Genomic DNA, 72,089 nt, shown 5'->3' on the forward strand with positions numbered 1-72,089 from the left:
TTAAGTTTATATTTTTTTCCCAAAGCATTGGTCATATTTTCACAAATATCACTGTCCAAGAACAATTTGGCAGCTTTCTACTGTAGAAAATATTGTCTACTAAGAAAAATGTGTAAAAGCAGAACTAAGGAAAGAAATTATTTTTCCTAGGTATAAAACATGCTAAAGTGATGAAACAGAAGTCTACATTATTTTTTCCTTGTTCTCTCAGCTGCCATATTAAGACATATTAACCAGAGATTCCATGAAATACTGTCATAAAGTAAAACTTATTTGGGTATTAAAAACTAAAGCAATTTTTTTTTTACATCTGGCAAGTTGAACAATGCACATTCTGAAAGAACCAAAGGAAAATGGGATAGAAGAACTGAAAAATGATTGTTTTCTCATATGATAACTTGCTATTGATGAAATTAAAGGGCATTACAAATATATTACAGTTTGCAAAGTGGAAAGGGTACAAAGATGGGAAGATACTGGCTACTTTGAATGAAAAGGAAAGAAAAAATCTAACACTGCAGTAAGGTTATATGACTCAAAGATTGTGAAGGCAGCTGAATAATCTGTGACAGAGAAAGAAGAAGATAATCAGATAATCAGAAATATTTAATTGAACACAATCCAAAAAGAGGCTGCAGACATGACTACTATGTGTGTCACTGTACAAGGCGGAGAGCTGGAACTGGATGATCTTTGAGGTGCATTCCAACCCAAGACATTCTGTGATTCTATGATTCTATTACAGCAGTGTTCTTGAATTGCACTTGTGGGCCAGTAAGAAAAGTAAAAAATATTTTAAATTCTAGTTTGCACATTTTCTTTATACAGTCTGCAGAAAACTTACAAGAAATGGTAGAAAATAGCCAATACATAAGCAAAACTAAGGAACACCACATGTCAAATGTGGCTTGTTAGTAAGTGAACAGTTGTCTTGGTCTGTCTATATTCCTCTATGTGATGTAAATTCAGCACACGTAACAGTACTTGCTCAGTCCTAGAAAATTTCAAGCAGCTTTCTGTAAACAAGGAAATAACTTAGAGAAAGGATTTCTGCTTTTCAATATTAAACTAAATCCAGCCACAGTGTATATGAGGATTGGAAGCTACATCCATAGAAGTAAAGTGCCTGAGACCATTCATTAGCGCTGAGGAAAATTGGCACAAGAAACTATGCACACATGCAATTAGCATGGAAAACAGATGGCTAGATGCAAAATATTTGCTAAGGACAGTCACTCTGCCATGCTGACTCCAATGTGGTGCTGGTTTGGGGGAGTGCTAGCTAGTTGGTCTGTAGCACAGTTGTAGCATCTACACTGATGCTTCAGCTTTGGGATCTGCTAATTTCCTAGTTCAGGCAGGTGCCCTCTCCCCATCAGCACCCTATCATCTGACTGTCATTAAAGGAGACAGAGTAAACACTTTTCCAGTTACTATCATTATATATCTAACACAGAGTATCGCACAGGAGTGTTGCTGATGGTGCCATTCCATTGAGTGGAAATATGTTACTCAACAGGTAATGTTTACAGCAGAATCTGGCAGATTTTTTTCAAGTGACCTTTATCATTGTAAGACCTTCTAAATGTTGCAGTGCTAATCCTAAGATTACTAACCCTTTCTATAGGGTCTGATCTTTCAAAGCACTACAGGAGGGACATAAACTCCAGGGGGAAAGGGTGAAAAAAAAGAGTACTCAGTTTAAAAAATGTCTTTTTGGATGAGGGTCTGGACAACATATGCACAGGTGGACAGAGTGAGGCTTGCAGTAGGATTCTTAATTTAAACTTTCATTTGCAGGAGAAAAAAAAAATTGTCTTACTAAGGTATAAATTATGCAGTATATAAATTCTTGATTCTGTTAGACAGAAGTAACTAAATAAATAACTTAGATATTTTTTTATGTTCTGAGCACTCATGCACCATAAACTGTCTAATTATAATACTTTTTTATTCTTTTTGAAGCAATTGATAAAATATTCTTGCAAGATTTAAAAGAGGAAAAATAGAAGGTTTAAATTTTTCAGCAGAGAAGACATTAATTTTCTCTCAGTCCAGTAATTGTAAAAATACAATTCTGTTTCATCTTTAATACAAGGTAGAAAAAAGGAAAGTGAATTATCAGCCTTGGCAATGATATTACTAATCATGAAATTACTGTCTTCTTGCAGGTATAAATTTGCTGTTTGTTAATGCCAACACATGGTTTCAGACTTACATGATGTACCAGACAAGAAGGGAGCTGATAAAATTGTAATTTGAATTTCTGCTGCAACCCATCAGATTTAATTACATGAAATGCTAGTGAAAATCTTCATGTAGGCAGGTAACATGACACAAATAACTGTGTCATCTACTGAAATTTATTTGGTCTGAAAAATTCATTAATCCATTCCTGATACCTGAAAGAATTATCTCAAATTTTATCTGTGAGGAATCCCACCTCCTGCCTTCTTTCAGAATATTCCCAAATGCTATTGTGCTTCTCCTGCTAGATGTAGAAAGGTCTGCGAGGGATGAAGTCACCACGTAAAGGCACCATACTCCCTTTCTCTAAGTCCTCTAGTTTTAAGGGAAACAAAGAGGCTGTGGTAGGAATTTTGAGGTAAAATTGCAAGATAGCTGGAGGTCTCTGGTACATATTGTAGAAAATAGCATGTACCAGAGATTTTCCATCAAGGTCTATCAGCTGTCCACTTTGAATTTTGACTCTATGGGCAAGGAGAGGTCAGGGAGACAAGGAAGAAGTGTGTCAATGGAACCAGCTTTATTCCTTTGCATTCTTTTCACACTCCTAGATGACAGCTGAAAGAAGGCATATATTAATAGAGTTTCAGAGATAGTCATTGGCACCTCTTCTCCAAGGCAGAAGAATCTGCTAGGATATTCACGTTCTCCAGAACCCAGTATGATCCCATGAGGCCAGGAAAGACGTGAGCTGAATAGGGAAAGAAGTTCTTGCCTTCTGTGAAAGACGAAAAAAGCATCCAGAGTAATGGACACAAGACAAGAAACATGATGCATAAGATTCTTCCTTTCAAATTAGTCTTTACAAATGCTTTCAAAATATTTTTCTTCACAGCTATTTTATTATTCCTGTATAATTCTCATATGTTCTTGCTAGATAACAGCTACATCCAATTATTTTTGTTTCATGGCTTTTTCATTACTTTTCTGAGCCCAAACCATCAGATAGCAGAAAACTTTGTCAGAGATGAAGCCTTTTATAGACTTAGTCTCCACTTCTTCAGGCTAGTCATTTTTCTGCAGGATTTTGAGTGTTGAAAATACATATACTGGTTTCCCTGAAACATTTCTCAGAAAGAACTTGCCATTTATAATGGAAAATAAGCCTCTGCATTGCGGCGTGGATTTTCGCTCTCCCCGGCTGCATGCGGCTCTTGGGAGCCCGGCTGTGGCGTAGCTTCCACGTGCTGCCGGGGTTTGCTGCCGCGGGTTCCCAGACACGGCTCCGTGTCTCGGGCGCGTGGGCTGGCCAGCCTCTGTTACTGTGCGCTAGGGGTCCGGTAAAGAGGTAAGGAATTTGTCCATTTACTCCGTGCTTGGCAGGAACAGTTTATTGGTCACGTGGCGCGGTTCGATGGAAAGACGCGACCGCTCCCGGCACTCGCATGGGAAAAAATGGCGCCTGGGTGCCGGCGGGATAGGGTTTTATGGAGGGGCGGGGCGAGAGGATCCACGGCCTGCTGGCCAATAGGGGCGGCTGCCGTGGCGGTGACGCCAGCGACAGCGACCAACCAGAGAACCCCGCAGGGGCGGGCACCGAGCCTCGGGCTGAGCGGGATCATGTGGATTGAGGTGGCCAGCATGGGGTTTCCCGGGGCCGGACGGGGGGGTGGTTACAGGAGCGGCACAGGGGGAAGATCCGGCAGCGGGCAGCTTGGGGCCAGAAACTGCGGGGGGGAAACAACACGGGGGGTCTGCGGGATTACAGAACTTGACTTATTTTAACATAAATTAAAAACCCTAATCTAAACCCAAACTCCAGGATGCAACACTGCATGTCCTCTGTAGTGTATTTCACACTTTCCCAAATAATTCTTCTGCAGAAGAAATTTAGGTGTTTAGCAGAATGACATTTTCATATCTTATACATTGTGCAAAGAGATCATAGAAATTGTTTTAGACATCATTATTAGTCCTATAACCACATACTAATGTAAAAGAAAGGCCAATTTATTTTTAACCACACCCTTTTTGATGTGTAAACAGGAGAACTAACATCTTTTATGATCAAAAGTATCCACACTAAGCTCCTGAAAGAGCAAGGTGTGTACAATCATGAGTGTCCTGACAAAACTGAGGAGATCAAAATTCTTTCTGATAACAGTAAGCAGTTCTGGATTACAAAATCTGATAGGACTGGAGAACATAGAAAACTTGGAAATCAGGTTTGTCCATTCGTGAAAGACCACCTAATACATATATGTCATGATTTTAACCATTGTTTATTCTACATAATCTACATTAGATCCCTCACAATAATGACAAACGGAGTTATTCATTATCTTTAACCTTACGGCAAAGGCAGATTGGCTAACTTCATCCCAGTTCTCATTTTATGTGAAATGTGAATTTCACATTTACATTTAATGCTGCATTGCCAATAAGTTTGGCTTCACACTTTGAACTAAATCAGCTACAAAGTTCCAAGGAAACTCAGAAACATTTTTTGTAGAAATACATATTCTCTTTTATTATAATATTTTCTTAAGTTCTACTCAAGAAAATAAAAAATCAGATTAGTATTGATCCTTTGAGATGTCATCATTTTTATTTACAATTCTATTTTCATCCAGAACTAGATTTTTCTCTCTTATAATTGGCATACTAACATATTTTTATTTTATTTTTATAAATCTATTTAGAGTCACAGAAATTCACTGATTGCAGTTGCTGAAGCTGCTGCAGTATCTGTCTCTGAATCACAGCTACTAGCAGTGAAATGTTCCAAATTCTTCTGCAAACTGTCAAGTTCTTTAATAGCACATATATTAAATATTTTGGGCCATTTCAATAAACTGTTATAAAAAATATCTTGGCATATTCTCTAAATTATGTAGCTATTTTGTGAGAAAATGGAGCTCTTATGGTAGGGAAAGTAGAGAAAGGCTGCACAATTAATTTAATACCCCAAAACCTGAAATTGTTTAGCTGAACAGAACAGAAATAAATGTACAAAAGATAGATGAACTGGTGTTCAACTTGGCCAATGTTTAAAAATGTAACTTATTATAAAATAATCTTGAGTCAGTAAACCAGCTTCTGCCTTTTACAATACCCATGCAATGGAAATGCATTTCAGAAAGCATCAGCTTATCTGTGTAAATGTACACAGATGGTCCCTCAATTTACCATCAGTTCTTTCACTGACTCCCCAGACAGCCTGAGGAAACTGCATTTACTAAGATCTCCTCAGATAGCTGTAGCAAGCAGAGCACTACCCATCAGTATCAGAATCACAGTCCTCTCTTTCATATAATATTTTGAGCACATCCAGTAATCTGACCTGTCACAGGCACCAGCCAAGTGGAAACGACAGTGAATGACAGTAACAGACCAAATAAGATGGCTGCCAGGAGCGCAGAGAAACCCAGGGACCTCAATCAACTGAACCACAAATCCATTAAATGATTTAATTTTGTGTATCCAACTGTGGGGCAATGTTTACAACAGAAGAGTAAAATATACCCACAAAAAATAAAAGCATGTAAAGGAAGAAACAGTTTGAGAAATAAAAGTACTCTGAGGAGAAGTTAATGCTTGATTGGTCCCTTTTTTGGAAGATGTTACAAGCTTTATATGCAAATAGAAAAAACTGTTCTGCAATATGACCTTATATTTTAGAAAATGGTTCACAAATGAAATCAGTTTTGTCTGGTAATGCAGAAAGGTATTTCCATGAAAGTAGGCTTGTTGCATCCCGGAGTTTGGGTTTAGATTAGGGTTTTTAATTTATGTTAAAATAAGTCAAGTTCTGTAATCCCGCGTTTCCCCCGCGTTGTTCCCGCCCGCGGTTTCTGGCCCCATGTTGCCTGTTGCCGGATCTTACCCCTCTGCCGCTCCTGTAACCACCCTGCCATCCGGCCCCGGGAAACCCCGTGCTGGCCACCCCAAGCCACACGATCCCGCTCAGCCCAAGGCTCGGTGCCCGCCCCTGCGGGGTTCTCTGGTTGGTCGCGGTTGCTGGCGTCACCGCCACGGCAGCCGCCCCTATTGGCCAGCAGGCCGTGGATCCTCTCGCCCCGCCCCTCTATAAAGCCCTATCCCACCGGCAGTCAGACGCCATTTTCTCCCATGCGAGTGCCTGGAGCGGTCGCGTCTTTCCATCGAACCGCGCCACGTGACCAATAAACCGTTCCTGCCAAGCACGGAGTAAATGGACAAATTCCTTCCTCTTTGCCGGGTCCCTAGCGCACGGTAACAGCGGTTGGCCAGCCCACGCACCCGAGACACGGAGCCGTGTCCGGGAACCCGCGGCAGCAAACCCCAGCAGAACGTGGAAGCTACGCCACAGCCGGGCTCCCAAGAGCCGCGTGCGGCCGGGGAGAGCAAAAACCCACGCCGCATAGGCTAGTCAACTTGAGTTTTGTTTGAAGTCTTTTTCCTATCACTCCTGTTTTCTGGCTGGCACTGCAGTGACTGAAATGCAGAAAGAGCACATTTTAACCTGGATTAAGGGTACAGTTTTACTCGTGTATACTTATTTGTTCCAGGCTTAGCCTTGTACTTCAAATGAAACCTCAAAAGCAAAAGTGGCATATTATCATGCATATGTTTTTAAATATTGTAGAACTTCAATTTTATATTTATCCTCTCAGTTAAAGGATACTTTGGCTCCTTCTATACTAATTATTTAAAATGCAGTTAAATTTAGTTTAAAAATCCTTAAGTCACAGGACAGACAGTCCACAGTCCTAAACTGTGCCTTCTGAGCATCTCATAAGGAGGTGAAGGGAAGATCTGTTGTTTCTTTGCTCTGTCAACAGCATGGTTTTGATACCTGATGAACTTGGGCATTTAGTCATGACAAATGAGGCTTTAAAATATAATTAATGATTAGGCACTATTCATTCAAACACATAAACTGCTCATAGCTGGAAAGAAATCATAAAGAATACATGAGGATTAGAAAAGGTGTTTTGATTTTTGTTTTTTTGTGTTCTTGTTATTTGCTTTGTTTTGGTGGGCTATTTTTTGTGTGTGTTTGTTAGATTGTTAGATAATTTGGTATGCATTAAATCTGCTTAGGTAGCAAGATACTTTTCTTTAACTAATAACAGCCAGATGTGCCTAGTTGAAAAGAAAGTCAGCATGTTTCTCTTTCATAATTCTTTCAGTTATAAGAAACCCCAGATCAAATGCAACTGTAGTGTAGCTGCAATTCAACTGATAGGACTCTACAGAGCACTCCAGACAACAGAATATTTTAAGGCTAGAGACATTCATTAGGCACTGTTTGAACAAAGCCTCTGCAAAGCTACAAAACGGAATGATCACACTATATAACGTGCTTTTGCTAATAAGCAGCACCTTCTTCCCAGGGTAAACTCATGACTACCTCAGATCATTAAATTCACTGAATAACAAAGGTAGGGAATTTTGTCCAAGAAGCTCTGGCTTTAGCAAAGAAACTTGCAGGGCACAGATTTTTTTTCTAACAGTTCTTTCTTTTTAAACTATTTCATTATATGAGGTAGTTTTAATTTTTAGCAAGCAGCTAAAAAACATCAAAACCAAAACCAAAACAAATCAATCCCTATAAAAAACCCCGTAAAAAAAAATAGCTTCTTATTTTGAATTGATCAGATGCCTCACTGTCAATAAAAGAGGCCTCAGTCAGACTTTCTTACCTATTGAAAGACATTGGATGTCACTGTGGTCCGTCAAATGGCATTCTGTACTGCATTTTCATAATATTCCACTAGGTTTAAAGATGCATTTCTCATAGATACATTTCTAATGTTTTGAATGCAGGGCAAAACCAGCCTTTTGGGCACATTTTACTGGATTCAAGAATGGGCTGCTCATTTATTATTCTATGCTCATTTAGAGGCTTGAGATGAGCCCTGGATTTGAGGGATAAAGACAGTACAGTCATTTGTAATTAAAGAACTTTTATTCACTCCTTTGTACTTAGCCATGGGCAGATATGCTGGTTTCAAGGCTTTTCCTCAATTCTCTGCTGTAATGTCAGTAATAGTACCAGGCAACAGAACCTTGAACAATTCTTAGAGCACTGAGTGCATCACACAGTTCTTTAACCTGAAATGGGACATGAAAATCACAGGCAGGAAGCATGCTAGGTTTTATCTCAATTCTTGACATAAGCCCTTGTGCAACCACAAACAAAAGAATGCAGGAGGATAGGGGGATTTTTCTTTTCCTCATGTGTTCTAGCTGTCCAGTGTAGCTGAACATGCTGCCTCATATATTTTTAATTTATTTTAGTATATGTAGCTACACACAGATATTCTTATTTACCCTCACTGAAAGCTTTCCCTTGTAGTGGGAAGGGAGGGAAGAAAGAAGTTCAGAAGGAAGGAAGGAAGTTCGGAAGGAAGGAAGGAAGTTCGGAAGGAAGGAAGTTCGGAAGGAAGGAAGGAAGTTAGGAAGGAAGGAAGTTCGGAAGGAAGTTAGGAAGTTCGGAAGGAAGTTCGGAAGGAAGTTCGGAAGTTAGGAAGGAAGTTAGGAAGGAAGTTAGGGAGGGAGGGAGGAAGGAAGGCAGGAAGGCAGGAAGGGAGGAAGGGAGGGAGGGAGGGAGGGAGGGAGGGAGGGAGGGAGGGAGGGAGGGAGGAAGGGAGGAAGGGAGGAAGGGAGGAAGGGAGGAAGGGAGGAAGGGAGGAAGGGAGGAAGGGAGGAAGGAAGGAAGGAAGGAAGGAAGGAAGGAAGGAAGGAAGGAAGGAAGGAAGGAAGGAAGGAAGGAAGGAAGGAAGGAAGGAAGGAAGGAAGGAAGGAAGGAAGGAAGGAAGGAAGGAAGGAAGGAAGGAAGGAAGGAAGGAAGGAAGGAAGGAAGGAAGGAAGGAAGGAAGGAAGGAAGGAAGGAAGGAAGGAAGGAAGGAAGGAAGGAAGGAAGGAAGGAAGGAAGGAAGGAAGGAAGGAAGGAAGGAAGGAAGGAAGGAAGGAAGGAAGGAAGGAAGGAAGGAAGGAAGGAAGGAAGGAAGGAAGGAAGGAAGGAAGGAAGGAAGGAAGGAAGGAAGGAAGGAAGGAAGGAAGGAAGGAAGGAAGGAAGGAAGGAAGGAAGGAAGGAAGGAAGGAAGGAAGGAAGGAAGGAAGGAAGGAAGGAAGGAAGGAAGGAAGGAAGGAAGGAAGGAAGGAAGGAAGGAAGGAAGGAAGGAAGGAAGGAAGGAAGGAAGGAAGGAAGGAAGGAAGGAAGGAAGGAAGGAAGGAAGGAAGGAAGGAAGGAAGGAAGGAAGGAAGGAAGGAAGGAAGGAAGGAAGGAAGGAAGGAAGGAAGGAAGGAAGGAAGGAAGGAAGGAAGGAAGGAAGGAAGGAAGGAAGGAAGGAAGGAAGGAAGGAAGGAAGGAAGGAAGGAAGGAAGGAAGGAAGGAAGGAAGGAAGGAAGGAAGGAAGGAAGGAAGGAGCTTCCAAGAGAAACTGAGAATTTTTTTTTCCAAAGGATCATATGAAAGTTTTTTACTTATTTCTCAAAGAAAATATGGCAGTCTTAATTATTATGGCTAATTCATGTAGAGCTGAAAAAACTGCTCAGTCCTATAGCAGAACTGCAACTACTGCTGTTTTACTTGCTTCTAGTTTGTTGCAAATACTGCCTTATTTTGGCGAGCCATGTGGAGTGTATCATTATGTGCATAAACACTTCTGTTCACAGACTTTTCTTTTTCATTACCAGATTTGCCTGTTTTCCTTTATGTGGAACTATAAATTATGTCCTCAGAATGACCATTTGCACTTTGATGCATACTAATCAATGCAAACATGTAATTTTATAATTAATTCAGAACTAATTAGCAGTAATTAGATGTGTCTGTCAAAAATATCAGCAGTAATTTAGAGTATATTACTTGTCAGTCAAATATGTTTTAAATAAATTTTGATAGCATTTCTGGCTCCAATTAACATAGCATCAGAAACTTGTAGTCATTTTTGTGGATGTTATTCTAACATGCAAGGAAGGGACTATATGCATATTTATGTAAGAATATTTCCAACTGTGTTGCTAATATTATAGCAGCTTGAATCAGGAAAAGTACATTATCCTCATGTAGCTAAATAGTAAAGAGTAGAACTAGAAGTGTAATAGCCAGTGAGGGAAACAGAGATACAAAACACTTTATTAATGCTTAAATCAGATTTAGAAAATACCATTTAATTTTCTCTTTTTTTTTTTCCTTAAATACAACTCCTATGACACTACTGATTCTGAGGTTCATAAATCAGTACCTAATAGTATCTTAAAATTTGAATTTCTGTAGCTGGCATAAAATTTTAGGTTCAAAGAGAGCAAGAGAGTCTTTGAAGGATAACCTGTTGTAGATATCAGGCTCAGAATTTGATCCATTCCATGCTGAGGTTAGAAATGAAGCTTCATTAGAATTACAAATAAATGAGAAATACAGCAAGGAATGACTGAGCATATGCAATTTTTCTAGATTTATACTGGCTCTTGTATGCCTGCACAGATAGATGCTGTCAGCTGATACTCTGACTACATATCTTAAAACACCTCTTCAACATATAAGTAAACACAATCAACTTTTTCAAAGACAGAAATTCTAAGGAAGTGAATCCTTTTCCAAGGAATGGTAGCAGAGTTATGGCACAGGAGGCCATAGAAACCTTTCTAATCTGAATTGACTTAACAACACTCACCCACCATCCATTTTCATCGATGTTTGTCAAAAAGAAGCTGTGAACAAAAAAAACAGATTAAGAAGAGATTCCTGGGTCCAGAAACCATGCTCTAAACAGAACAGAGATGGAATGCATTGGGTCGAATTTAAGATTAGAAACACTTCTATTTTACGGATGCACCAGCAAATTCTGCATGGAATTACACTGCTAAGAATGCTTGAGGGTAGAACTGAAAAATCAAAAGAAATGCATCCAAAGAGGCATCTTAAGTCTCTTGCTATATTGGACTTTTTGAAGGAGAATGTGTGGCCAGCTTTATAGGTAATAGCAGACTTTATGCTCCAGACCAAGTAATGATTTTGTACCTGAGAGTAAACACTTTTCTGGATGTCTCCTCTCCCATATACTTTCCAGCATTTTTTATGAAATGACAATGATCTGGTTTCTGACCATTAAGTCATTAATGAACATGAATGTTCATTAGACAAATCAGGAAGGCAATACACTTTCAGAGAAGACAAAACAGTGACTTGCCAGGTAAACAGATTTTCAAGACTTCTTCCTGAGATGATACAAAGGGATAATACATATCAGTGCAATTTTTTTTGTTTGGTTTTTATTTTCTTTTTCCTGAAAAAAAGGAATCTTTTGGAGTATTTTTCTGTCTCTGGGGAGTCTATAACACTCTAGAGATTTAGATTAAATTAAATGTTTTGTTCCTAAGTTTATCATAAATCACAAGAGCAAAATAATACACCATCCTCTAAGTCCAACACTGACATGAAATGCCAGTGATTCTCTTCAGGTATTTTCTATCAGAAATGTCCATAAAAACATGGAATCAGATCTTGAAGGATGACCATGGCCTTGGAATATTATTGTTAAAAGCTGCACAGAATCTGGGAGAAAGATATTTCCAGAAGTAAAAAATATGTTTCATCCAAATTTTAAACTTTTTTTTTTTTTTTTTTTCAGATTCATGCTAGCATACTGATGCTTTAAAAGGACATTCTTAAACACCTTCCTCATTCTTTTTCCAGGTTTTGAATTAAATATTTGTTTAAATACTAAGGCAACTTAAAATAAATGCTTCAGGAAAAAAAAAAAAAAAAGAAAAAAAAAAGATACGCAGTGTCTTATAGGATACGGTCATACAAAAAAAAAAAAGATAAAAGAAAAAAAAAAAGTGTATCAACCAGTTGCTTTTTTTACACATACTTCATGAACTTATCTGATACGCAGTAATAAATCCTTAGAAAATAGGTCAATATAACAATGAGAACAAAAAAGAAGTCAGGACACATACAGGTTATCATAATGTGTTTGGTTTTTCACAGATTTCTTACATACAAAATTCCTGGTTTTCAGAGCTTGTAAATAATATTATCTTAGGGCATTGACTTGTATTTACTTAGCATGGAGTTCTGAGAACTTAAGATGGTGCTCTATGAAAGGATTTCTATTATTTCTCTCCTTTCTTATATCCTCATGTTGATAAAAATGGTAAAATGAAATGCATGATTACAGAACTATGTTAAGTAGAGAAGCTCATCTTAAGCTACCCATCCCCTTGGCTAAAAAAGAGAGGAGCATGAATTAACACTACTTTCCAGGAACAGCCAGTACAGAACATTTTCCTAGTTTATTTTCTAGTCTTTCTTCATTTCTTGCTATTGATTAAAGAAAAAGTAGTCCACATCTTCAGGTTAAAAATTATAATCCAACAAGCTAATTACCATAGTGTCTACAAGTTCTTAATATAACGCCTGAATGTCTAAACAATTGTATCTAGGTGGAATTAAGAGATTAGACACCTATCCCATCTGCAAAACATCAATGCTGCTATGGTGGTAATAGCTGTTTTGAAATAATTGTTTAGTGACTGCATCTCATGGTGTTTATTTCATTAAAATCTGAGTATTGGTGCACACTATTATACTGATGTTTTTATATTAGAACCAATCTAGTCCTAGAAAATCTGCTTTTCTCTCTTACTGTGTTAACTTAGGAGAAGAACATTGATCAATCCATCTTCAAATTGTGGGGAGAGGAGTCACTGCCACATTGCTGAAATTGCCCTGATTTTCTTCTTTCATTCTTAGCCCTGTGCTGGAGACTACACAAAGGAGAAGAAATGTTACTACTGAAAGAACCTCTGCAGACTGTTAGCGACATGACCAATGAGGAAAAATGAATGGTGTGCAGGAAATGGTAACTAATGGCAGCTAAGCATGCCTCCTCACTCAGGCAATGCTGTGTCAGGGATTGATGAACTGGCTCCTGGAGGGAGGAAAGAAATCCACATTGTGGTGCAGGGTAGAGGTAGGGCTCTCTGCAGAGCAAAGTTAGGGCTAGGTTAATTGTGCCTGCCTTGACCAGCAAGTGAGGATACAGCATGAGCCTAATCCAGCTGTAATGCTTTCAGCTCAGCAGCTAACACCTAAAGCTAAGTCAATGTGTCCCTGCACACTGCTGGGTTTACAGTGTTGCCATCTTCTCACAGTTTCAACATGCTTTTTCTGACTAGAAACACTTAAATTTACAGCTCTGAGCCACAGGTCCTTCCTTTTGAATGACAATGATAGAGACAATATTAGAACAGGGTTTTCCTCCCCACCATGCTCCGTTGCATCTTAGTTCCCTGTTTCTGTTATTTTCCTACAACAATAGCAATTTTAATGTGCAATAACATATTGTGTAAGACAATGGATTTGGATGAGAGGATCAAATGAACCCACAATGAATTTTTGGATGACACCAAGTTGTTTGGGAGTGTTGATCTGCTGGATGGTATGAATGCTCTGCATAGGGATCTGGAGAGTTTGATGGAATGATGGAACAAGGCCTATGGTCCCATCTTGGGTTAAGTTTAATAAGGTGAAGTTCCATATCCTGCACCTGGGTCACAACAACCCCATGCAATGCTACAGGCTGGGGAAAAAATGGCTGGAAAGATGCCCAGCAGAAAAAGACCTGGGAATGCTGGTCAAAAGCTGACTGAACATAATCCAGCTGTGCCCAGAATAAGGCCACTCTAATCCTGGTTTGTGCCAGCAATATTATGTCCAGCAGGACCAGGGTAGTGAATGTTCTCCTGCACTCAGCACTGGTGAGGCCACACATTGAATCCTGTGTTCAGTTCTGGACCCCTCACTGCAGGACAGACATTGAAGTGCTGGAGTGTATCCAGAGAAGGGCAATGTTGCTGGTGAAGGGTCTAGAGGGAAAGTCCTGTGGAGCAGCTGAGGGAACTGAGTTTGCTTAACCTGGAGAAAAGAAGGCTCAGGGGGCACTTTATTGCTCTCTACAACTGCCTGAAAGGAGGGTGTAGCCAGGTGGGTATTGCTTCTTCTCACAGGCAGCTAGTGACAAGAGAAGAGGAAATGGCCTCAAGCCATGCCAGGGGAGGTTTAGGTTGGACATCAGAAAGAATTTCTTCATTGAAAGGGTTATGAAGACTGTAAGAGTCTGCCCAGGGAAGTGGTGTAGTTAAAATTCCTAGTATTCAAGAAATAACTGGACATGGACAAACTTGTTGCTTTAGTTTAGTTGTAAGGCAGTGTTCAGTTGAAGGCTGAACTCAAAAATATTGGAGGTGTTTTCCAATCTTAATGTTTCTATTAATCTATTAAATTATTCTAAATAGTCAATGAGCCATTATTTCCATTAAATGGCTCTAGGGAAGCAGTGATAGCATTTGTACTTTCTGTAATGATAATCTCAGACCAAAGGTCTTCATCTGGATCAAGATACAGATTTGTTATTCTATGTAATTATATCCTGCTTAGATATTACTGACATAATTTAAATATGGATCCAAACAAAACCTTCTCAATCCCTCCTTCCCGCAGACAAACTATCAGTCCAATAGCTAAGGATTTTTAGTTTTCTCTTGCTTCTGAACACCTTGACTCTGAAACTAAGATAATTAATGTGAAAAGGGAAAAAAGTGGATAGCCTTTGCTAAAATACAAAATCTGCTGTTAGGATGCCTTCTCATGGCTGCAATTCTAATTTTCAATATTACATATGATATTCTAACAGGTTTATCTTCAATGTACAGAACATTTTGTTTAAGTGCATAGTAAACCACCAAGGAAATCTAACTACCTTTGAACCATTTCTGGAGCCAAATGTTTAAGCCTAATTATAAATTGCTATGCTCTTTATTTCCATTTGAAATTCTCCAACTATTCTAATTAGGCTTCCCCAAAGGTCAGAGAACATTAACAATCTGGGCACAGTCTGGCTTTTTCAAGTGCTCAGAAATCTACTGTTAATGGTATTTGAGGAAACATAAGAGAAAACCAGCTGCCCTGGCTAGCATAGAATAATTAATAATAATAGCTATATAGTGATGACATATCCAGGTTAATTGCATACTAATTAAAGTCTATAGTAAAGCAAATTACTGTTTGCATTTGCAATAATGGCTTGTGGCCACAGTAACTCATAGAAATGTGCTGTATCCTCTTGGCAAGTTCTCAAATGGGAGTGAAATTAATTTGACACATGTACACATGATCTAGTTTGAGAAGTCAAAAGTTTTGAGAAGCTTTCTGCAGTGAGACAGTGATAGTCATTAATGAAGTAGAATTTGATATGAGTTGAAGTTGAGTTCTGAAAAAGTGAATGGAGAGAGTGGCTGGCAGAGCTGGGAATCAATCAAAAGATAATTAGCAGACAGTTCAGAGTATGAGGAGGTATTCAGCATGAAAAATCAAATCTTTAGTTAGGGGCAAACATGGAAGGAGCCAGGAGGGGAGTCCCACAGTGAGATATTTCTGGATGTTTAGAAAGGAAATTAAGGAGCTTGTCATTTGGAGGATGACTGACTGAAAACAGAGTGCTGGCCAGATATGAACTGTGTAAGATCTTGGTGCTGTTCAGAAAACTAGTTGGAGGCTTTAGCTTGTGGTTTTTTTTAGTGTGCTGTGGTTTTTTTAGTGTGCTGTGAGATAAAGTGAATGGGATAACAGACTATATCTGGGGAGGAGATACACTGAGTAATCAAAAGCTAAACAGAACTTCTCATGTTAATGCAAATGGGGAAATAAAGATATTCAGAAAGAATGTCTGTCAACATTCAGTCAAGGCACTACCAAGAACATAGACTAACCACAGGCAGCCATCCCTGGTTTCTCCTGCATATGATTCTTATTACACTTTGGCCACACTCAAACTATACCCAGTCATTTGATGTGAGGGAGCAAAGAAATATAGGAATGGAGAGAAAAGCAGAATTGGATTCACAGCTTATGGTTAGGTTCAAATATAGCTGAAATTCAAAGAGTTTGGATTTTATACAGTTTTATTTACAGAATAATTCAATAGAGAAACACAGAATTTGAAATAAAATAAAACAAAATAAAATAGCAAAGAAATGGTGACCTGGTTAAAAAAAGAAAGCTACTATAAAATAAGAATCACTTGGGCTCAGTTTTAGCCTACAGGATCTCTGACAGGCCTTGAGGACCAAATGTCTCCCCCAGAACCTTGCTGGAATGAATAGTCATTTAGTTCCTCTGTTGTAAAGTAGGACTGAGTATTCTCTCTAAAATAGTAAAGGATTTCAGACAGGATTTTCCTGGAATGCCTCATCCTGGAAAAGATACCAACAACAGTTCATTGTGGATACAGATGGAATGAGTGGCAGTTAACTCCCTCTTTATGTTAACCCTAAAATTCTAACTTGCTTTTCTTCGTACATAATGGAAATTCTTAGAGATCACATATATGTGTGGATTTTAATATTAATCAAAAAAATCTGTATATTGACTATTTTCTTATGTGTATTTTGTTATTTGATTGAATGAAGAATATAATAAAACCAATTAAAATTATTCTGTGCTACACTGGAATAAGCAAAGTAATACCCAGTTGATTAAGAGGTTGTGAATATTCTACTTAATATATTGCCAAGAAAAAAAAAATTGTGGCCTGTTTTCCAAATTTCTTCTAATGAACAAAATACTTAATCCAAACCAAGTTTTGTGAGGATGCTCCATGAATCTTGTTTTTTAAACCCAACAAATGTAATATTTAAATACAAAAAAGTTTTTACTTACTAATAAGAAAAGTGACAATTGAATTAGAGCCGATAGCATTTCAGAATATTTGGCCACATAAAATTCTTTATTTCAAAATGATCTTTAGAAACATCATTTTATCCCGAAAAATAAATTATATTACCTTATCAAGGGGCTAGATCTGCAGCTGGTATTAGTAGACATGGTAAATCAACTTCAGCAGTGTAGTGGTAATGGATATCATGACTGAAGCCTTGATACAAACCAATTAGAAAAAAAAAAAAAAAGATAATACATCATGTGTCTTATACAGGTATGCTGTTTGTTCTGTAAAACTACAGCATCAGCTGCAGCTTTTTCCACTGTTTCATTATGGACTTTTTTTTTCCAAGATAAAATGAAGTGATTGAAGAATTCTTGCTCTTGCAGTTGAGCTGCTGAAAGTATGCTTTAAAATCATTAATAACAGGATATTCAGTTCTTTTAGCAGCTTAAACGAACTCTAACTAAGAGGTCAGAATCTAAAAAAAGAAAGATGACTTCATCTACTTTGAAAACAATGTGCAAATCTCTGAAACCTTGAATAGGCAGAAGAAGCTAATGGGGCTGAAACTTTGCAAGACCTGAGATAGATAAATGGCCTGCAAGCTACAAAGTCACTCATTTTCTAATATGCACAGGGACAAAAGATTAGGATATAAGTGGCAAGCTTATTTAAGTAGAAAGAAAAAGTATAGTTATGCTGTTCAAGGCCTTTCAGGTATGTTTTTCTGAGGAATAAGCTATTCACAAAATGAAAAAAAAATGGGAGAAATGTGAAACCTTCTGAAGAAAATGATATGGATAATCAGTTGTTGCTAATATTAAGAAACTGCTTTTAAAAGACGGGAATTCAAAGAGATCACATCTGAAAGACTCAGAGAAAAATATAACCTAAAAAAAAAAAGTAAAACTCATAGAATATCTTGAGTTGGAAGCAACCTTAAAGGAGCATCAAAATCCAACTCTGGGCCCTGTACATAGGGTAAAACATCAGCAATATCCATCTATTCCCCAAACTCTAGAACAGTTAAAAAAGGCATATTAAAAGCAATGATTTACAAGTCTGGAGACACCCATAGTACCTTGTCCTTCCTCCTCCCTCCCTCAGAGAAAAAAACTTACCATGTCAGAATCTCAAAAATACTTTAAATGGTGAGTTTACCAACACAGTTTTAATTTTTTCTAACAAACAGAGAACTAACCAAGAGATATGACCCCAGAGCTGTTCATATAGAAAGTGATACTCACAAACAAGCTATGTCTTATTCATGGCATTGAAGCAATGATACCTTAATGAGTGACATAAGAGAGGCAGAAGGACCAACTGTTCTGACAGACAGAGGAAGCATCCTGTTAAGTGTAGGGAAAATGGGAAATATAGATTTCTGATGGAAACAAATAGTGAGTATGAAATCCTTAGAACTAAAATTAAATGTTAAATTTTGGGGAAACAACCCAATAAGTCAATGTCGGTGTCATAAAAAAACATTTTACACCAAATGAGATACAAAAGATACCTGGATTTTCCTGAAGATGTAGAAAATCTATCAAGACATTTTAAAAGCAAGCTATCAGCAGAAGATCATGCCAGAAGTATAAACACTGGTGTTAACTGTTATGTTCACAAAATGGAATACAGGGCAGTTTATTTCCTAATAAATTGACTGATGACCAGTGAGGAGCTTCCTCAATAAATACAGTAGAAAAGAAACATTGGTTAAAATGCAAGTTAGCTTAAAAGAAAAATAATAGAGCACGATTTTTGAAATAGTACAACTTTGATAGCCCAGGAGAGCATTATAGTGTTATTTCGACAGTTTTAATTCATGCAGTGTAATAGACACTCAGGATAGGTGCCAATCAGACCATGGTAAGTAACTGAGGGTAAATATTTTCACTACACTGCTCCTCACTGGAGTTTTGAAAGGTTGCTCCTTAATGTGTCACCTGCATGAGGAATATGCCAGGAAAAATAATGTTGCAAGAATATTAGGATGACTAATAGGATACAAAGTCACTGATGGCAGATGATATGAGAGTGTATGTAAAAATTCACTTTAGAGAATATGACAGCAAATTGAGAGCTCTCCAGGAGAAATAACCACCCACTAGTGGTCTAAAAATCACCTTTTAAAAGTATTCACAGATGTGGTATTTTAACCAACAAAATAGAATTCCACCACAGCAGGACCATCTTCATCAGATATACCATTTGTAATGGGATGCTTTTACTACTTATTCAAAGAGGGATTTTTCAGGAGAAAAGGGCTTGTACCTAGAAGTTGACTGTTTGCATTAGCTTCACTCTATCATAGTACATCAGAAATCTGTGCAAACCTGAAATCAGAGAATACCAAGTCTCACCAGGATATTTAAGATACTTATCCCAGTTCATTAAGGTAACAAAGCATGCATGTGAAACCCCAGGCTCTATCTCAACTAAAATTAATGGACTGCTGTGCAGATTTCACTGCTACTGCTAATAATACTGAGCCTTCTCTTAGGACCTTCTGTTGGACCTGTGCAAAACCTGGGTGCCTGATGCTGCTTTGAATCAGCAGAACAATCCAGACCATAGAAATTACATGAGATAATATAAGAAACTACTGAAATAAAAAAAAATAACCCAAAAAACATTTTCACTGCTCCTGGTACTGCAGTCTAAAGCATAGTAGAAATACAATTGCTAATGCTTGTATAATAGATTAAAGAAACTATAATTCTGTTTAAAAAATTCTTTAAACCTGCACTAAAGGGTGTAATGGACTTCCAGCACAGCATGCCAGGCTCCTGCTTCATTATGCTTCTGAAAGAAATCAGTTCCTCTCTCTTACTTGGCATATTGTGATTGCCATTGCAGAATTTGAAGATTTCAATCCATTGCTAACAAGTCCAATGTGTACGAGTCATACTGGATTACCTGGCTGCACTATCTGCAAAACTGATGCAGAGTGTTTGTGAACTCCATCTGAAATACTGCTTAATGCTAGAGAGGAGTTACTCCTGAGTTTCACAACACAAAAGGATAAAACCTCTTTAACAGAAAACCTGTTATTTGCCATATTTTACACACTAGATTTTGAATCTGGTGCAAGTTTAAAGAAATATTGAAATTTGATTTAAATTTGGTTAAAGAATTTTAGATTTGGAATAAAGAATCATGAGCTCAAATCAGAGTTTCCAATCAAGTTCATACCTCTACATTTAGGCATATTAATTATAAATATAAATAGCAACAGAGTCATATTTACTTATTATTTTGTATTACTGACAAAATATTGCACTGGTAAAGTACCCTGTTGGGCCAAATGACCACTAGTTCTTAGGACAGACATAGTTCATGATTTGGTAATAAATAACCTGCTCAGAACGCAACCTAACTAATTTTTTTTTCTTTGCATACAATCATGGTTTCAGGCTACAGTTTTCTTTCAAACCAACATTAACGAACTTGACTACCATCAGTACCTGCACTTTAGTAACTGTACACTAATGAATAATAGCTGAGAAATGTGCATCCTTAAGTAACAGTGGATAGACAGGTTAGTTTTTTAAAATGTTTCTTTTCATACACTCTTTGGGTACTGGAGCTTATGTGCTCTAGTCTACATCTCTGGATAGAATGCCCCCTTCAGTGGCTCTATCTGAACTATAACCTGTTCCTTAGCCTCTTCAAGTAGAACAGATAGATGTGATTTTCTGATAAACACCTCTAGTATATTTCCCACAGTATTTGTGCCAAACTGCTCAGGAACTCAGAATCACACAGCAAGTACATGTCTGACAAAACTTTGGTCTCTTTGAATATCCATTTATTCCTTGAAACTAACATAGTAGGCTAAAACACTCTATAAAAAATCCATATATTTTTAGGTCTGAGTGACCATCTATTTCATCACTCTAAAATTTTTGAATCATCAAAACTTGCAAAGTGTTTCTTAGTTGTCTATTCTTTGTTTGCTGGTTAATGTCAAATGAATCTTTTATTTCTTCTCTACAGGTACTACTATTACCCTCTAAGCTGAGTCTTGCAGAATGATGAGAAGTGTACCACTGCTCCAGATACCCAGTTCCTGTATCTTATTAAATAGGACTCTTCTGACTCATATGTCTTCGGGACTGAGTTGTTTTCACTTTTCCTATCTGAAAGCAAATATTGTCAGCATTACATAGTGACCCAGGCTAGAGCTGTTAATAATATACCAAAATGTCTGCTGTTTGAATTAGAAGCAGCTCCATATCTTTTAAAGAAATTGCTGATTTGTGTTGTAAGCACGGATCTTTAGTGTTAATATTCCTGTAGATGCTTGCAGAGCAGTGATTGTCCATTGCTCATTTATTACAAACCCCACACTTCTGTTGAGGAAAAAGGCCAGACAACTAGAGGAACTGTTGTCTTTTCTTGTTATTTGAAATGGCAGAAATAAAAGATAACTTTATTGGTGGTGTTTTTTTGGGGAGGAGGGAGTTTAATGTTTTTTTAATAGATTTGACATCTTACAGGATCAATTAGATTTTTTACAATTTTCTCAGTATTTCTAGACCAGAAAAATGTGGATCAATTGTTTAAAGAAAATTCTCAAGCTTTTAAGCTTTTTTTTTTTTTTTTTTTTTTTTACTTAAGTCTTAAGCTAAAATCTTTTTGTATATCCACAGCACAGACCACAGAGCATCTTTTTTCTGTGGCTTTGGAAACCTCTCCTTTCTTACCCTTAAAAAGATCATACAGAATATTAGTTTTGCTTTAGTTAAGACTACGCTGGAAGTATGTCGTATGTATGTGTCAAGGGAAACAAGTATGTTTCCCTTGAACCAGTAGCTAAAGGCTGAAGAAAGATCTATCTGGTAGAAGTATTTACAGGAAATTTTTCTTCTCACAGCAATCTTTCCACAACTTAGCTGGACTAGAAGGGTTTGCCAAAGAAAGGTGTTCTGATGAACACGTTGAAAATACATAGATAAAATTGGGTATATTGTGAGTACTTGCAAATCAAATATCCTCCCTGCATTTTTCACTTAATATCTTCTGTCAGCAACACATCACTACTTCTCTTGCTCACCTGGATTTTTTGGCATATGTCAGACCAGTGGACAACAGCTCTATCTTTCTGGATGGCCAATACGTGTAGGAGTAGCTGATGAGACTGAGCTTTGATAGACACAGTATATAAAAAATTTCATAATGGGAGCATTCCATAAATTAGATGTAAAAATGGAGCAGGAACAGCAAAAAAAAGTCTGAGCGCACAGATCAGATTGTCACATTCACATAAATTATTTTACCGCATGCCTTTAAAAAAAACAAACACCAAAAACCCAAAAAACAACAAAACCTCTAATACTGTAATGTAATTTTCTCGAGTTGTTTCTGTGTCCCAGGAGATAAAACTAATTGAATCATGGCTTTCTGATCCTCGTAACCCTTTTTTACATGACAGATATATCAAAAGCCTTGAAAAATTTCTAGTTCCTTTGATATTCTTTGTATTTCCATCAAATATTGTTAAGGCTTTAGATTATCTGCACCATATGGATTTGACAAATTGCTGAACTTTAGATTAAATAAAAACAGAATGCTTCAGCTTCTCTGGACTGCATAAAATGTCTTGTTGGAGGGAAAGAAATAAACTTTCTAAACAGGCAATAGGAAGGTTTTGTGCAACTGAAATCAATAACACATTCAGAATTGAGCTCAGATGGAACAGAAAGTTCTCCACACAGCATGTGAAAAATATTTGAACATAATAGATGTAAAATTTCCAGATATAAATAAATAGATGTAGCAAACAAAATGTAGCACAAGTACTAAATGAAGCCTGATTTTGTATTTCATTGGAGAGTATGTTGAAACTGTTCATACTGAGAGAACTATTAGTGGCATTGTATCAATGTACATTAACTGATGGATAAACAGATCTAACAATTTGTGCCCTTTGAATAGGCGACAAAGCAGTAATTTGGTTTCTTGATCAACATGCAGTAAAATGTCATTTGCTATGGAAAAATGTAATTTTAATTAAATATTTATCTAGTAATTTTTATGGTGCAGATTTTGGCCCAAAACACAGACTCTTCAATTATCAGAATAGTTTAATGAATATGTAGCATTGGCTCAAAACATCTTTCTACTGTCTGTAAAGGGTATTTCCATCTATATCATACATGTGGGAAGTTAGATGAGAAAAATTTCACTTTTTGCATCTCACTTCTTACAATTATAACCAAAACTTTCCTGAACTGTTCTTGCCCAGTGTCTGCAGCTCCCCCAATCTGGCCGTGGCCCGGGACCCCAAGTCAGGTCCAAGGGGCCAGTAGTCCCTGCCTCAATGATGCCACAGTGGGGCCTTTCTCCAGGTCCCCACATCCCTGTCTGGCCCAAACATGAGGCCCCCAAACTAGTCTGTCCTGCAAGACCTTGTCCTGGCCTTGGTCCGTCCCTGTCCCCAGGGAGGGGCTTGATATCCAGGGTTGGGGCTCCTGGAGATCCCCCTGGCTGCCCTGGCCCTGACAGCCAGGCCCTGACATCACCCACCTGGGAGCCCCCGATGCTCAGGGAGCTGCTGGAATCCACATTGCCCTGCCAGGATCCCAGGGTCTAACCACATGCAGGTCAACTTACCATTATGTTTGCCAGCCTCAGCATTCCATCCTCTTGATTCAGTAATTCCTCACATCAGATACACAATTGTGTTTCACCCCTGAGCCCACCTAAATCTCGCTCAAACCAACTGTACTGTATACCTGAAGCTTTTACAAGAAAATGACAAAGGAATGAGAATAAATGTCTTCTTGTCAAATGAGATTCACCACGCCACATGTTAAGTCTATTTTTCTTAAGGCAATGCATCTAATTGCTGAGCAGTCAGTAAAGCATTATTTAAGAATTGTCCTCAGTTATTAAATTAGGCTATTCTGATTTGCTTAAACACACATTAATCTTTCATAGTGACATCGAATTTGCAAACACCTTAGGGAAAAATTCTGCAGTAAATCATTTGTAAATGCAATAAACATTTAACCTGTAAAATAATAGATGAGGAAGAATACTTCACAGCAGTTCTAGTTTACTTTTCTTCCTTGATTAAAGAAAGTGATTCAGAGCTTCTTAGTAATTTCATTGTATCATTCATGCACATAGTATACAGTATTGTATTTATTTGATCGCTTGGAAAAGTGACAATTTATACATGCTTTAAACTTAAAAAGTTTTTTAAAAGTTCACATTTTAGAAGTTAAAATTTTCCTTGTGTTGTATCCAATAAAATATATAGAAGCTGCTTTGTTTTCACACTCCAATTTAAAACTGGAAGTGTAAGAAACTTAATTATGATTGGAATAATTATTATTAGAGATATATCTTGGTTCTAAGCTGTAATGGAAGAAATAATACTTGTTAGTGCCATGGCCTAAGACTAAACTTAGAGATACGATCAGAACTGGAAGGTAATTTGGCAACATTGCTTCTAATGTTTGTGTTCAGGCCAAGTTAATTTCTGCATGCAGTTTCCTCAGTGCAAGGCAGGTGGTGGCATTACAAAGTTGCCCAGCAAGTCTCTGCCATGCCTTATGAAACTTGGCACAGTGGCTGTATAGTGTGTGAGTACTTTCCTGCAAGCAGCTGAACCATAACCCTTTGTAGAGGAATAAGTATTATCTCTGACTGCTCCCTCAGCTGGTATTCATCATCTCACTGAATTAGGTACCCTGAGAGCAAGAGCATTGAAGTATACCAGAAACTGCAAATTCTAGGATGAGACAAGTGAGAAATATATGATATAGAATGGTTTGGGTTGCAAGGAGTCTTAAAAAATCATCTGGTTCCAACTCCCTCTGCCATGGGTAGGGACACTGTGGGTGTGACCATATATTGAAACCATGTTCACAGTTTTCATGCATTTGGTTTTCTGCAAGCACTCCTATGGAAATCCCTTTTCATATGCGAGTGAGTACTTCATATGAGTTAATCTATTTTTGTTTCTATAACTCAAACACATTGTTTATAATGCCTGTTTTGTATCATTCATTTGTGTAAGTGATTGTGTCAAAAAGTGACCCTGGAAATCACTGTGTCCGCATCCTAATTGAAGAGCAGATGTGTGGTAATCACATATCCTCTGAACAGAGAGAGAGAGAGAGCTCTCCCAGGATTTTCCTGGGAGGCTGTGAGAAGCTGTGAGAAGCTGTGAGAAAGCTCAAATAAAAGAATGATAAACAATTCTTATGTTTACTTGCTGCACCTGCTCTTGTGTACATGTAGAATGTGTTATAGAGATTTTTTTACCAAAGGGTGATTTCTTTATTGACCAATGGTGATGGTATTTAGATTTCAATTAACCAATCTAGTCTGTCTGTATTGGACTGTCTACAAGAGCAATGAGTGTTTCTTAATAATATAGTGTAGTATAACACAATAAAGCGATTAATCAACCTTCTAGAATCATGGAGTCAATGCTAATTCTTACCTGGCGGGGACTGCTGCTATGATACAGGTGTGTGCTACAACTTCACATTTTTATTTTTGCTTCTCTGGGGATACTCCCTATACTATGTGACCAGCCCATACCTTATTACATGATCTTTTTTTTTTTTTTTTTTTTTGCTCTTTCATTAAATATCAGGCTGCTAGCAGCACACAAACATGATCTGGAAATGAGAAGAGCTTCTGTCTCTGACGATGACTACAGAAGCAGTAGTAGCAGAAGCAGATTTGCAGGAAAAAATGCTGGTGATGAGAAACTGATGTCCAAATTGTAGCTGTCTACAATAGAGTGCAAAATCTGATATGCTTGATATGCAATTTTCAAACATTTAGTTTGATTTTATTATTTCAACTTCAAACTAGTTCTAGATGGGTGCCATTAAACTGCAAAAAATGCTTTCTTCAAATCCTTTCTGGCTTACCCTAAAGTGAACCACAGCCTAGTAAATTGTTTTAGAATGGGTAAATTTGTCATTTGGATGTAACAAATTTCTTTATAGACAATAGAGAATACAAGATACCTCATGCTTAGGCAGCTCAAAGAAGATAGTGTGAACTCAAATTCTAGTAATAACTTGCAAGAAATAGCCTGATGAGCTTTAAGTTCTCACTGCTTTTTACTTATTGTATTCTCAGGATTATATGTATTTAAAAAAATACCAAGCAAATAATCAGTCTTTGGTTTGTAAACATTGTTTATAATTTCTCATTTTGGAAAAAAATCATACTTTTCTGAACTTTGAGAAGAATGTATGAAGACAGTCGTAATGGTAATGGTAATCATCTGGTGTGCTAGAAATGTTTGAATGTCTTACATTTAGTAAGTAGTTTCACAAGTAACAGAAGTAAACTGATCTTATGAGTGAAGGGCTATTATTAAACATTCACACAAAGAAGTGTTTTGGGGCTTCAGATGAGATGGAAGTTGTGTCAGGTTATATTCAAAGCCAATAAAAACCAATAACTCTTAAGAAAATGGCAAGAAATAAGCCTTTGTCAAAGGAGACTTCCTGGGGCTTAATTTTGCACTTGTATTATAGAAGATCCTCATGCAGTAATTCATTTCCTATTGAACCAAGCTTCTCATTTCAGATGCCTGTTAATGTCATAGAGGAATCACAATGCTAGATTTCTGTAGGACTCCTCAGAACAGGTTATTGCACACATGCTTAAGAATTTAATGATTAATCTTTTTCTCCCCCTTTGACAAAAACTTTATCAAAAGTGATGTGTCAGAACATTTCAGCTTCAGTGAAACAGCATTTTTTTCCTGTCTGATCAGCTCTATTTATCATGTGCATGTCAATGTTAAATTTGCTGTTGAGAAATCCAATTTGAAGTAGCTTGATGTTCTCTGAAAAGGCCTGTCCTGAATACGTAATCTAAGAAAAGCTTTGTTGTCTCTAATCCTTCCCACTAGAACACAAAACCTTTTTCAGGGACTGGGGGACTCCAACACTACTCATGGGAATATCTACTCATGTCCAGTGGGAGGCTATAGTGAGATATTCTTCAAAGTTCTGTATGATCTACAGCATGCAAATAACTTGCAAGAAAAAGAAGTCATTTCAAGGGAGCCAGACTGCACCACAAGTGAAGACTAAGAAATAGCCTGTATTGGGAAATATCTTTTGGATGCACACAGAATTTTCAGGAGGATGCTCATGAGGTTCTTATTGGTGGTGATTGTACATGACTGTATTTTAGGTGCTTTACTAAGCATTAGCCCTTTCACTTGGCATAAAGAATTCAAAGCAAGCACAAGAATCCCACATGTGCTTATTTATACTAATTTCTGGATTCTGATTATTGTATTAAAGTCAATAACAGTACTCCTAGTGTTTTAGCATGACCAAGATCTGAGTATTTTACTTGCCTATTAATTTTGCTTGACTATAGAAGCCAGTAAAGGATTCTGCATTTTTTTCTGTTAGAAGCCATAAGAAAACTTGTTTGTCCGATTAGAAAGGACAGAGAGAAAATGTTCACTTTCATAAATATAACAAGATGTTCATCACTTGATGAAAGAACATTTTCACTACCATAATAATGGATTTTATACAATTTTACTGTCATAAGCTTGATAATATAAAGGAGAGGAAAGCTATTTTCTTCCACACGGGTCCCACATGGTCTTGCACTAACACACAATACACTTATATGTCTCAAATGAGGACTTGATAATATTTGTGACAGACGGACAATGGCCTGGTAATAAATGACTACTTCATACCCAAAGTACATCAGGGAAATTTCTTTCAAATTTAGGAAAAAATATCATCCTAGCCAGATGGTTTAACTTCAAGACAAATGAGTGGACAGGGTCATAATGAATGAATGCTTTCTAAGTTACTTTCCCTGAGAACTCAGCTGTTCAACAATCATCTCTAATGCTGAGATTTAATAATCAGGCTGACTTGCTGTGGAACATGTTTGTCTTTTCTTTTGCCTTTGTCTGTTTTCCACTTGCTCCAAAATTGTAGTAAAATAAGGTATGTCTACATCTTGGTTACAATGTCAATAAAACTCTCTAGCTGATCTAGAAGCATTGGTTTATGGGCAATGTAGATCTAGTAGTTACTTTTAGCAAATTTTGTGTGATGCATGAATTTTTTTCCCTCCCTAATCTTACAGAATATATTTTTGGATTGCTGTATTAAACTGTTCATCCCTAAGGGAAAAGTTTGACTGAAGAAAAGGCCAAAAGTTTTAACTGTGCATTAATCTGTTAGCTTTGGGATATGGTTACTTTGTGTGAGAGTTCAGAGCCTCAGAGCCTTTTGAGTTACTGCTAACAAAAAGTAAATTATTGCAGTATCACCTGTACTGTAATGCTATTAAACCTTTTTGACAAGACATCTGAGGGATTTCATAGTACTGCTGTGGAGGTCAAGACTCTCTCTCCTTATGAATAACCATCCTGTAATGGTTAAAGGGACAGAGCTTCTACTTCTCTGGAAGAGGCTATAGCAAAACTAACACTGAACATGCACAGACCTCATTGTGATTTCAAGTGCATCTACCTTCAGACAACCTTCTTTTTGTTACTCTTCTGAGATCTACATGATCTCTATTCTGGCATTGTCCTGCAAGTTAAAAGTATCACAGGTTGTGTGGGGTTCAAACACTGTCTTCTTGCAAATTTTCCCCCTCCTCATCAGAGAGGCAAAACAAGTATCAATATTATTGCTGTCGTTTTGGACACAGGTTATGAATACTGGAGCCTGATAAGGTAAAAGTAAGGTGAGAAGACTATGCTGAAATGCACTGAACTGTGCAGAGTGAGGCAGAGCACTGTTATTGCTATAGAGGATGCAGTAATGCAGTAATATCACCACCTAATTATTGGTGTCACAGGCATCTAAATTTACAGTGTTTAAATGACACAGATATATCAACTATTACCAGTGCCATGATGAGACATACATATTTGAAACTGTTAATTTAATCTCTTGGGATCCTGTTTTTCTTGTTCTAGTTCAATTTTTGCCCTTTTAATAGTTGAATCTCCAGCTATATTATTTGCAATTAGCTTGCAAAATCCTGTCTTTCTGACAATTAGATTGTATCATTTTAGTTGCTTACAATAGGGTACAAGGGATTTATTTACAAGAATCACAGGCAGCTTCATGAGCATGTCACTGCTATATTTTTTTTTGTTGGAGATACATTTCACTTTTCACCCTTGTATTCAGCAAGATATTTGCACTAACAGCTAGATAACCTTTTTGGGGCACTGTGTATCCTTTCAATCTTGAAATTGCCCCTTGTTTTCCCTGACATCCTATATGGTCTATGCATGAGCTCTGCAAGAAACTTCATCACAAGCTCCCCAAAAAGCTGTGCAAAATTACCCTCATTATCATATATAATCAGACATTGCAGGGCTGATCCTAGTATTATTCCTGGGGAACTGTAGCTTAACTTCTGAGAATCTTTTGTTGTATAGCTGGTAGATCAACAGGAGCAAAACAGCAAAACAATCTTTCTACTGCAAAACACCACCCACCAAATGCTGAATGAATACCAATATTTTGACATTTAAAGCTTTTGTGTGGTTTGTGTGGGCCTTTTTTCTTTCTAATCTATTGTAGGATTTCCTTTTGTTGCTGAAATTGGACACACAGATAATTACAGGTCTTGGTAGCTCATTAACAGCTCTGTCTTTAAATCAAAACATTTAAATAATGAGTTGGTCTAATTTGATTTCCCTGTTGACTGTCAATAATTGCTTTTCTTCCCTCTCTTAATGAATGATTCTGTTCTTTATTTTAGGGGAAACTAGTTCCTGGGCTAGTCCAAGAGGTAGATCTTTCACGATTGTCATTTTTAGATTTGTCATAAATTGTTATTTCATCATATCTTAATTCCAAATTAAAGTTTAGGGAACAGAATTTTTTATCTGTACTTAACATATTTCCATGGATGAGTGTTCCATATTACTACTGTGAAATTTCATTCAAAAAGAGGTAGGGAGACCTATAAAAACCTTTTAGAATGGTATCTGATGTGAAACATAATGTTTAGGTTGCAATATATAAGAGGTCAGTACAGAAATTAACAATATTTATTTAAACTAATACTTAAAATGTATTTTTGCAAACACTGTATACTTAAGCTCATTTCTGAATTCTCTTAAGACCTCTTTTTGAAATATGAGGACATCCTTTCATACTTTTTACTGAAGTGAGCAAAAGATGGAGTGACAACTCATCAGCTCTGCATGTTCAGGTGTTTCAGAATGTCATGGTACAAGTACATTGAGTTTACCTATTCTGACTGAGGCTGCCAGAAATACAGACCATGCTCCAGTAAATCTTGATGTAAGAGTTAGAGATGTTATGGTTCCCCATTGTCTGGCCTGCCTCACTTCTGAAAATTATTACCTTCATCAGAGAAGGAGCAAAAGATTGTGCCTGAGCCATTTCAAATGGTATTTTCACTGTCTAAACTTAAGCCACAGGTGTTTGTGAGTTTGAACTGGAAGAGAAGACTTAGCAGCAGATAAGGTACAATTACACTTCTGCTGCCTTTGCTAAAAAGCTGCTAACAGTGATGAGGTCAAGCTATAGCTATAGCAGGGTGTGTTGATACTCATCTACCACCACCAGTAGAACTCAGTTGTTCTTCCAAGATGTCAAAGCTGTGGGTAAAGAAAGCATATGCTCCATGTAATGCAACTACGTATTCAAAACTCATGATGTCAGGTGCAGTTTCACTGAACACAGAATGCTTCTGTTGGCTTAACTGTTTGTACATTTTCAGGAAGATGATGTAGCTGAGCTGGCAGGACAACTGGGAGCACATATTTCCTCTCCACTAGAAGAAATTCTGTTGAGAGACTTATCTAATTGTCTCCAGTGCAGCTATGTATACTTTTAAGAGGCTGTGGTATATTCTTCTGGCTTTAGGTATCAGAAAAACTAGAAACTATTAACAGAAATGGTGTTAATATGAAAGTAAAAGTAAAAAAAAATAAAGTGTAAAAGTCCCTTTTAAAAGTCCCTCATCTGTTTAGCAGAACAGTAGTTTTGAGAATTCTTTTTCTGTAGGTGAAATTATTAATTGAAGGCACCCAATAATGATCTTTATTATACCAGTATCTGTTTATCTATTCCTCAGAGTGTCCTTCTGCCCATATGAGTTAACAGGCTGACACCTAAATTATCTTCTCTCCAAGAAGAAAGAATAGAGTGAGAAGCAATGTAAATGTGGGGAATAAGGTAGTGCATAGAGCCCAAAGTTAGGGATATGGAGAAATGCAAGATACAGATCCCTGAAAATAAGGGCCAAAAAATCATGATCCAGTGTTTTGTAACATCAATGTAAGAAGAATTCCAAAGACTTTACAAAACCCAAACAACCAAAGATTAAAATATCCTTAATACAAGGATGGGGAAGGGATTTCAGAAAAACATTTGCTTAGTAACTGAATAAAAGAGAGAGAACAAATTTCATTTATGAACCGGATTTGGATTTTCTTAGACCTGGAGACAGGTTTTAAAAAGTCAGAAAATATTGACACAATTTTTTCTAATGAAACACTGGAAACACATTTTCCAATTTTCTACCATTGTTAAACAGAACTCAAATTGATAGGTCTTCCAGTCTTCTCTGGTTCATGCAGTGAGAAATGCAGTGATAGTTTTATGCCCATGATACCCGCTGCTTTTCAAGGATTATACCCAGGCTGTGAAACTTGGAGTGGTCCACAGCGGAACTGCCAATTTTATGATCATCAGGCCCACCTGCAGCATATACGAGCCTGGATAAGAGAAGCCTGTGAGTTAGAGATAGAATCGTAGAATCATTTAGATGCTTTCCTCTGCTCTTTCTCTCTGGTTCTTCATCAACTACATCTCTATTGAAATTGGTATACAGCTTTACCTGCCATGGCTAATACAACTGAAATATGTCTCACAGTACAGATTCCTTAAAGTAGTTTGCTGTATTACCACAAAGTACTTTATCTTTTTACACAATTACAGGAAACTTTGGAGGGTGTTTAAATATATGCTCAAGTACTCCCCTCAGAGATAGGAGAAGCTTTTGTTTACATTTCCCAATTCTTAGTTCCTTTGATGGGAAAGGTTATTTTTCAGTAACAGCTACTGTAAACCCTTTTGAGACATCAGTGCTTTAATAAGCAAGGGTTCTAATAGGATCTCATGAATAAAGCATTTGCATTCTTTCCCATGACATGCTGTACAAGTATATCTGCTTCAGCTTTTGCAGAATTCCCTTCTTATAGGTTAGATAAGCAAAATCATTCCAAATGTTACAGGCACATTAAATTTCACAGCACTATTTCTTTGAAAAATTATTAAGTCTAAATTCTTTTTACATTTCACTAGTTTTATTAACACCTGAAGATGCAGTGATACAATTTTTACCAATAGGACTGGGTAGATACAAGCTGATGCGGAATTGTTTCCAAATGTTCAATACTCAAGCTAAAAAGGCAGTTAGCAAGAGCAAAATACATGGACAATGGAAATGGTCTGAGTACTTTTATTGTTCATACATTTTAGTGTAAGCCTTTTCTCTGAAAATTCTTTGTGCAAATACTGAATCAGACTCATTTAGGTTTGCCTGGTTTGTACTTTGTGTTCTAAATTCTTATAGAAGATCCTGGAGAAAATAGCTATCTCTTACAATTACTTGTGTGTTTAAGATCAAATGAAAGTCAAAAATGAGGACCTGTGTTCAATAGCATCTTCTACTTCACAAAGGTGAGCAGCTCTTTCACATGAAAAGTAAGACTAAATAGTGTTGCCCAGGTAATATGACTTCTGTGCACAAAGCACAATGCCTAGGAGTTTTAAATGAGCAAGCTTTTCCCAGGTGGAGAAAAAAAAAGAGAGATAGAGATATAGAAAGACAAGGATACTGTCATGTCCAGAATCCAGCATCCCATCTAAGGAAGAGGAAAACTTGGAGAAGGAGTGTTCATGCTTTCTAAAGGTAGAAAAAGAGTGAGAGGAACAATTTTTCTTAAAAAAGGTAAGAATCAGTTGTTCTCTGTGAAGACTAGCAGATAAATGCTTCTCTGATATTAGACTAAGCTTTAGAAATCTTAACTTTTAATGTTTTTCTTCATTTAAGGATCGTGATAAGGCTAAAAATTAAACATTTTTCATTAGGAAAAAAAAAAAAAACCAAAGAAATCATTATTACTTTTGAGCTCTTTGAGTCCTTTTATAGGCATGAAAACACTAGTGAGAAAATGTTTCTCCTCCTACAAGTGGTACAGGAATGAGTTTATAGTTACACAGGACTTGTAATTTTATAGTAAATTTTACTAATTTTTCATATTAGAGACATAATGGAACTACTAAAAGAAAAGAGGGGGTGAGAGGACAAGACAGGAGAGAGAGCCTCTTTGAGATGTGCCTTAACTCTAAGAGGTGGAGAATTTTAAATGCTGAGACCCTTAAAATTGAGTGGACCTATAAATATTTAGGCAACTCAAACACTTACAAAGATATCTTTTTTATATTTGATGAGTTCCAAAATTATCAAAATGAGAGGGAACCTTCAGAGATTAGCCTGCTAAGAAATAAATGTAGTCTGGTAAATTAATATATTGAGATATCAGCTTAAAATCATGCTTATTTTCCCCTTCCAGAAGTGTCTTTTTTCTGTTCTGAGTGAGGTTCTGTAGTTTTCTGCCTGTTATTTTTTTTTCCTGTCTCAATCAGACCAGTTGCCCTATGTATATAAGTAAGAAAGTATCAGTAAGACTAAATACAAGTCACTGAAATGGAGCCTTGCCTCACTCACTTTTTTACTTTTTCTCAGATTTTTTTTAATTTTTAATTTTCTTTCTTTGTTCATTTTATAATCTCATCTGTGACACAGACATCAGAAGATCTTGGCAAACTTGCTAAGCCTTACTTTGTACATCTCATTTATTGTAGCCCAACTATTCAATATATTTGACATTCACTACTATCTCTCTTTTGTATCTGTACCTATCAAGACAGGAGCAGGAGCCTTGGCAGCTGTGAAAGTAAACTAAAATGGGGATGTGGTGATGAAAGAAGGAATGGTTGGTATGTGATGCAGCAGGTTTCAGTAGATCTATTTGTTGACATACTAATACCATACAGAGGCTATGACCTTTCCCTGATTTAATGAAGAGTAAAATTGCTACTTTCCTGTTAGGTACATGCATTGTGATTGAACATTTCAAACTTGACCTAAGGATTTAGTCACACAACATTCATTAATTTCAATAGGAGTTAAATCCCATAAGCTCATCTTATCCCTCTGGGGTTTAATTTTGTCTTTGGCTAAATCCATTGAGTGTCATTGTCAAGTTCCTAAAGTGTTGTCAAGAGCAGACTGACCCTAACTGTCAAGGATTCTTTGCTGCAGGTGAACTGGTAGTGCACCATGTAATATCTTTACTGACATAGGTAAATTTTCTTAATTGAAGCAGAGATCCTGGTTAAGGTATTTATGTATAGTTGTCGTTTAGGACAAAAAAAATATGTATTAACATACTCTGTATTTTCTTTTCTGATAGCAAGTGAAGGGATCATTTTCCAACACGAAAAAAAAAAAGTACAAACCTGTCTATGTCATCACTGTAATGATGTTGCTGTGACTAGCATTTAATTTGAATACTTTCTAGAGACCTTGCAGAATTTCATTTATCTTAAATGTTTACTTTTTCCTAGATTCTTAAGGAAAACAATGTATAAAAATTCCATCAAGAAAGAAAGTCCTGATTTGAATTCAATTAAATATCAGCTTATCATTTATTATGTAGCACTGTGGGAGGAGTATTTTGTTATGTAATTAGAATGGATCGTTGTTAAGAAGCAGTATTTACAGAGATATTGAAATATTAGCTGGGATTTAAACAGGTTTATAAAGCGGTCTCTTGATACCTTCTCCAAGTTATTTCCTCCAGCAACTGTATTAATTCTAACAAATTTAATTCAGATTGCTAGAATAGGTATTTTTGCAGAAAGATGGATCATCCTGGCCTAAATATTAATGTGCTTGCTTACTCCAGTTTCAAAATTAGGTATTCATCTGGCATTTTACCTTTAACATCACTAACAAAACAAACCTTTTTCAAACCTTTGTGATATTGGAGCCTGATGAGAATCTCTGGAGTCACCCAAAGGGTTGCCCCAAATCTATTTGTATCTAAGACACGTTTAACTGGAAAGAGAAATTGAACAAACTCCTATCTGTCTGCCACATAAAAGCACACTTATATGCTTAAGATCTGAGAGCAAATGCAGATTCTGATTTAAGTGTTGGGAAAAGTAAATGTGTCAGGAGTGTTCTTGGTTGCATAGAAGATTACAGTGAGGTCCTCAATGGAGATTCCTCATACTACAGGAATTTTTAAAAATATAAATAGTGTCACCAGCAATGGTAATTGTATCTAATTTATATGGATGGGAAATATAGGCTTTACAATCTCTAAATAAAGATGTCTAGAAAACCCAGGAAATTTGTTCCACTAAACTTTTCTGTTGGCAAGCCACCATTATCTCTGTTTTCACAGGCTATATTCTGAGATCATACCCATACCTTAACATTTGACTCAGCTTGTCCTTGCAGGAGAAAATCCCTTCATTTAAGTGTGAACATGACCACATTAGCTTTGCAGAAAATAGATCTTGCAATATTTTTCTGGCACTGAATATTGAATGGGATACTCAGTGCAACTCTAGAAGTCCTGCAATGCTTGAGACCATGCTACTCTTAGACATTACCAAAGGAATTAGGAAATAAGTGTAATCAATTTTCAGCTTCTTAAATAAATGCCCTACTTCATCAGAAATGACATGTAAGCTTTGTACCTTGATTTCTGCTATGTTGCTTAGAGATACTGTAAAATGAGTCAGGAAAGAAAAGTCCTTGAATTTCTTCTGCTTCAGTTGCAAGTCTATTAATAGAATGGGCAGAGAATTGTAATGCTTCATTGCTTTTGGCTGATGGAGGGGAATACAAGGACCTTCCAACTTTCAAAGTGGCTTTGAAATAGTATTGCCAGCAACAAGACATCAGAGGAGTTCATCACTGTAAAGTAAAAATTGTATTAAAAAATAGAAAAATGCAATTTTCTCTTTTTTTTACTTCAACAGCAGGAAACTCAGATAACTGTCTCTGTGATTTCCCTCCTCATCATCTGCAGCTTGAAGTGAATGGGGTCATAAAAATATATTAATACACATAAAATTTGATAGCAAAAGCTTTCTGGAAATCATTTGATTAAAGTGGCCATTGCATGACCCTCTTGAATAATCATGATCAGTTACTAGCCTAGTGACTAGTTATAACCAGTTGATAATATAGTTACACAAATCCTCAAAAATTTCATAGTAGCTGAATTCCCCCAGTCTATCTGAAATGTTTAGCCTGACCTTGAGTGAGATACTACACAATGCCATTCCATTGGGCTGATAAGGTCCTGTGGTTTTCTGTTAAGCTAATGAGAAAGCCTTGACCATAACAATTTGCACCATTGTGTCCATTATCTTTTGCCCTGCAGGTGATTTGCTGCATGCTTTATTACAGAAGACAGAGTAGTTGAGAGGGTATTGTCCTGCAGACAATACAGTGTCAACACTTATCCATATGCAGGTACAATTATACTTTCTAAGTTGTTCAGCAGATAGTGTTGCATTACTATAATTCACTTTGGTGGAATGTTCATGCTTTGATATAAAAAAAATTACAGTGAAAAGGAGCTAGAAATATTTTATTGATGAAGCAAAGCACAGGAATGCATACAGCCATTTTCAGTTGCCTTTAGAGAATATTTTTGACCCCTAAAGAAAAAAGAAGTTATGTATAACCAGTCACTTACCTTAAATACATTGGCATGTGCTGGCAGACTAAAATGTTCATGCAAGTAGCCTGTATATTTAAAATCATTGCAACTGTACAGAGTTCCTCAGAGCAGATCTAAACAGCATTTCAACTGGCATATTTATTTTTTTTCCTTTTGACAGATACTAAGTATCTCAGTATTCACTGATGAGCTGTTTCCCTGGGAAAACCCCTGATATGTGACTTGCCTTCTGTAGCTGCCCTTGACTTAACTCTCGTCACCTGTGTCGCAGCGGCACGGCGAGGGAGGGCACGGCGGGGAACGGCCGCGAGTTCGTCTCCTCCGCAGCCAGCAGGGGAAGCTGCTGCATCGGTTTTCATCGACACACGAATAGAATTCCTGGTTATTTTTATATCCACGGATGAAAAGGTAAGGTTACCTTAAAATGAGAGACAGAATATATATGTTTGCAGGAGGAATTTTTTGCCAAACTATGCCTGGGATTACTATTTTAGTCACGAGTGAGAAGGCAGGGAATGAGTGGTGCACGATAGAAGAAATAGGGGCTATTTAGTGTCTAAATTTAATATATGCTATATCTTTGCTTAGGCTACTAAATACTAGACACTTCAAAAGCTATTAATAGAGATTCAATTATTTATGCAAATTTTAGATAACTGTAGATTTATGCAAATTTTAGATCCTTTCTCCATGTGTATAAGAAAAGTATTTCTGTAGAAGAAATGCTGAACTGAAACATGCCTGGTTTCTGTATTCAGGCTCATCCTGGCAAGTGTCAGAAAGTTATTTGGGCTTCATTCAAAATATTTTCTTATGCACATGTTTATGAGCTTCACAGAATTTTACTTTTAATCTATCTGATGTTCAGTAACTCATGTTTAAACAAGAAGGCAACACCTTTCCCTTCCCTTCTATTTTGTCACACTAAAAAGAAGTATGTTTTTGTGGCCAAAAAGATATAGTCCTCCAACTGCTCTGAAATAAAGTCTTAGCACATACTTTTTTGCTTCATCCTTAAAACATTACAGGGCCTCATGAGACTTCCAAGCTACAAGGATAAACACCATTAACTTTATTATTAAAGAAAGCTAGAGACATAACTTTTTGTGCCAAATTTTTGAGCTGAATTTGAGCTAACTGTATATAGGATCCTAAATCCAGTACTTTACCAGTACATATTTCCTTCTCATTTTCTGCCAGGACAGGATTTTTATGAGTGTTATCACTCTGATAAACTGGCAGTATTCCCTTCATGCCTTATTAAAAATAGATATGTCAGAGTGATAGAAAAGATATTTCAATCAGGCATGTAGAGAAACTCTGCAATGAGAAAGGGCATTGTCAATTCTAGTAAGAACTTTGCCTTGAAGTTATATTAAAGACCCATATAAAAAGTTTATTTGTAAAACCTAATACCATTGGTTTTGTCCAAGCTATTTACATAGTGCCAATTCTAATTTAACTCTAATTCAAGTCTTTCTATTTTCATAGAAGTCCCTCAGTAGGAACCTACAGTATTGCTAGACATTTGAATGGAGAATATTATTTCATTTGTAGGAAACTTATTAGTTCATGACTCTTTCCTGTCTTTGATTTCAACAAATGGATTTTCTTCTTGAAGATAAAGTTTCCAGTTGAAGTTTGTTTTGAAGGTGCTTATATATGTATAGTGGGGATTTGCTTGTGGTTCTGTACAAACTAATGTGCTTGTGTAGCAAATAACAAAATACTGTTTATTCAGAGGTTATGATGCTCGTGACCATAAATGACATATGTCCATACATATTTATAAATTCAGTTCTACTTTGGCACCAGCTGAGGGAATGGCCATAAATTATCTCCTAAGGTGACAGAATCAAATGGTAACTTAGAAGTGGTAATGGAATATTCTACCCCATATATAATTATTTTCATTCATATTTTTAGAATAAAGATTATTTGTATTACACTTTTATCTCCAAGCAAATTAAACATTACTTTAGAAAGTGATTCAATATGTTTTGGATCTAATAACGGCGTCACACTTAGGTTTCCAGAGGAATCAGAAGCACTGCTGTAGAAGCTTAAACATTTAATTTGTCTGTTGAGGAAAGCTTTACCAAAAAGGCTGAAAAACAAGCCAGCACACGTTCATCTGGTGCAGCTTGGGAGAGTCTACTTGGCACAATTTATTGCATCTGTTATCATCTAGGCTGTTTGCTCTTGTTCAGATAGCTAATTGAATGGTGGAAGTAGAGAATATTAGATGCGCGGTTTTGGCAGAGATTTTTCCCCAAGAAAATATTGATGCCATTATTGGGACGCTAAATTATGCAGTGGACTCTTATGTCCAGGCTGCAGAATAAAAAGCAACTTTAGGGGCACCATGGTTGTGGGGAAAATATCTTCATGCTAACTAAGAGATTTAGCCTCTTTAGTTTAATACAGAGAAATGGCCAAGATCTATGTCCTGCTTTTTTTATTACAGCTGCAGTGGGTTGACCCTGACTAAATGACAGGCACTCACCAAAGCCGGTCCATCACAAGTGGACAGGAGAGAGAAAATATAACAAAAGGCTCACAAGTTGAGGTAAGAAGTGGGAGAGATCACTCACCAAAATTTAGAGAGATCACTCTTCAAATACTGTCATGGGCAAAACAGACTCAGCTTGGGAGTAGTAATTGAATTTATTACTAACAAAATCAGAACAGGATAATAAGTAAAATAAATGTTAAAAAACAACCTTCTCCCCATCCCTCCCTACTTTCCAGCTCTACATCTTCCCCACCAGCGGCATGGGAGACAGGGAATGGAGGTTAGAGTTAGTTCATCGCACTTGTTCCTGACACTGTTCAGGGAGAGGAGCCTAAGTCCTGCTCTGGTCCCTCCAACGGGAGACAGTTCTTCATGAACTTCTCCAATGTGAGTCCATCCCACGGGCATCAGTTCTTCACAAACTGCTCTGGCGTGCGTCATTATTCCATAGGGAGATGTCCTTCAGACACAGCCTGCTCCAGCATAGGTCCCCCATGGGATCACATGTCCTACCAGGAAACCTGCTCCAGTGTGGGCTCCTCTCTCCACAGGTCTGCAGGTTCCAGCAGGAGCCTGCTCCAGCATGGATTTCCCACAGGTTCAGAGCCCTCTTTTGGGCATCCCTCTGCTCTGGTGTGGGTCTCCTCCATGTGCTGCAGGGGAATCTCGGATTCAGTGCCTGGAGCACCTCCTGCTCCTCCTTCTCTACTGACCTTGGCATCTGCAGAGTTGTTCCTCTCACATCTTCTCATTCCTCTCTTTTCTGGATGCAATTAGATTTGTAGAATAACTTTTTTCTGCTTTTTAAATGTGTTATCGCAGAGGCATTACTACCTTCTCTGATTGGCTTAGCCTTGGTCAGCAGCAGATCCTTATTGGAGCCAGATCCAATTGGCTGTGTTGGACAACGGGGAAGCTTCTGGCAGCTTCTTACAAAAGTCACTCTGGTACTCCTGTGGTACCAAAACCTGGTCTCCCAAACCCAGCTTATGTCTCTAAATTTAGCAAGAAGTATCATTGAAGAATTAAACTTATATAATATAATAATTTATATAATAATTTATAATATGTATATAATAATTTTATCCTAAATGTGTCAAGGCTTGTAAGGGATGCAATGACTTAAACTATGCAGGTGCACAGAAGATATCACAGTTCCCAGCTCCAAGCTGTCCTGTGAGCTTCTCAGAATTTTTCTACTAGTCATTTTTGGGTTTGGTAATAGTGTTATAAGTTGATGCCAGGAAAATATAGTGATTATTTTTTTCTGTTCTTCATAGTCTCTAATTGTAAGAATATTACTAGCAAAAATTTTAGCATTAGCCAAATTATGATAAGAAACAATCCTGACACTAATTCCTTACAAATATTTCTATTTCCTCATTCTACAATAAAAAATTGTGTTCTTTTTCCAACTGCCAAATGATAAAATTTCTAGTTTCCAGTCTTCCTTGCAGTATTTATCAACTTTCTATGACTTTTCTAATGAGCTTCACGATCATACATATGGATGTGCCAGTTCTATGTCTTGGATGGTTTCAGAAAATACAACCTTAAGTATTGCTTTGAATTGACTTCTTTTTTAAGTTCAGCGTTATATAATATTTTATTTATAAGTACTGTTTGCACTCCAAAGCCGACTACTTATATCCATCTCACACTCCTTACAGGAATATATTGGCCTTTCTTATTTTAACCCAGCATTCATCTGTTTCCTCCAATGCTTCTTGCTACATCTTGTATAACAGAAATAACTTCAGCAGATGAAAATGTTGAAGTATTCAGGTACTCATTATAGTTACAGAGAAATGGATTTCACATACTTTTACATAGTTCTTATCCTTTTAATATGTTCAGTTGGTTGGGGTGGGGTTTTTTTTGTTGTTTTTTTTTGGGCTTTTTGGGTTGTTTTGTTTTTTAGTTAGTTGTTTTGTTGATTTTTTAGTTGGTCGTTTTTTGGGGTTTTTTGAATATATTTTGCTTTTTTTTTTCATTTAAACCACTGCCTGTTTTAGAGAAATACTGAAGGTTTCTCAAACATCATATATGTAGTCAGGATAGATTTAATATGCATTCTTTCCTCACATTCTTCAGCAGTTTGCTTCCTACCTCCTCACTCTTGACAGGAAGATTTTACTTGAAGAAATTTGCAAACTTCTTTTAAACAAATGGTGTACAGTTCCATTTACAGAGCAAATTTTTAGCCAAAGTTGAAAGCTTTATGCAATAAGAAATTTTCCTTTGAAGCAGGAAGACCAAATGTCTCACAGGAAAGTAAAAGAAAATTATTTTAATTTCAGAAAATATAGTTCTCAAAGGAACCTGAATCTTTCTGTTAAATTCGAACATTTCATATCTACAGATTCCTTTAAAGACCCTCAAGTTCTCACCATTTGACTAACATAACTGATGCAAGCTATGCCTCTGGAATTAGTTCCTATAGACTTGACTTGTACAAATCACATGACTAGAAGCAGGACTGCACCCAGAGTCAGTAAATACCAGATGGTAAAATAGCCAAATACATTTGAAAACAGCTCCCTAGGCTTAAATCTCTGCCTCAACAGCTGGAAGAGGGTATTCAATATGGTTAGTGCCTTTTTCTATATGGATACCAACTGTTACTGGACAGTTGCAGTGTTTACTGAGTACTGTGAAGAACCTTACACTTTACATATATATTTTTAGCTTTTCATATTGTAAGAGTCCGTCTGAAGCCCCTCATTTTCCATTCTGCCTTCCGATTGCCACGAGAAAGAATCCCTTCCTCCACTGCAGTTCCGGCTTAGAACAGGACACAGTGCAGGTGGAACCACTGAACCGTCACGCTAGCTATTCCGAACAAGACCTGGCAAGAACTTGGCAAGGAGTTGGCAAGGACTTGGCAAAGACCTGACATGGACCCAGCACGGGACAGCCTGATGCGCAGCCTGCTTCTAATCTCTGTTCTTAAGCCAAATGAACTTTTGGGGTGACTCCTGTGGTCCTTCATTGAAGACCCCTCATCTGCCTCGTTACCACTGTGACAAACAATGAATGAGAACCCTCCTCCCAAGGACTGAGACTGAGACCCCTGCTATAGGGAGGAGGGGAAATTGGTGGTCTGACCACTAATGACATGACCTGTTTCCCTTCAGTGATTCAAATGGACTTATTCTTCATTGTATTCGTCTTGCTTTGGTGGTTTCTGTGGACTCATCTGTTCCCTCAGGGCGATTACAATGGACTTTCATTATTACACTTGTTCCCCCCCTCTCTCCTCTGTGGACTATAATTGGACCCCCGAGTCGACCAGAACTTTGGAGACTCCCCCGACACGACAGACGGATCCCCATCGTCCGGACCACTGAGGATCTCGCCTGTGTTGGTAGCTATTCCCATACCCCTCTTCTCTCTCTCTCTATCCTTCTATCTCCTTTCTGATCCCCACTATCGCATTTACTGTTTTGGCCCCTAATAAAGGTGCATTTGTTGTGATTAACTGATAGTCCCTTGTTGTTTGCCTTAGTTGCACTTTTGGGATCGATGAAAAGAACCATCACGACACCCCGCAATAAGTGGATCGTGACACATATATGGCAGATGTTGGCAGAAAACAATTAGGCAAAAAACAAGTACATTAAAAACTTCTTCGATAAATTATAATATAATTTAAATGAGAAAATTTACATTAGACATGTTCTCAGAATAATTATGAAACAATTGCCTAATAATGAGGCTTCCAAGCTCTTTGTAACAGATGGTCAGAAGCTAAATTTTATTGGATCATAGATAATCAGTAAATTTAATATGCAGGATAAATGCTGCAATCTATCATCTTGCTATAACCCTCTGCATCATAATGTATTTGTTATAACTCCAAGATCAGAGGAACATTCCAGCATCTCTAATCTAATACAGAGGTGATACAGGGGTTCAGAGACGGTATTTCAGAAGGTTGTCTAAACTTGAAGATTTATGGCAACTACACATTTGTCTTACTGCATACTTAGTTATACCACCTTAACAAAAGTCTTAAGACAGCTTTGAGATTCATTATGTCTCACACCCAAATGCTATAGGAGAACAAATTACTTGCTATTTGTTGTAGCTATCATTCTAGGCAATGACAGCTACTTCTTGTTTTATGTGAATTTAAGTCCTTCATAAAATACTGAATAAAAAGGAGTATGTATTATGCATTAGCTGGAAAAAGCTTAAAGTCATGTAGGTGTAATGAGTGGGTTGACCCTGGCTGGACCACACCAAAGCTGATCTGTCACTCCCATGTTCTCTGGACAGGGAAGAGAAAATATAACAAAGCTTCTGGATGGAGATAAGGACAGCAAGAGATCACTCACTGATTACTGTCACGGGCAAAACAGGTTTGACTTCGGGAAATTTGTTGAATTTTTTACAGGATAATAGGAAATATATCCAAATCCTTGAAACACATTCATCCCTAACACTTCCCTTCTTCCTGGGCTAAACTTTACTCCTGATTTCCTTTACCTTCTCCTCTTGAGTGGTACTCCTTCCTCCTCAGAGGGAGGACTCACACTCTTCTCCTGCTCCAGCACAGGGTCCCTCCCACCAGAAGCTGCAGATCTTAATGAACTGCTTCAGTGTGTGTCCCTTCTGCAGGGTCACAATTCCTGCCAGCAAGCATGTTCCAGTGTGGGTTCCTCTCTTCACAGGTAAAGATCCTGCCAGGAGCAGGTCCTGCTAGGAGCCTCCTTGAGACCACTCTTCCCACGGGTTCTTTCAGGCATCCACCTGCTCTGGTGTGGAGTCCTTCAGGGGCTGCAAGTGGATCTCTGCTCCACCACGGACCTGCAAGAGTTAGAATGGCACAGTTGCTTCATCATGGTCTGCACCATGAATTTCACGGGAATGTCAGTTACTGGCATCTGGAGCACCTCCTTACTCTCCTTATTCAATGACCTTGGTGTCTACAGGGCTTTTTTTCTTACATGTTCTCACTCCTCCCTCTGGCTGCTACTATTCCTGTGCAGTAAATTTCCTCCCTTTTTAAAAGTGTTATCCCACTGCTGCTGAAGATCTTGGCCCTAGCTAGTGGTGGGTTTGTCTTGGTCCCCCTAATAGAAATCACCCTGTAGCCCCTCCACTACCCACACCTTGCAATGCCAACCAAACACAGTGCATAAAAAATCACCTTCAGAGTCATCTACTGATTACCTTTTATAAATGAAGAGTTATTATGCTTTCAAGTATGTCTCATAAATGAACAGGACATTGAAGTAACTACCTACCAGTAAGGATACTTGAACCAAATTCTGTGTCATTTTTAAGTCCTAGTCTCTACCAAGTTGAAGGTAATGTGGCAATATGCTTCTTTTATATTTTCTAAGCTAGTATCTTGATTTGATATAGTTTATACTACTTAAGAATTTCCACATCTGACTCTGCATTTCAAAGCTGATAGCAGTAGAGTGTGAGTGAAGACAGCAACACATTACAACTTAATGAGCAAGTGTTCTTAATCCAAATCATGTGAAGAACCACAAAAGGCAGAAACTTACATGAAGAAAGAAAAAATATCAAAGGGCTTTTAATTCAGTTTCTGTAACATTTCTGGCAGAAGGTTAAAACTACCTTTTTTGTTAATTTGATTTTTGTCTTCATGTTTTTGCTATTTAAAAATTAGATTAAGTTTCCCCAGCTCAGCAACACAGTTTAAGAGTAACTACCCTAGAGTGTCATCTAGAATATCAGAGAAAATGTCTTAGCCAAGAGAGATGAATTGACATTGCTAGAAGATATGCCATGTACTTCAAAGACAGTTCCTGGTGCAGAACTAAAACAATCACAAACTTTACAAAATTTATAAATAATTTTAGAAATTAAATAAACATTTGAAATCAAACTTAGAAATTCAGTTTAGGTTATCATTTCAGCACCAAGCTATTAAATATTACAAGAGATCAAATCAAATCAGCTTCATTACAGGGCAACCACACAGTCTTTGTAAGTCAAGCCTGCATAAAGATCAACCATTTCCTGTAGCTTGCTTTCATGTACTTTAAGCATTATCAGAAACTTCGGCACAATTCTTGATGTACCTCCTGCGTATACTGATAAACCTTCAAGCTTGTGCTTGAGGGTCCTCTCAATTAGAAGTCAGAATAATCCATTACTGGGAAGAAGAAGTAGAGTCAATTTAGCAGGATGAACATACAGTAGCATCTATTTGTGGTCAGATAATACAGGGGTTTGATTTCCTTGAACAGGTAGGGGAGTAAATAAGCAAACTGACAGAAGTACAGCTAGATAGCGGTATCTTTTTGGTTAAGACCTGCACATTGGAAATAAAAATAGATCCGGATTGAAATACAATGTTCAGTCATGGTATAACAAAAATTACATAGATAATTACATTGATTTGTTATAAATAAAAATGTTAAAAGTTTCTCAATTGTGATTTATTAATATCTACTCTAACAATATATTATTTATGTAATATAAAATTATACACATCAAAATCTGTCATTACGGATGGGAGAATAAATAGTTTTATTTATCTTGCATTATGCAAGGTGTTACTCTCTTCCAGTCTTAAGAGTCGGTAACATAGTAAAGCCAAATGGACATCTAGACTTTTAATTTCCATATTTATTTAAAAAGTGAATCTTAGTAAATCTTTCATTTTATTTTCTTGTTAAATTACACTTATTTCCTATAAGGTATTGTAACCATTTCTAGCAGGCATTATGCCAAAGTATTTGTAGGCTTTCTTTATCATATGAAAAACAGATTCAAAAGTTACACTTCTTAAATGCATTTTCCAAGTATATACAATGAAAAATCAGTGAATAAGATATTTCATGCACAGAATTATAGATGGCTTCAGAAAGGAGAAGACTCAGTCAAAATAATTATGTAGATTTCTTAAACAGAACATAAGTTGGCTGTAAACATGCAGATCCAAAAAGCCATCTAAAACCTTCTCTTTTACAACATCCCTCCAAGCACCCAAAACTTGTGGGCATCTTATTTTCACCTTCTGTGTGTTCTCTGGAAGACAACAACTTTCTTTGCTTGTCCTGAACTGCTTTGATGTGAGCAATGAGATGTCTTCTATGATGATGTGCGGGGACTGCTGGGCTCCAGGACAGTTTGGATGGGTGGTGGTGAAGGATCTCTGAAGCCCGGTCTTTAGAGCATATAGTTTATTGTAAAGGATGAAGGGCCCTGCTTAGAGTTGCTAGCCGCAACTCGTGGCAGGCCCAGGGAGAGCCGGGGGGGAGAGAGAGAGAGAGGGTGCCAGGTGGGCGTCCCAGCAGGAGGGTCCCAGAGAGAGCGTCCGGTCCCTCGGCCACACCTTATCAGGGGGCTTCAAGGTGGGCTGGGACAGGACTTGGGCCAGTGGGGTTACAGACACCTGATACTTCAGGGGAGGGTTACAGGTATGGGATGAACCATACATTGGGGGGTGAGACAGAACATTCCGTTTGACCTTTTAGATCATCAGAAAGGGGGATTGCTTTCAGCTTGGCTATATTATTGTTTTCGAGATGCTCAGTGATTAAGGTTTGGTATTTCAAACCTTGTTTTCATCTCAATATCTGTATCTTCTGACTCTTTTGCCAGGCCATCATATTTATAGGGCCTTGCTATTTCATCTTCCCCAACAATGATGAAATCCACGAACCAGGTGCAATGAAGCCTAAGTCTACTAAGAGCATCTAGTGAGAGCATTCAAAGCATCCCTGTAAGAATGCTTTAGATAGAGCTATAATGTTATTTAGATAGAACTCCTTGAAAATTCCATTAAAGTGACTACCTTGTGGTTTAGTACCTAGGACACTGAGTAGGTGAGTACTGCTTTCTCAGGACTATTGTTGCTTTAACCTTGGAATGCTTTAAGAGAAAATGATCATCTGTATATATGTATGAGTATCCTCACCACAAGGATGCAGAATTATTTTGCTCCATAGCTTTCTGGTAGCATAAAAGTTACCTTTCTTTCTGAATACTGGCCTAGAAAGTGAATGAATAACAATGAATACAATGAATGAAAGTGAATGAATAACAATGAATGAAAACAATGAATAACGTACCTATGTTGCATCAGCTTCATGAGCTTTCTATCACTTCTTCAGAAGGCAAAGATGCATAGAGTGCTGTTTTCCTATCTAAATCTTTGGGCATGAAAGTAACTGTTCTTAATTCTGAGAGAATTAAGTACATCAGAGAACATGTCGCTGCTTTTACATAAGATCACTGCCATCTATACAGCTGCAAGATTTTTTCACATTATTTTCTCACTTGTCTGATACAGTCAAAAAATACAATTTAGCTTTTCTGTACACTTTCTGATGGTATTAAACATGATGCAAAAGTCCTGGTGAAGGACTTATATTGTGTATTCTGAGGAATATCACTACTTTAATCTGAGCCTTGGGGCTCTTTTTTTCTTGCTCAGTGTCTCACAAGGCTTATGGCATTCCATGCAGCCTACAACCTTACAGCACTTCTGACAGCTCCTTTCCTAAGTGTTCTGCACTGTCTCACATTCAGCTGCCAGTTACTTCTCTTGTCAGCATGAAGCAATCCCAAGCACAGTTTAGCAACGACCAGTCCTGGGGCTGATCACTTTCTTCACAGTGGGAAATCCATTTGCTTCATGTAGGCATCTTGGGCAGAGAGATGTAGAGATGGCCATGCTGGGACAAAATCTTTCCACTGGTCATGTAAAATTTTGAATTTATCTCCTTTAAAGAAATGTGCCAAGGAAAAATCCCAATTACAACTGGTCTGGCACAGTTGGGTAGGATCCAGGTTAATATTGCTGTGCACTTTCTGCTCCAAGGTGAGAGATTTTGTGAATTTGAAAACCACAAAGACAGAAGGAGACAGATAAGAAGATTTCAGGAGATGGAATGTTGGGCCCTCATTTGCACTGCAAGCACTCAACAACCAGAGGTGCTGCAGTGTGTGCAGAGGAGCTGGCCATGGAGCCTAAAGTGAAGCAACAACCCTGCTGGAACAGGGAGGGACAAAGGGAGCACCTGAGGAGAAGTCACACAAATGCCCCAGGAGAATGTATGAGCCCCCCACCCCTTCCGGGTGCCTGTGCCCACATCAAGGCCCACATTCCTGTGGGCCCCTCACAGCTGGGATCCCCTGGTTCCTGCTGCTGGAGATCAGACCCTTGTCTGTGGTGCCCAAAGAAAGGGTGTTGGGGCAGCTCCAGGGCTGGTGTTATGCAGGGCTTCTGTGAAGGTTTGCTGGCCATGGATGCCTAGCACAGCAGCAGTGTCTGGGGAGCACCTAGCCTGCACAGACCCCTGGCTCACTGGTAGTCTCCTCATCCTCTGGTCCCCAGCCCGAATACCAGCACTGGATCTCCACTGCCCCCATATTGACTTTCAAATCACTCTCCATGAGGAGGCAGAGAAATACCCAAGCCTCATGTACCACCTTCAGTCCCCCTTCCCAGCACCCAGAGCAGAGAACCAGGCACATTTCTGGTAGGGGCTGGGTGCAGGGAGAGGTGTCTCTCCCCACTGTGAAGCACCAGCAGCAGTGGCATGCTAGGAGTCCTTCTGTCCTGGAAGTAAGACCTGCCCAATGGTATGAGTGGACTCAGTCAGGATTGAAGTGCCTTCAGAGTGAGAGAAGCCATCAATAAATATGGTAGACTGGCTAGGAAGTTTTTACATAAACAAGAGTCATCCTCTGCTGAGGTCATCTAGCCTAACTTCTGCCTCGTTAATGGAAAGACATTTCCTGTTTCTTGTCAAATATAGATGATTAATTGGTTCTTGCTTCAAAACACCATGCACCTTACAAGGTCAGCATAGGTTACGGTTGAATAGGTACCTAAGAAAACAGAGTTTTTAGTTAATATCATTTAATCTAAATGAAATCCAATTGCTTGATGACCCACCCCATCACTGGATTTCTGATCAGTCCTGACATTGCCATGACCACTAATAGACTGCTGTTGGCCTTGTCTTTGGAGTCCTAAGAGTCAGCATCATGATTGCTCAGATCCTTCAGTAGTAAAGTTTCACTCATCTACTGAGTTATATGTATTCTGCTGGGGCACTGTGATGGGAGTGAAAAGATGTGGGGCTAAAACCTGGATTTTCCAGTTTTCAGTTGTCATTGCACTGGTCTGTTCAAATCTATCAAATAACAAAATGAGACCTCTAGGATTAATTACTAAATGACAACAGTGACAAAAAATTGTAATGGTGGTTTCTGGATTTTGCATAAGTTATGGACTGTTGTATAAAGGCTTTCTACGGCCTCTGTGTTTATACTCCTATTCTGTGTACATCATGACTCCCCTAAGAATGACGAAATAGTTGAGGTGACTTATTTTTTAACTTATTTTTTAACACAGGAAAAAGAAAATGGAAAAAAATTACATCGACAAGTTCGATTATTCAGGCAAAACTAGTTATAACAGCAGAGGCAAACTTACCAAGTGGTAACAACAGGTGCAGGATGAGAGAAAATCTGGAGGAAAGAGGATGAGCATGATGAGTTGAGCACTGCAGAAGCAAGTTTGGTACACCTATTTGTATAGCTACACTATATTTGTATAGGCAGGGTTTGAGAAAAGCAGGCAATATAAATGTCTCTGTATAGCAAAGGCTGACTGTATGAACTGGTAGAATATTATCTGAGGGATGTCAATGAAAGTATAGCATTTAAACCAGAGAATAAATTGCATACTCAGGCCCATATTTATGCATGGAAAAGCAAATGCTTGTGCTCAGTTAACACTGGAGCTACTTACTGCAAAGCTTGTGAAAACAGGCCTTTTGTTACTGAAGCATATATAGCTTCTCCAGCTCAAGTACTTTGTGAAATTATTGCAAAATGTGTGTGTATGGAGAGAAACATATATTGAGCCTTATGCAGCTGTGCTTTATCTGATATGCTAAAGACACCTATTCTCAGTATTCCAAGTGCTGATTTAACTTGTAAATGGCATTTCTAAGTTTTGTACTAAACATTTTTTTTATTGGAATTGAAAGATGTTCCAGTTCAATGCTTCAGGTTGCCTTTTGTACGGTATTGCTGAAAATATGTCTAGGTAGCTCAAAGATCAAGTCAGTACCTTAATAACTGCATATTTCATGTTAATTAAATTATTATATTGAATATAAATATAGGTAAGCCAAAAAATAAAATTTAGATACTTTAAAAACAAGAAGACATTTTTATCACTATCTTCCACAAAACTTTTGTTATTGTGGAAATCACAGTATTTCCACAAAATAGTACCTTGCAGGCATTTCTTTGTCTGTTCTTTCAGCTTCTGATTCTTCATTATTCAAGAGTAGTTACTTATAATTCTTTTTTTTAATCTTCAACATGAAATTGTCTAAAAAGTCTTAAACTTAAAAAAATTATCTTAAGAATCAGAATTCAATAAAAAACACTTTTTCATGAAGCATCATGTATTGACATTGAATGCAGAAAAATCATAATGTTCTCATTTTCTCTCAGTCAAAATATCTCTATGAACTGCAGGGGATACTAATATCTTTCAACAGAAACCATATATTCTCTTCCTGATATTTTTAAATAAAAAAATAATGTGTTCAGGTGTTTATTTTGTTTGATATAAAGCTTTAAAAGTAGTGATACCGAAATCTTAATATTTCCATTACATTATTTAAATCCCTTTGAATTCAGAAGGAGATTTGCAAGACATATCAAAAATGCAGTCAAAGTAACTAAAAAAACCTCCTCAAACACCAAATTAATTCCACTGCTTCATAACATCATTTTATTTCTTATTTTGTGTTTTGTGTTTTGTCTTTTTTATGGATCTTTGCTTGAAGCAAGGGGGAACTGCAATTAGCTAATTAAGACTCTGAGGCTTGAATATTATTGACCTTTTATGTTTTGTAGTATTGGTTGGCAAGCATAAAAAAATTGTGTTCTTCCCATCTACTCAGGGCTCTCCAGGACACGACTTCTAATTGCTTTCTCAGAAATCTTTGCCCCTAGTAATTTAAATATAGGGCACATACTGTTATTTCCTCTTTTCATGGCATTTACTGAGCAAGCAAGCAGAAAGACACAGAACTGGAAAGGCTCATGGATGAATACTGATTCCATAGGGTCACATCTTTGTAGTTTTTCCACTGGTGTATGAAGGGGAGGAAAACTGCATTTGGTATTCCTGATATTTTTTGAGGCATGCAACCTCTTCTTAAACAAAGCAACCAACTCCCACCCTGTAAAAAAAACCCCTCAAACTATATGTTGAAAACAAAGCACAGACACAGATGGATGTTTTTCTTCCTTTACAGAGCACATTTGAAGAACTGCTTTAATTCTGACTATTTAATTTGCATTTTTATAAAAAAAGAAAAAGGTTAAAATCAAAGGTTATACTGCTCAACAGCATACAGTTCAGTATGATTTTTAGAATCTGCATTACCTCCAAGGCAAACAGGCTGTTCCTACTTAAGAGATTGTCTAGCTTGTTGCAAAATCACCTGTAAATGTGTAGCAAGCCCATGGAGCTTCAATCATTTTCTTATCTGTTCTATTGCCCACAGGAGAGTCATTACTGAGGTATTTACAGCTGTCACAATAGTTAATATGATCTAGGCATAGCTGCTTGTTTACTCATTGATGTGATGTGACGGTTTAATAATAACCATCATAATCATGGGTATATAAAACGAGAAATATTTTTTTACTCCTATGGAGATACTGTTTTCAACTTCTGCCTAAAGCATTGTATCCAGTCCTTTAAATTATTGCACTTAGCTGTGATATTTTTAGCTTTATCAAGAGCTTACAAACACATTGCTTTTTATTTTTCCCTAAAGTGGAAGAAAAAAACTGACAAGGATTTTATTTTTCCATATGAAATGGGTTATTCAATTGTAAAAAAATAAAAATGAAAGCTCTCCCAAAAGGTGGAAAACAAATAAAATTAGATATAAGAGTGCTAAATTCTAGACCAAGAAATAAAATAAATTATGGTGCACGAATTTACTCTGACAAAAAAAGCAGAACAGTTCCTAGCATACTGAAATGCTTTTATTTTTAAGCATTTAAATGTAGCATTTACTGCTACATTTACCTAGCATTTTGTTTTCTATCAGGTTCATATTAAACAGATGATTTTAAGCCACAGCCTGAATGGTAGATGCTTTGGTGGCCAAAAGACAAGGTTCCCATGGCTACAGATTTGGATATTTTGTATGACTGATCCCAAACCTCCTCATCCCTCCTTCCTTTTAATCACATGCAGCCCTCTAGAGATGAGGAAAAGTTAACGGTCAGATGGTCCTTCATTTGTCTTTCATAGCACGGTGAAGCAAGAAACTCTCGAATGGTAACAGAGCAGACCATTGCTTTTGTTAAGCCTTTAATCTTAGTGTCAACCAAAGCCTCACCAGATGAAATGAAGTTTTTCTCTTGCAGTTGTGTGAACATTTGTACTGTAGAAGCTCACTTGAGATACTGCAGTTGGATATTATGTCTCTCCGTGACTGGCACATTAAGAGCCAGAAATAAAGCCCTTGTGTGGCAACTCAGAGTGAATGAATTGATAGATCCATCCAGGAAAGAATTAAACTGAAGGCTTTAAATGAAAAGCAATGAATTTATAACAGGATTATAGCACTTTGAATCAACTTTGTACAATGCTGAGCTGAGAATTCAAAGAAAAACAAGATAAGGCACAAAATATTGTCATTTATAATTGGCTAACGAGACCAGCAACACAGGAATTTTGCAGCTGCAGCAGATTCCCACGTAGTTAGAAAGACTGAAGAGGATTCTAGTTCCTGTGCTTCACCAGTTAGCTTTAGTAAAAGACAATTCCTGAAGAGTGAGGTTGCATCCAGCTTTTTTTTTGCTCCTCAAAATTTATAAATTTATAGATAATTTTTAGGGTTTTTTTTTTGGGGGGGGGTTTTTGTTTCTTTGGTTTTTTTTTTTGGTTTTTTTTTTTTTTTTTTTTTTTGTTTTTTTTTTGTTGGTTGGTTGGTTTTTGTTTTCGTTTGTTTGTTTGTTTGTTTTGGTTTTTGGTTGGTTGGCTGGTTGTTTTTTTTTGGTTTTGGCTGTTCAGGTGCATCAAATCTGGCCTACATTTTGAAACACTTTTAGACCAGTAGGATAGTATTATCAACTAAACAACAGGCTATAGTTGAAGTATTAAGAAATTTCCTAAATTAGGAGATTGTCATAGCCAAAATGTTTGCCTTCTTATGCTTGGTTTGTTTTAAAGGTGAGCTTGGGGCTTGTTTCATAATGGTACAGTTAGATTAAATTAAATTTTCTACACTGAATTTTGCATATAAACCAAAGCCTAGATGATGCATTTACCAAATTCAGTGGGAAATTACACCAAAAGAGACCGAAATTGAGAAGTACAAGATAGAAAATTAAAAAGCTGCAGCTCTCCGTTGTTTCCCCCGGCTCTGGGCAGCTCCGGCACCTTTCGGCACCGCCTCCCTCCGGAGGTCACTGCTTGCTCTCGCGTGCCACTGCCACAGCATGCCAGTCGGAGCTTGCCGGGTTCTGTCGCCCACATGAGGGACATTGGTAAAGAGCAAAAGAATGTCCAAATCACCCACAAGGGAAGCGGGAAGGTTTTAATGGCCACGGAGAGCTGCGGCAGGGAGGCCGTGACCCGCACTCCCAGCGCCCACGTGGAGGAAATGGTGACTGGGACCCGGGAGGTGTGGGATGATATAGGGGATGGGACAGGAGGGCAGGCGCTGTGGCGATGACATGGACCATGGCAACCAACAGGAACGGGGTAACAGACACCGAATTCTCAGGAGTGGGTGGGGGAGTGGTTACAGGAGTGGCGGCGGGAAGCTCCAATAGCAGGCAGCCTGGAGCGAACCACCGCGGTGGGCGCAGGGGGGAACACGGGGTGCACAGGGGTACACAGGACTCAGCTAGCTAACATAGATCAGAACTCCTAATCTAAACCCAAACCCAAGATGCAACAAAAAGCATTTAAGTCAGGGTATGAAATGAAGTCAGGGTATGTTGATGGAAGGCTGTCATTTCTTGTATAAAGTAAACATTGCTCCAATTAGCAGAAATTAAAAAAAAAAAAGGCACATTTTATTGCACAAGATTTCAACTGAAACTGTTTACCCTTTAGCTGTCATCTCAGCTGACTATTCACATATTGGAGTAGGCAATAAAATCAGCTCTCTAGTGCTGCAGAACATCTTAAAAGAGAAGATTTTGGGTAAATGCTCTCTTTGGGTTTTTAAACTACATACAAAAATCTTTCCATTGTAACATTTTATGTAGGAGCTTTTGATTTCTATTGTAAATATATACATAAAATATAGTTATTGAATGCCTCTGCTTTTGGAAATATCATACCAGTTGGAAGAGTGATCTGAAAAATAGTAGTAGTTGCATCCCAAGAGAGTAATCTTGCAAAAAAATTACATTTGGGAGCAGGCATTTAATCAATAGTTTGCATTTAACCATAACCATCCTGAAGAATATCTATCTTTGGCTACTTTTGACTATCTCTCACATTTTTGACATGTCATTTTCCACAATCTGGCCTGTGTCATAGGGTTCTTGTCAAACCTAATGTTGCCCATGGGCAGTTGCATTTGCTCAGGTTGTTTAAGAAGTGTTTAGAAGAAGGAAGATGGATTAAACAGCTTGGATTTTGTAGATCAATCTCCTGTGTCACAATAGTGTCTGCTACCCCAGAGATAAACCTGTCCTTTCTCCTTTGACAGTCTGGACCACAGGCAAAATCAAAACGGCAGGGGTACCACCACGCTGTCCAAACTGACCTCTATCTTCATGAACGTTTCCTAAACCACACCCTTCTCTGACAGATCACAGTTGTTTCATACAGTAGAACAGATATCCCATATTTTCTTCTACCATGGGTCTGTGTTGATCCTTTTCACCATTTTACTTTCATTTGCGTGCTCTCTCCAAGTAACTCATCACCCTTTCTTAGATTAGCAGCTTCTTTCACAAGATACTTTTTGTCTTCAGTGAGATTACAGTCTGTGCAGCAGCTGCAGATCTAGCCCTCTCATTACATTAAAATTGGAAGCAATCAAACCTGGTAAATGGAAACACGCTATTACATTCTGAAAATTCATGTCATTCAAAACTCTAGAGTAACATCACCACCAAGCATGTTTTGAAAGTTGACGAGAGAGTACAGGTACTACTATTAATAACTTTAAGCTGTGGGCAGGTTTGGTTGTTTTGTTTTGTTTGGTTCTTTTTTTCATTTTTATCTCTGTCTTCTACTATGCTCCTAATTTTTCAGAGAATTTGTGATGATTTGGCTGCTTGAAAAAATTATAATCTCAAAAACTGGGCATAAGGAGTGCATAAATGTTCAGTTCTGAGAGGAATATTTAGCCAAGGAAGTTAAAGCTGTGTTTAGAAATAAATCTGTCACTTTCAACTGTATCTACCCTCAGTTTGGCACTGATGAGGAAACTCCTGCAGTGTAGGCTCATAGGTAATTTAAAGGAAATTATTCTTTTGAGGAATGCTAGACTCATTGCTTTAAATATTTCTTCCCATTGCAGTGTTAATGAAAAGTGTGTTTGTCAGGTTTATTTAAAAAAAAGGTCGATGTCATTCCTTTTTCTTTGGACATACATATCTTGAAACCTACCTCTTTTTGCAGTTAGCATATCAATAAGTGATGCTTTTCTTTCACTAATGACTGCATCAGACTTGTATCTGGTGCTGTACCAGCAAATAAACCTCAGTGAAACCAGTGGCATGTTTCTGATGCTCCAGTGATATGAGATTGAGCTTTAATAATTTTATTCTATGTCAGGCTTTACTGTTTGATCATTTTCACAGCAGTCAATCAAGCCTCTTTCTTTTTAGTTTGTTCTTTCTTTGTCTCTCTCTGGTGTAAATTGGGAACAATCTTCTCTGAAGTTAGTGGAGTCATAATTGTCTAAGGAAGGAATAAGACCACTTTTGTGCTAGCTTTGGCAACAGCCTTCAAATAAGCAAGTAGAGAATAAAAAAAATCCACCCAACAACCCTCAATGAGACAGCTAACAACTGGCCTGAAGGCCCCACAGACACAAGTAACTTTGACCTTGACTTGATCAGCCTGTACCCATGACAAAAGAATGTAATCTTCAAGGAAGAAAGCACTGAAAAGTGAAAGGACTTAACTACAAGGAATAGCTAGCCAATCTTTAGTGAGAATGTATGCAAGCAACAAGTTACTAACCACTTGAAATTAAACATGACGCTCTTAAAAAACCCTATAAATATGAGCTGTGAACAATGAAGACTGCTATCGCTGCTTGAAGAAAAGGTGTCTTGTCCATCTCTACAGCAACACCTCAACAATATTGACAGAGTATGATAGAGGCAGCCAAACTACTGAGAGTCAGAAACCCTGCCAGTCAGTGTGATGACAACTATGACTAATTTTTTTTCCTTTGACCTGATACATGGTAATTTTATCATGAACTCACATTACTTGTTTCTTTGTAGTAGAGATGAATTTTAACTGGCTTCATTTTTCCTCTTGAAAAGCAGATATATGGGATACTTGGCTAAATCTTTTATATTTTCTAATTTCTTTCATAATTTGATGGTGACAGTGCTTTGATTTTTTTAATTAAAATACATTTTTTATTACATTTCACTGGCTTGTAAGACATTTTTAATTGGTAATCTTAGTTAAATGGATTTATTAAATGTTTCTTTGGACAATACGTATCCTCTCCAGGTACTGCTCCTCCTCAGTGCATTAAAATTTGAGTCAGGCATTTAAATTAACTACTGTACTGAAAAGCAAGAACTTTTCCAGAGAACTGATGTACTGAATAAGCCACTTGCCTATGAAGTACAGCTTAGTCTTTTTTTTTTTTTTTTTTTTTTTTTTTTTTTTTTTTTTTTTTTTTTGTTACAACAGCATCAAATTTTGTACTATAGAATGATAGTATGGTAAAAATATCATATCTATATGACTGCGATACACTGCTTAGGTATACCTAACGGGAATGTGATCCCCTTTTAACTGAAGTCTGCTCTATTTTGTAATCTGTGCAGCTACAGACAGAGGAATAAAGATAACCCCTTCATATTGTTTTTTAAAACCCTGACTTTTCTCTAGGGTTTAAACTTCAGTGTGAAATTTGCTGCACAGCACTTTTTCAGAAAAATAAGTCAGTGCCAGTGACCTCAGAAATACTCAGAAACATTTTTGGCGCAATGACATTTGATTAAGTCCAGGAGGTCATTCTAAAGAAGCTAACTTAGATTCATGGCCTTTCATGTGTCCTCCAGTGTCCAGTTTTTTTCTTCAGGGCTGACCATCTCTACCCTTTCAGGTTCTTCACTATTTTTGGTGTTCACAGAAAATCTGATAGGAAATAATTTTCACTGAGCACCTGGCAGTATCAAGAAGTTTAAAGTTTGGTGAAAATCATAGCTTAAAATATCAGATATATCTAATGTCTGGTCTGCTCTTGTGCTATGCTTTCAATAGCAATTATTACCAGAAGCTTCCATACAGGTGTATAGCTGCTTATACAGATCTTAGTCACAGCACCATCATAGGTGATGCTACATTTCTGAAAGGTTTAGATGATGTTCTGAATCACAGGCAGAGATTTATTACTTGTTGGTTCTTCATAAACTTCAGAAGGCCTATTTTGTTTTCTTAGCCCTGTAATAGAAAAGTTTATTTATTTTTTTTTTTTTTTATTTTTTTTTAAGAAAAGGGAAAAGAAGATTTTTGTACCACATCCTTCAGATCCAAGCAATCCTGTTCTGTGGGCTGCTGTGGAGATAGGAGACAAGGATTGCAGGGACAGTGCTGCAAAAGCAGTGTCCTAGAAATATTTGAGTTGCTTAAATCTTCAATTCATAATTAAAATCAGAAAACAAAGTAAGACAAACTTTATTCAAGTGCCATTGAATGAGATGTCTGTGGCAAATATTCTCTTTGCATTTTTGTTTTTAAATAGTTAGTAGTTATTGGTAACAGTTTAGTTTTTAATAACTGTTTACTTATTACATAGTATATTAACATATACTCCCACAGCATCCACTTCGTAAAGATATTTAAAATAAACCAACCAAATATATATCAGTTACAACTTTTAACTTTAGAGGTGAAATAAAAGAAAGTTCAATATGAAGAGTAAATGAAAATGTATTTTTCAAATTTAAAAAAAAATGGAAGCTTATATTAATTTGGGAGTTAAATTTTCCAATATTGTCATTTAAGAATGGATGGTATGCCGTGGTTTAACATAGCTTGGTTTTTAGTTAAAGAGAAAATCCATCAATTACAGAAGTGATTCTCTGTGAAGACTGCTAACAGCTTCCTCCCTAAGACAGAACAACAACAGAACCAATCAGCTGGCTAGTTTTGAATATTCAGACCCTGTTAAATCACACTTAAAGATGAACAAACTCCAGCAAAAACTCTTTTGCTTCCAACTTTTGAACAGATAACAGGATGCTGACTGGGCCAGGCCCTGCTCCACTGCACGGCCCACACGGCCTGGTGGGGCTAGGCCAGGTCCTGCTGTGCTGCAGCGCCATTCTGCTGGCACCGCGGAAAATCATGCAGCTAAGAAAAGAGGCGGCTCTGCAGCCCTGCGCAGAAAGCAGCCCCGTGGCTGGAATTGACCACGACAGGGGCTGGAAAAAAGCCATGCAGCCAGAGCAGCCGCCAGCCAACAGAGATCACATGGCCGTCTGCAGGCCCCAGCAAGATATTAACTTTCAGTGCACAGATGAAACTTGCAGACATCAATCCTCCCTCAAGTGAGAGAAAAAGGAAAGGGTGAAGACACGTACAGAAAACAACACAGAGGTCAGTGAAAGAAGAGTCAAATCCCAGATGGGAGGAGAATGAAGAGATGCCTTAGTCTTGGGCTTAAATTCTCTTGTAAGGCTATGGTGAAGATATAGTTGATATATCCAACTCTTTTTTTCCCCTGTAACTCATGGAATGCATTGGGGGAATGTAACATTCTAACCATAGCTGTGAGCAGAGGCACCAGTGTTGGAGCAAGCAGATGTTAAATTAGCTGTAATCTAATGAGAAGCTTGAGCAGAGAGAGATGAGAAACTTTGCCCCAGTGATAGAAGAAGAAAACCTCTGTTCCCAGACATAAAAGAACTTTCGTTTCTATACTAGAACAGCTCATCCTTAAGACTGCATCCCAATAAGCTCAGATGACTCGTGGTGCTAGTTGTGGGAAGGCTATGAAACCGTGGGAGGAAATTCATGATCACAGATTTCTGGGCGGCTGTTATTTGTGAAAATTAAAACCACAAGAGTACTTGTTGTCCGAGATTGAGAAGCAGGATGTTTTCTACTGCCATCTGTGTAGCAGTTGTCTTCTGGGCAGTTTTCCTTATCTCCTGTTAATGGGCCTATCAATGTCTTGCCACATGACTCAGAGATAAGTCCCTCCAGGAGCCGTTTCTGTTTAACAGGTGATCAAGGACCCACCGCATGACTCAGAATGACATCAGCCCATTGTGAGATGCTCCACCCAGGGGGGAGGAGCTAAGCATTCCCACCTAGATATATTCTGAGATTTTCAGACAGGCAGGCAGCCTTCCCACATGTTTCCAAGAGGATACAGCTGGGATTTCCACTGGACAACTATACCTTTTCTACAGGACCACTGTTCCAACAGAAACCACATCTGCCACTCCAAGAGGACTGCAGCCATTCCAATTTGGACTGCTACCAACACACTGGCCAAAGGGGTGTCAGGTTGTATTCTGACTTTGTCAGTGGTCTTCCTTTTGTATTATTGCATGTATTTTGTTTCTTTTCCCTTTTCCCAATAAATTGTATTTCTGACTTGGAGTCTCTTACTGGTTTTGCTTTCAAACCAGAACACTTGTGGAAAAGTCTCCATGGCATGGCAGGAGACACTCCTCTCCTGAAGTGAACTGAAGAAAGATTATTTTAGAAGTGGTAAACTGCCTGAAATTTTTTTCTCTATATTGTCAGAGAGTAGTTGGGGGAAGGAGAAGTGTTCTGAAGGTTTATTCTGATGTCTTATTATTTTACTTTTAGTTCTGTTAATAAAGTTTTCTTTATACACTTTAAAGTTTTGAGCCTGCTTTGCTCTCCTCCTAATCCTGATCTTGCAGCAGAATATGAGTAAATAATTCTAGTAGGTGCACTGGCATTTGGCCAGCACTAAACCTACTACATTAATTGGTGTGTTGACTGGGAAACTGGGATTGGCAAACCAAAACCACTACACTAATTTTATGTTTCTGCCCAGTTAAACTGAAACCACCACATGGTATTAAAAGATTTAGGAATTATTTTTTTTTAATATCAAAATCTGTACACAGAATTTAAAAAAATACTTAATGGATTTTTGAAATTATTTCTAATCTTCAGGCCTTATACCTTTGAATTTTTCTGTGTAATCTTGAAGGAGATTTTTAAGTGAAATTTTGTTCATTCATAAGGATCTCAGATTTAAAAATACCCTAAATTCAAAAGCTTGAGAATGAAATATCCAGTGATGGCAACAAAGTCATTTCAGGCTTTTATTGACATCCTTTATGGTTTTAAAATTGTTTTATGCCCTAAACAAAGATTGTTAATGAGCTTTGGATTTAAAAATTTGCATCTTTTAGGTAAAAAGCAATTAAAAAGGTGTTTTTAACACAGTATTCAAACGAAGATTCACTCAACATGCAATTCACCAGAAAAAGGGTCTCCTTGACCTTTTGGGATCTGTAGGATATCACGAAAATATGGACTGCTGTGAATTTCCAGAAGACAGCAAAGAAGCCTCAGGAATCCAGAGCACTGGAACATCTGAGTCTCTTTATAGCTCAGTTGAAAGGCTATGTAAAAGGTTTCCATGGCAGCAGGATATGAAGACCTTACAAGGCTTCTGTGATCCTTCATCTGAAGAAGTGTATTAACTTGTAAGGATACCAGCGAAGCATGATTTACAGGTTCAAGGAGACATACTCCTGGTTTGGAGGTGAGTCTTCAAGGGCTATAGTTCTGCTTTGATGCCTCTCAATTCTGTGGTCTCTCAAATCTTACCATTTTTTTCTGTTCTTGAAAAATTCTTAAAGATGTCAGAAATTTCAGACCTGTCATAAATTTTAAAACTTTGAAGAAGTACTTCAATTACTGTTTAGAATATTTATTTTCCTCTCATGACTGGTGTTTCTACACAAAATAAAGATTTGATGCAAATCTTCCTGTGACTCTTGAGCTCCCTGTACTTAGAATAATCCTAAAAATATAATTATAATATATTATAATCCCAGGAGATAAATATTAGGTGACAGGATACAGAATTAATATACATGTTAATTCTCCAAAACTGTGCAAAATGGGCATAATAATTTGAGTTAGTACAAGTTTAGAAGATCATGCTTCATTGTACTGAATATTTCAGTCTCTCTAGTTGAGTAATCAAATTCTAAGTCTATGAATACTCAAAAAATTCAAAAAAATTTGAGAAATAATGTCTTAATAGCAGAATTTGTTTATAAATTTTTATTGAATTTTACAGAAACATGTTATGTCCTGGATTTATGTCATAGGACAATAATTAAAAATGCAAATAACTAATTACGTCTTGAAATCAATACATCACATTAAGGTTTGTAATTAGCATAAAAAATGCCATATGATATAATTTCTTGACTTGTAATATAACCCGGCTTGGTTATCTATTCAGATATCTCCTTCTATTTCCCATCAGTGGGGGGAACTATTCCAGTACTACTTAAAATAAAAATAATTGTATCGCACATGTTAGCACAGAACAAAATGGTATTTCTAATTTGCTCATTCTCTGCCCTACCTTTAGGCTCTTCTGTTTTATATTTGAGTTTGCTTTAGCTTCTGGACTTCCTTCCAGAATCCATATGGCCAAAGGCAACGCGTACCAGAACCTGAAAACAGGGAAGAAATAACTAACACATTCACATTAAACCAAATCAAATTAAATTAATTTAGTGAAGATGAATCTTGTTCGGTAAACCATCCTCAGACTGATAGATTTTGGACGGTTTGGTGGTGGTGGTGGAGAGGAGTTCACAAGTATTTCAGTCATTCTCAGGTGAAACTGCTTAGTAACTTCTTTGTTCACTTCTGAAATCTCTAGAATTAAACAACTTTTAGTTTTATATTAGCATTTTTATGCTTAACATTAAATTGTCTGTTCTACATAAAGGAACAAATATAATACAGATACATTTTTAAAAATATTTTTCATCCTCTTTGCAAGTAATCAGTTTATCACTGCTCTGAACACTGATGGTTCATACTAGATCATCAGTGTGCAAATGAGTTTAAAAGAGGTTACTTAAAAACTGTCAGGCTGGATTTTTAATTCAAAAAAAGACAATGGGAGCTGTGGAAAACAGTAACAGCCCTATCACACAGTGATCAATTGTGAAGCTGCCCTAACATTTCAAAGTAATAGAAAATTATGGGATTAATTTAAAATCACAGACAAAATTGATGAAAGTTTACAGAAGCTTACATCAGATAGGGAAGTAGATTTAATTTACTTTTTTCATTTATAATATATATAGATGTAAATTCTCTATATAAAGTATTCTATCTATCCCAGAGAAATGAGTGTACTGGAGTATAGCTATACACATCTATTCATGGGCATAATATATTATGTGTGTGCAAAGAATTCCAATTGCAGATGTATGAGTCAACACTACTAATACAGCATCCTGTCACATCAGAACGATGAAGCAGAACTCCATTTTGAATAATGAAAATAATGCTTCCAAGACTCGTAAGATTTGCGCTCGTTCATTTTAGTAACCCATTAGTCTGAAGTTAGCAGTCTAATTTCTCTAGAATTTTTCTACAGTTCAGGTGACCACCTCCAGTTTGGAAATGGAAAGACCACTAGAAGTTTACATTGCATGAATTCCCAGTTAGAGTTCTGTATTCCTGGAATGCCTTGTATAAGTAAACTGAAATAACTAGATGTTTTACTTAGGCATCTTATTTAAAATTACCTAGAGTTCAACTAGTGGAGTACAGCCACAATGCAATAGTCTGTGCAGCATTTTGTCTAAAAGGCTGTGCAGAAGAGGTCAGGATCTCCACTGGAATCATCATGGCTGGGCTCCATAATGCAGTGATATGCTATGGCACAGCCCCCAGCACCAAGTGGAACAAGTTTCATTGTAACATTGGAGACCTTGACTCAAAATGGACTCCTGAATGAACTCTGGAGGCCCAGGGCTGCCATGTTGCCTGGGGCAAAAGAAGATGGTCTTGTATGCAGGAGAGGTGATGTGTAGGATATGCATCACCAAGTAATAGAGCTGAAGTTGAAATCAGACTCTGCAGGAGGAAGGCAAGTGGCACAAGTGGGAAACTGCTGCAGGGGGTGGAGGCCCCCTCTGTTGACATAACTGACTTGTCTAGGGAGGCTTGCTGCTTCCCAGGGCCTTGAATCTGGGATATTGTAGAACGACTGCTAAGCCTTGTCTGACCCTTAGACTATTATGCCTTGCTGCTCTTCCATGTCGGTACCAATGAAACTGCCATGGACCTGGAATTCATCAAATGACTATAGAGCATTGGGGATGAGAGTAAAGAGCATGGTGGCCTTTCTTGATTTTGGTTATTTTCTTGATCATGGCAATGATCAAGAAGGATTTGAGGAAAATGGTGGATGCTGAGGATCAGCAACTCTTTACACAGACAGTGTTAATAGCAGTTTGTTTTTTATTACAGTGGAAATCTCTTTGAGGATCAAGGACTGCTAGAAAGACAGTGTTCACCTCTCTAGGTGGGGAAGAAGCATTTCTGGTAACTGGCAGGCCAAACTGGTGAGAAGAACTGTAAACAAGGAACAATTGAGGAGTGAGAGGAATGACAGGGCTAACTAGGTTGGCAAGCAAAGTGTAAAGTGTCATGTGAAGACTAAATAATCAATAGCTAATCAAATGATAAGGCTAAAGGGGCCCCAGAAGGGGCCCCAGGTCAAGTGTTTCAGTCTTTCACAACAAAGAAAGCCAAGAGCATGTTGGGCTGCATTAGAAAGAGCATTGCTGCCATCGGAGGTGAATTATCTTCCTTATCTGCTTAACTTAGTGAGACATATGTGGAATCCTGGGTCCAAGCCTGGACTCTGTGCAAGACAGATATGGACTTTTCAAGTGAGTTTAGCGAAGAGCTATGAAAATTATTAAGAGTCTGGAAGCTTTGATACATGATGGAATGCTGAGAGAGCTGGGACTGTTCAACATGGAGAAGTCCCAGGGGTATGTTACCAATGTGTAAAATGAGCCAGATTCTACTAAGTGGTGCCCAGTGTCAAGAGAAAAGAATCAGTAGAAACAAACTTAAATACAATAAATTCCATTTAAACAGAAAAAAAACTCCCACCTTTTTTTTTTTTTCAGTAATGGTGTGTTAAAAAAAACCCAGTATGCCTAGAGAAGCTGTGAAGTTTCTGTCTTCAGAGGTGTTCATGATGGACATGGTCCTAAACAACCTTTTCTAGCTAAAAAAAGCTGACTTTACTTTGAGCATGGAGTTTGGACTTCAGTATTTGATCTTCAGTAATGCCTCCCAACCCCAAAAGTGATTTTGTGAGCGACCCAAGTTTAACAGCATAGTTTTGAGCCTCTGACCAAAAGATATTAAGAGAGAAGGAGATCACAGTATATATACCTTTTCACAAACTTACCGAACTGCTGAATGGTCTTCTGTTATCATAGAATTTAAAAAAACCCAGAGATTAATCTAACATATCTAAACTGTGGATTTCTATCAAAAACTTGCCTAGTTTCCATGTATTATATGGTGGGATTTACAATTCTTACTATTCTAAAACCCATAGTTATACCACCTTTCATAGATGAGACAGATACAAGTCCTGAAACCCAGAGTCTTGGAAGTCAAATCCTGAACTGGGGATTCCTGTGACTCCAGTGAGGCCTCCTTCACAGAGGAGCACCTGCAATTTTTTTGTGCACCTGCCCCCAGCAGAGTATGGGAAACTGAAAGGTCCTTAATTTACTGTAGGCACTATGTACAGACAGTCAAAACATTCGTGTGTCATCAAGATTATTCTCATACTGAATCCAAAACACAGCACTGTACCAGCTACTAGGAAAAAAAAAAAAAAACAAAAAAAAAAAAAAAAAACCAAACTTTATCCCAGCCAAAACCAGGACAGAAATCTGTTAAAGATCCTCCAACATATAAAAAACTGCATCAGCTTTATATTAGGATTCATTCGAGCTGAGAATGGAATTTGCTGGTACTGTTGCCAAAGCTATACTTCCAGCTTTCTAACTATCTTCAAATCACTTTGTTCAGATAGCTGGAGTCCAGCCTTGGGGAGGAGTAAGGCTGCAGTTAGGGTGTGGAGCAGAGCATGCTGATAAAGAACTCAGAAGCGGAGCAGGTACAACTTGCACCACAGGCTGAGCAGCAGCTTGAAACTTAGCCTTACTGCAGAGAACATTAAAAATTCCTGTTCAGTGAGGTGTAGCTAAAGTGAAGCACCTGTCTGGCTAACGAATTACCTTGTGTATAAAAAAACCAGAACTGCAATAATTAAAGTAATATTTTAAGATTTAGGAATTGGATAGTATTGTTTTTCAACTTAGTTTTCTTTCTTATTTTCTCTGTTAGCAAAATGCTGTTAGGCAAGCTAGTTGATTAGTATGTGTGAACAGAGAAAATTAGCTCACCAAATGCCATCAGGTTTAGCTTAAGTTTTCCTCAGCTTCTGGGTGAAGAGTCAGGCCACTGTTTTCTCTGCAGATGTTAAACTTCATTCAAGTTGCTGTCAATCCACCTCAGAGAGGTGAGTAAGATATCAGGATCTTCTGCAAATCATTAAATAGTTTCTGTTAAAAATGTTGATGAATCCTGCTCCCTTAGAGATTTTGGAACAATGGACAAACTTGGAAAGAAATCATAGAATCATAGAGTAATTTGGGTTGGAAGGAACATTAAAAGTCAACTAGTTTCACCCTGCAGCCATGGGCAGGAGCACCTTCCACAAAATCAGGTTGCTCAAAGTCCCCTTCAACCTGGCTTTGAACATTTCCAGGGATGAGGTATCTGCAGTTTTTCAGGGCAACCTGTTCCAGTGTCTCACCACCCCCACAGTAAATTATTTTTTTCCTGACAGTTAATCTAAATCTGCCCTCTTTTGGTTTAATGCTATTATCTCTCGTCTTATCACTATATGTCCTTGTAAAAAGACCCTCTCCCTCTCTCTTGTTGGCCCCATTCAGGTACTGGAAGGCTGTTCTCCAGAACATTCTCCAGTCTGAATCTTCCTCAGCTCTGTCTTCATAGGAGCGATGCTACAGCCCTCTGATAATAGTATCAAATCCTATGAACATGACCGTGTTACTTAATTTCTACCAAAATGAATGGGAAGTAGAAAGCTTTTTTAAAATCTACCTGATATTCACTTGTGATTTTAGGCATTCGAATTCCTAGCAAAATTTGTCTTACAGAATCTTAAAAAAAAAAAAAAAATCATTAGAAAACTCCAAAGATGTACTTTTCTCCTGATATATAACCAGCAAAGGTCTTTGAAGTAAGGTAAGGAAATCTCCCCAAGAACTGCAACAATATATACACCCTTAAAAAGATATAGAAATTTATACAATATTATAAAAAGCAAAAAAAGATTAATAAAAGCCAGAGGCTAGAGGTGGGGGAAGTGTTACTTGCAAAATTAGTATTTTTCTTTGAAAGGGTCTACCTGCGGTCTTCCCTGGATTAGTGTTGAAATAAAAACCTCAGAACTGGAAAAGTTTAGACACTTTAGTATGCAAATTGCCCCTTGGGGCAATTGCACCTGCTCATGTTATGTCTTTACAAAGCAATGGGCAACTGGTTTAATTTAGTTAATAGACTGATGCTTTAGCATACTGCTCCACTGGTTTGCACAGCTATAATACTTTCTTAAAGTTTAAATTAGAATTTTGACTTCTGATGAACTTTTAAAATTACTTTATCTGATATATAAGTCCAGTTTCTCAATGCTAGTAAAAATGCTAATTATTCCTCAAGTCCAAATATAAGTTGAGTTTGTAAAATGCAATATAGTCTGATTTTTAAAGTATTTTTATAATGTACTTTTGAAAATATCATAAAATTTTAAGATACTAATAATTCTACTACTTGACAGCATTATGAATTATGAACAAGTCATGTTCTCCTTCCACTCCCTTTCGAAGGATACTTTTAATGCAAGTAATAAGCAAAAGTTTCAAGTTCTTAAAATATTACTTCCTTGGTCAAACTAGCTTTAATAAAACCAAGACAAAGCCACTCTGAGCTGCCAGAGAGTCATATATTGGACATAAATGGAAAAAAATAAATCGAGGGAGAGAGAGGGGGTGAGAGTAAAAAAAGTAGATATTTTTAATTAGTGAAAATACTGCAATGCTGTAATTTAGAAGAAAAAAAACAAGTAAGGGAATAAAAAGGAGATGATCTGAGATTCATAGTGGCTTTGTTTTCAGCTTTTTTAACAATTGTGTACCAAAACAATTTAACAAACACTTGAACCATGATAGTGATGGTAGTAATTCCTTCTGATATCTCTATTCACCTATTTATTTCAATTAGACCTGTTCTGGGCTTGATAGGAGTTCATGCTAGTGTATTTCTGTGTGGTCTTTTCTTCTTCTCTCAAAAAGTAAACTAACATGCAAAGCACTGAATGACCTTTATGCCACACAGGAAACATGCATAAGCAGTAGTGAAAAGGTTGGTATTTTTACGTCTATACTCCATTACACAAGGAGCTGCAATAATATAGACCTAAAAGATTATTTATAACCCCCAAAAAGCCCCCAAAACCCAGATAAGGATCTAAACAGCTAGCAGACTTTAGTAGACTTTTGCTCAGTCTTGGCTGCATTGTAGGAGTATAGATTGTACTTTGGAGATGATAAATGAAATCTTTAATTTGAAATTACACTTAAAAAGTTATTTAATAAAGAATGGAATAAAGTGACAACTAAGAACATGTAAAAGGAAGATCCTTTTGACTGAAATACCTGAATTAGCCACATAAAAAAATTCATCAGATTATTTTAGAAAACAGCCTAGTTACAAAATCAGACTACAAATTTGATCAAATCCACCCAAAAACATACAAGAAGTTAAAGATAAAAAATTTTAGCAATTGGATGAGATGATCTTATAAGTCTTTCCTAACCTGAACAATTCTATGATTCTATTTTTTATTTAATATTAAAATAATATTTTAGTAACTTGGTAACAAAAGTGTAAATAACATAATATTCTCACATTCACTCCAAGGTTTCCACATAAAGGAGTGTTGATATTCTTAGTATTGTGTATGTTAAGATCTAAAACTTGGGTATGACATAGAAAGAAATCACCAATTTTTGGTTTTCAGAACATGTTGTTAAGAATTATATCTTTCTGTTAAAACTGTAATATCACATTTTATTTTATGTTTCTATTGGGTGATCATTTGTTGTATTATATAATCTTTTTTTCAGAAACCTTTGAAAGTATTTCTGTGGAGAACTTGGTTCATTTGAATAAATTCCTTATTGACCTGATGTACTATTAGTGGCAATCAATCGGCGATGTCCAAATGTCCATGGAGTTGTGTGACCGGGTATTTAGTCAAGAAAAGTTACTGAAGCAATAGATGAGTTCACATATTCCCAGTGAATAGTACAGAAGAGGTTATAAAAAATAAATGTGCAGCATAAATCTGTATACTTTACATGTCAGGATATTATCAGCATGAAATCCAAAATGGACAGTTTAGGACTAAAAGGAGTTTCCAGCATGTTACAGGCTGATCACAGTCTGTCTCAACAATTAATGCAGTCAAATGCAAAGACAGCCTCAATTAGTCAACTTCCATGATAATTCCTGGAAGAGTTAAAATTAAGTCAGTCATAGAAATGTAGAATGGTTTGGATTGGAAGAAATCTTAAAGATCACCTAGTTCCAAAACCTGCTGCTGTGTGCAGGGACATCTTCCACTTGAGAAGGTTGCTCAGACTTCCTCCAACCTGGCCTTGAACACTTCCAGGGATGGGGCATCCACACCTTCTGAAGGCAGCCTGTTCCAGTGCCTCACCACCCTGGCAGTAAACAATTTCTTCCTAATATCTAATCTAAACCTATTCTTTTGAAACCATTTCCCATTGTCCTGTCACTACATGCTCTTGTAAGTAGACTGTCTCCATCTTTCTTGCAGGGTCCCTTCAGGTGGAAAGCCACAATTAGGTCACCTTGAAGCCTTCTCTTTTCCAGGCTGAATGCCTGGCAACACTCAGAATAGACTATAACAGTGAAGAGTAAATTATCTTGACACCAGTAATGCAAAACTTAGAAAGAGATGAATTAGCACTAAATTAGTAATTAAAATATTTCTTTTCACGTTTAAAGTGTTATTAAAGTTGTTTGTTGTTTTGACACCAAATGAGGTTGTTGACATATCTCTTGTGAAAAATTAGCCATAAATATTATAGCTTTCAGTTCAAGAGTGGCATAAATTTGATTTTTAACCTTCCTTTCACATAAGCTCTTTAAAATGAGCATATCCATAAATGCTCTTTAATATCTTTATTTCCAGTAAAATCTTTCAGGGTCACTAAGATCAAGCTTAGGTCAAGCAAGAGATTTGATTTTTTGATTTGGTTATCATGAGAGCTTCATAGTTTCTGAAAAGTTGATCTAAAAAGTAGATCTAACACAATTTCATAATCTCTCATCCTGTGACAAGGTAAATTGAAAGCTATAATTTTATGACCCGATAGATACATTATAATATCAGTTTCTATTTTCATGCCTGGAAGAGCAAACAAATATTTTTCTACTTTGTTTTTGAATACCTAAGATGTTTATAAAATGCAGCAAACTATGTATGCCCCAGCTAATATTGTTTTAATATCATAAAGCTGCCCTGAAGTGAAAATATCAATTTCTGTGGCAGATTACTGGAAAATTCTAGTCAAAGCAATTATCTATGGTTATTTTCAGGCTTGTAGATCATTCATTATTAATGGATGAGTTAATTAAATTAATTTCAGTGAAAATGTTGAGACAGAGCAATTCATGTTGAGGTAATATGCCAAGATATACCAGGAGATGTCTGCTTCTTCATTAATTTTTGTCTTGATTGAGGTTAGGTGAATTCCTTTGGGAGGTTCTTAGCAAGCCTCAGTCCTTTAGGTGAGAATCAATTTCTACTAAAGTCAGTCTTGTGTATAGCATGGATATATTTTTCTCATGGCTCAAACAAGAAACTGAGATTTACATTAAGATTTTCTATATTATAACTGCTTTTAATTTGTTAAGCATGAAGCTGCCTTCTTGTGCAAAATGTGTAACTGCTGCCTTTGTGTTTTATGGTGAATAGAATAGATTTTGTGACCTTGAATTAAATTTGACCACTGGGTGCATAATTTAGGTTTTCAGTAACTTCCATTTCAAGAACAGATGAGTAGAGACAATTATTAACAGGAGAGCAATTCCCTTAGGCTCCAGCTGCTCCAGGCCATCAAGGATGTCTGATCAGTGCAGGGCTCTTGATACCTACTAGAGAGCTGTCAGCATTTAAATTTCTCCGCTTGCCTCTTGTACAGCTAGAAAACATGACCTAATTATTTTTTTTCATATTTTCCTCTGTTCATGAGGAAAGACATACTGACAGCAATTTAATTAGATGTTGACATAACTTTTGTAGTGACAAGAACTGGAGATGTTCACAATGGCAGAGATTTCATGCCCTCCTCGGTTGGCTCAGCCTATGTATGGACTGGGATCATACTGAGTGGGGGTTTGGGAAGAGAGGAGTGCTATTTTTTGGTGTTGTTTATTTCTTTGTTTGGTGGTGTTTTGTTGTTTGTTTGAGGGTTTTGGTTTTTTTTTTTTTTTTTTGGTTTTGTTCTGGTTTGGGGCTTTTTGTTCTTTTTTTTTGTGTGTTTTTGTGTTGTTTTTTTTTAGTGAGTAAGGCCTTTCATAGAGCATGCTGGAAGTTTGATCATCTGCCAGACAGAACCTAAGACTATGTAGTCTTCTTCTATTGTCCCAACATTCTATACAAGGACCTTTAACTCTTGCTTGTCAATAGAGAGGATGAAGGAAGTTCCTTTATTTTTTGATCTTTCTCCAGTATGCAGCCTGCTGGGAAATATATGGCCAAATAAGCCATACACTAAGATCAGTTTCAGTAGCACAATTACTTTGTGTCACAGAACAACACATGGTTGAAGTTAGAAGTGACCACTTAAAGCTGGTTGTCCAGGACCATGTCTAGATAACTTTTCAATACTTTCAGGAAGGGAAAACCTCTGTGCACAGCCTCTAACAGGATTCAGTCACACTCTAAGTAAAAAAATTGTTTTCTGATGTTCAGGTGGAACCTCCTCTGTTCCAGGTTGTACCCATTGCCTCTGGTCTGTCCCTGGTCACAGCTGAGAAGAGTCTGGCTCTGTCCTCTATGCACCCTTCTGTCAGGTATTTTTGCATACTGGTGATATTCCTTCTGAACCTTCTCTTTTCCAGACTCATCAGCCCCAGCACTCTCAGCCTTTCCTCATTGGTGAGATGCTCCAATCCCTTCATCACTTCATGGCCTGTCACTTTACTCTTTCTGGTATGTCCATGTCTCTCATACTGGACATGCAATTCCAGGTGTGGCCTCACCAGAATTGGTAATGAAAATATTTTTTGCTTAAACAACAGCAAAATTTAAATGATGGTGATTTAATTTTCATATGGCCATACACTAAAATCCTGCCAGGCTAGCAGAGGGACCACTGTCTTCCTGTGGCCCTGAGTGAGTGCCAAGGTTTTCATCTCAGGAATCAGGGCAAATCCTGCAGCCAGACCCCAGCCCAGTACCCTAGCCAG

The sequence above is a fragment of the Vidua macroura genome, chromosome 1, assembly GCF_024509145.1.
Source record: "Vidua macroura isolate BioBank_ID:100142 chromosome 1, ASM2450914v1, whole genome shotgun sequence".
Lineage (NCBI taxonomy): Eukaryota > Metazoa > Chordata > Aves > Passeriformes > Viduidae > Vidua > Vidua macroura.